Below are 71,008 nucleotides of genomic sequence, written 5' to 3' on the forward strand. Positions count from 1 at the left end.
GTATTTCAATTTCTTTGTCAACACAGCCCTGCAATATTGGTGTTAATATCCTCACTTTTATATACAAAGAAAATGAGATGGAGAACTAATATGATTTGTTCAAATTCACAAAAGCTAGGAGTCATGGAGGCAAAATGTCAACACAGTCTGTCCCTTTTACCCATCAAGACAGCATAAATAGATTACATTTTGAAGAATTTGGTATAACCAACAAAATAATAAACCCCCAAGCTAATATTAAATGATCTCATGAGAACTTTAATAAAATAGTCCTCAAGACAAAAGATGGCTTTTTAATTGTTCTAAACATTGTCCAAAAACTTTTCTCTTTTAATTTTAATTTAAAAATGTATGTACACTTACACACTAGGTCTGTGGCTTTTTCTTACCCCAGTTTATTGTTGGTGTTCTCTCTCTCTCTCCCCCATCCCTCTCTCTGCCTCTTCTTTCTATGCCCCCCCCCCCCAACCCCTTTCCCTTTCTTCCTTTCTCTCCTTGTATATAAAGGTCACAAAGTTTCCTGCTGCCCCCTAGTGGTTTCATCCTGGAAATGGCAGCCACATTAGGAAACAAAATCTTTATAGACAATAATAAAATGACACTTTAAATTCTTTAGTGTTTCTGAAGACAGTGGGCTCAAGGGGTGAGAGGAAAGGACCCGTTATCACTGACAAGTTCTTTAATCTCTCAGGGCCTGTACAAATGCACCCATGAAGTGAAAGCTAAAACATTTCCTTTTCACAGTGCCTGTGGGCTGAGATAACACAGCCCACAGTAAACAGTCATGAAGCACAATAAACTCTTAGTAACAGGTAATTATTATTTACTTTTAACAACTCTATAAAGTTGAGTAAACTGAGGCTCAGCACAGATTACTGATTTTTTTAACTTAACTCAGCCAGCAAACTATAGAAGTAGGCCCATAATCCAAGTTTTTCTACTTGAATTCTAAATCTTTTCATACCTCAGTATCTCAAAATAACAGTTGATAAGGAGAAATGTTAAGAATTTTTAGTCTTAAAGGTATATTTCATACACTCTTGTGTTTTCCATTAAGTCCAAAAAATAGACATTTCATTGGTCAGTGATCCATCTCTAGAAAGTGTCTTAAAATTGCAAGAAGCACACAAAGATTTGTGTCCAAAACATGTTCGCAAATCATTACTTATCATAGTACTACGTTGAAATGAACTTTGGTAAAAAAATAAAATAAAATAATAATAATAATAATAATAATAATAATAATTGTTTGTATTTATTGAGCAGTTGCTGTTTTAAGAGTTATAAATACATCAAAGCATTCAATGAGGTAGGTAGTATTATTATCTCCACTTAGCATATGAGGAACCTGAGGAATGGAGAGCTTAAGGGCCTTGCCCACGGTCAAATATTATGGAGTAGTAGAGCCAGGAATTGAACTGAGATATTTCTCAAGAGTCTGTGTTCTATTCACTAATCAATCTGCTTCTGAAACAGCATCATCCATGGATCCACCCCATATTCTATTGTATGATAGCACTTATGGTGGAATATTGTGCAACCATAAAAATTAGATTTTCAATAAGCATTAAATTATATGGGAACATGCTTACATTAAAATATTAAGGGGAAAACAGTATGCAAAATTGCAAACTATATTATATCAGTCATAGGATATGTGTGTGTGTGTGTGTGTGTGTGTGAGCTTGTGCACACACACACACACACACACACACACACACGCATGCATACACATGCCCAAAACCAAATCTAAATACCTTTCTACAAGTTATGGGTTATGACTAATTCTGTTTTCTAGATAGCCTGAACTTTTGTAATGAGGCAGAACTACTTTGATCATCAAAACATTTAGATTAAAAAATATTTTAGGGTAGCCCTGCCAGGGTAATTCAGTTGGTTAGCATGTCTCAACATGACAAGGTTGCAGGTTTGATCCTGGTCAGGGCATATACAAGAATCAACCCATGAATGCATAAATAAGTGGAACAACAAATTGATGTGTGTGTGTTTTTTTTTTCTCTCTCTCTCCCTCTCTCTTTAAAATCAACCAATAAATTAAAAGTGCTTTACAAAATACCAGAATTTCAAAGAATAGGATTAAGGTTCCCTTTGCAGTAAAAAAATGAATCAGGAAGTGTGAATGGAAAAGATTTGCTTAGAAAAACAAAGATTGGGAATAGAGGAAGGATGTTCAGACCAGGAAGGGAAGCATGGGACACCAATGCTGGGTTAACATAGCTCTAGAGCTTGCTTTTGATTGGTGTCAGCTCTTCAGAGGCTATCTTCTGACAATCATTAGGATTCACTACAGATTGAAGTGGTATGGATGAAGAATCTGATGCCTTCCCTGATAGGAAGACCTATGACCCCAACAGGTATAATTTCTGATTTGGAGAGTTTCAAAGGTGCCGTGGAAAAACAGCAAAGACAGCCCTCTTTGGCACAGTAACCCTAACAGGCTCGCTGCTTTTTGACAGCCCCCTCTGGGCAGGGCCTATCAGCAGCACCAGATGGGTGGACATAGGCCCATCTTGAGGTGGCATCCTCCCAACCACCTGCAGGAGCCAATCATGTCACTCCCAGTGAAAGCCTGCGGCTCAGGATCGTTAACACTTGGCCCCAAACACAGTACTGTGTGTCCCTTCTCATGCCTCCCCGAGCAAGTTGAGGTTGAGCTGCAGAGCCTGACCTTCACCATGCCTTTCGAATTCCTCTGCACACAGATTAGATAAGGGTTGGGTTTTGTGTTGTTGTTATGTGGTTTTTCTCTCCCCCCACTGGAAACTGCCAATTATTTTAGAACTCCTTATTTAGTGCGAGAGTGCAAGAGTCAGATTATTTCAGTTTTGCAACGGAGAAGTTGGAGTTGATCTCTTCCCTCGGAAAAACTGCTAGTTGGTGGTGGTCAACAGAAGTCTTGACATAGACATTAGCAAGGAAGGTTCTTGCTGAGACTCGCATAGAAAAGCTCAAAGGAAAAAAGAAAAGCCCAAAGGAAAAACTGGGAGAACTCATTTCAGCATGAAGCTACAAGATGGAAGAAGTACATTTAACTCAAACAAATGCTGCCCCTTGACCAACAGATGCAGGAGGATTTTACTCCCAATAACTGCATCTCCTGCGACAGGAATTTGGCTCCTCCGAGCACAGCTTCCCCTCCTGCTGCTGTTTGCTGGCCTGCAGAGACCCACGGTGAGTTCCCAGGTGGAGCACAATTGAGGAGGTGGTCTCTGTCTGACAGAGTTCTCCTGGTGACCTTTCAATGACCGTTAGGCACTGTGGGATCTGATTTCATTCAGACATGGTAAGTTTTCCTGGTGAAGAGTGTGGAAAAAATTATTTGAAATTGTGAAATTCTTTAGTTTATAAACTTGACATGGACGCTATAGGTATGGCATTATTTTCTGGATTCTTCACAAAACTTAAGAAAAACTGCTTTTGTAGGACGAATAATGCAAAATTAACCAAGTCTATGTGCCTTTTGACTGTATCATATGGATCAACTCACAAGAAATATTATAATTTAAAATTCCACCTAAGGAAAAACAACCTAATATTTAAAAATAACAGACTACATATTTGACTTCTAGTAATATAATGAAGTTTTAGAGCTTATCATAAGAAGGATTTGACAAAATGCGGTATTATTGATTTGTTGTTGTTGTTTAGCTTAAATAAATTTTCTAGATTTATTTGTAAAGTTGCTATAAAGAGTTACTGGTTGAAATTATTTAAGCAGTCTAAAAATTTTTTTTCTAATTTATAACAACTAGATGGTTTAACATAAATAACAGTAAAAATACCAAATGGTATGTTTTTTTAGTTTAGGCCACAAATCTTTGATATTGACTGGATGGAATTGTATCTCTTAATATATCCTTTAATGAGTACAGTTCATTAAAAAAGCATCACTCCTTCGTCAAGCAGGAAAGATCTTGGGATTTAGATCATCGAAATATGGCTCTACATGATGGGCTAATGGCATTTAGTGAACTTGTATTCAAACTATAATCTTAGTTTAATATGCACTAGGTATCAATAAGTAATATTCAATTGGATCCCCATTAGAAAATGTGTTTTGCCCACTCCTGATTTCCAAAAGGAGGGACTTTCTAGGCACACTCCCGATCACTGTCCACTCTTTACTCACTCCACTATGGGAGGTGGGAAAATTTACTTGATTGGTAACATAAGGAAGGAAAATTGGACATGCTGAGTTTGACTCTGCTTTTCTTCCTCCGGGAGCTAGCCTGACAACAAAGGCCAGTAGTTCTGTGTTTCTCCGTGAAAAGAATCACACTTGGGTAGGCTGCAGTTCAGCACTCCCTACAGCTGCATGGGCAAGCCTGTCTCCTTCTGGGGCTTATTTCTAACAAGCCCATTTGCCATCAGACCTAAAGATGTGAGCCCCAACATGACATGATTCATAAATGCAAATGATACTTTAGCCTTCATATTTGCTCTTTTTTTTTTTTCCTTTCTTTTTTCTTTTTTTTTTTTTTTTTTTTTTTTCAGAGCCGAATAGGAGAGAGGGCTATAATTTGCTGGAATCCCCTGGAGGACCCAACTTTATTCATCACTTAAATCTTTTATTAAATAAACTTCAAAGGCTTATTATAGCTTTAGATATTTATAAAAGAGGTAGTTCTTTAAACACCCATAAGGAAATGTGAAGGAGGTCAGTAGATGAAATAGAAAGTAAAACTAAACTTTAAGGTATTAATTCTTCTTTCATCATATCCAATGTGCAAAAAATAAAAAATACCATGATTTTGGTGATAAAAACAAGATCACTTCCTCCATGAAGAGATGCACTTTTTTGAGCTTTCAGTAATATGTATCAAAACAAATCCAATCTCTAACACATGCCACTGATATAGTAAGGACAGGAGCAGTGTAATGATTATAAGTGAAACTTACTTCAGCAAATACTGGTTTTGAGAAGACAGTCTTATAGAGTACAGGAAATCTGCTATCAGATGCATCATCTGATTGGAAAAATTATAATCAAGATTTTTCTTTTCCTATAGGCTGCAATTAAAATCAACTTTGACTTGGCACCAGATTCCTTTGATGATCAATACCAAGGCTGCAGCCAACAGGTCATGGAGAAGCTAGGTCAAGGGGATTATGTCACAGAAGAAATGGAAGCCCAGACAAATCATTACAAGGCCTGGACTAATGCCCATTTAAACTGGCTAACCCAAGGTAAAGCTCTCCCTAAGAACATGACGATCACACATGCTGTGGCCATCTTGGTTTACACACTGAACAACAATGTGCGCTCTGAATTCACTAGAGCCATGGCCAGCAATGCCAGGTCTCCATGGCAGTATAAACATTCATTCCATTTCAAATACCTACATTACTACCTGACCTCAGCAATCCAGCTGCTGAGGAAAGGGATTGCCATGAAGAATGACTCTCTGTGCTACCACGTGCATCATGAGGCGGATTTCTACTTGAAAGCCTACATTGGTGCCACTCTTCGATTTGGCCAATTTCTGCCCGCCTCCCTCCTAAGAAAAGAGGCACAGGAGCCTGGGAACCAAACTCTATTTACCATATTTACCTGCCTGGGTGCACCTGTACAAAACTTCTCTCTCAGGGAGGAGGTTCTGGTCCCTCCCTATGAGTTGTTTGAAGTTGTAAATATGAGCTACCACCCAAGAGGAAATTGGTTGCAATTGAGGTCAACTGGAAATCTGAGCACATATAACTGTCAGCTGCTAAAAGGTATTATTGATTTAAGTTGAGTTCGCTTTTATCATGATCACAGGCTATTATTCTTTTAAAGGCCAAGAACAGAGAAATCAGCCTTCTATAATGATGGAACTGACAGATTAGGTGGGGTGGCGAGTCTGATTTATTGGTTTCTCCTCTCTTCTTTCTCCTTAACTACCTCTAGGAAAATACATTTCTACAATGACACTAATATAGGGGGCATTCTAGATGAGAGAGTAAACCTTTACTGGAAAAGATAGTCCATAAAATATAGCATCTTTACCCTCTTCTTCAAACTCACGTTTTTGTTATGATCATTTCATAAATAAGGAATTTATTTATGAAAATAAATACAAGTAAAGCAGGAGGCATGACTCATTCATTCACTCTTACCTATTAAGTGTCTTCTATGTTCCAGGAACTGGCCTAGGGAGCCCCCGGCAATATAAAAGGATTACAGCAGAACTACTATACTAGGAAGATTTTAAGTCCAATGAGAAATGGAAATATGAACAAATACCTACACACAAAAGTACAAGTAACACACCCAATGTTTAAGCAATGGCTATAGCTGCTCACTATAGGAAGCTATTCGTTCTCTCTGGGGAAAGTGGGACCACGGGTGATGGGAGTTTTCAGTGAGAGAAGAAAGGAAGAGTCATTTCAAGCACAAAACAGTATATTATACTAAATCACAGAGATTTAAAACAGCCTAGTGACTTCAGGGAATCTCCACAGTTTTGGATGGCTGCAATGTAGGATATGCAGGACATAGAAAAGGATTGGGAATAGAAAGAGAGTAGGAGAGTGAGTGGATCAGGAGAGTTCTGAGGAGACCAACTATAAAAACTCATGTATTCCATGCCCAGGACTTTTGAACTGCATGCTGTATGTAGGTAATGAGAAGACACTAGAAGTTTTTAAGGAATGGAGGGAGCATCATTTAGATCAGTGATAGGCAAACCATGGCTCTTTGGCCCCTTGAGTGTGGCTCTTCCACAAAATACTACACGCAGGCGCACACATACAGTGTGATTAAAACTTTGTGGCCCATGCACAGAAGTTGGTTTTCAGCTCTCAAAAGAAATTTCAATCGTTGTACTGTTGATATTTGGCTCTGTTGACTAATGAGTTTGTGGACCACTGATTTAAATCAATACTTTAGCAAGAGCTCTGATGATACTGGGGGAAATTGAAGCAGGAAAAATTAGAGATACCACAATACTATATATATATTGTTAAGCTCATTTTTTTAGAAAAACTCATGGCTGATTCCATTTTATCTTTGTATGTTACCAGCCATAATCAATTCACAGACTAATAGTTCTATAGCAAACGCTGTGCCCTATTTGATTTAGAGGGAAGGGGAATGTTCTTATCCATATGTGCAGTTGTTTACTCTTTTTTAAAAAAAAGTATCTTTATTGTTGAAAGTATTACAAATGTCCCCTTTCCCCCCCATGAACCCACCTTCAGCCTACCTCCACCCCATCCCCAGACCTTCACCACACTATTGTCTGTGTCAATGGGTTATGCATATATGCATGTAAGTTCTTTGGTGAAACTCTCCCCACCCCCCACCCACCCACCCCTGCCTTCCCTCAGAGATTTGTCAGTCTGTTCCATGATTCCATGTCTCTGGATCTATTTCATTCATCAGTTTACTTTATTCATAATATTCTACATATGAATGACTTGAGACTTGTGAGACTTGTCTTTCTTTGACTAGCTTATTTCACTTAGCATAATATTCTCCAGGTCCCTCCATGCTGTCTCAAAGGGTAAGAGTTTCTTCTTTTTTTACAGCTGCCTAGTACTCCATAGCGTAAACGTACCACAGCTGTTTTATCCACTCATTACTGATGAGTACTTAGAGACTATTACCAGATTTTAGCTATTGTAAATTGTGCTGCTATGAACATAGGGGTGCATATATTCTTTCTGGTGGGTGTTCCTGGATTCTTAGGATATATTTCCAGAAGTAGGCTTGCTGGGTCAAAAGGAAGTTCCATTTTTAATTTTTTGAGGAACCTCAATACTGTTTTCCACAGTGGCTGCACCAGTCTGCATTCCCACCAACAGTGTACTCCATATCTTTGGAGTAAAGTTTCCTTTACTCCATATCTTTGCCAGCACTTGTCATTTGTTGATTTGTTGATAGTAGCCATTCTGGAAGGTGCAAGGTGATACCTCATTGTCGTTTTAATTTGCATCTCTCTGATGATTAATGATGTTGAGCATTTTTTCATATGTCTTTGTGGCCATCTGTATGTCCACTTTGGAGAATTGTCTATTTAGATCTTTTGCTCATTTTTTCACTGAATTTTTTTCTTCCTTTTTTGTTATGTTGCATGAATTCTTTATATATTTTGGAAATTAAACCCTTATCAGATGTATCATTGGCAAATATGTTCTCCCGTACGGTGAGCTCCCTTTGCATTTTGTTGGGTTTTTGTTTTTGGTTTTTTTTGGGTTTTTTTTGCATGTACACGTCCAGTTATACCAACACCATTTATTGAAGAGACTGTCTTGATTCCATTTTATGTTCTTGCCTCCTTTGTCAAATGTTAATTGAGCATAATGACTTGGGTCAGTTTCTTGGGTCTCTGTTCTGTTCCATTGATCTCTATGTCTGTTCTTGTGCCAGTATAGTATAATTTGATATCTGGTATTGTGATTTCTTTAACTTTGTACTTTCTCAAGATTGTCATGTATATCCAGGGCCTTTTTTGGTTCCATATAAATTTTTGGAGTATTTGTTCTAGATCTGTGAAATATGCTGTTGGTATTTTAATGGAGATTGCATTGAATCTATAGATTACCTTGGGTAGTGTGGAGATATTAATGATGTTAATTCTACCAATCCATGAACATGGTATATTCTTCCACTTGTTTATATCTCTCACTGAAAACCTTCATTCCTAAGTCAAGTTCCCTGTAGTCCTCTACTAGGAAGTCTTCCTTGCTTTTCCCAGAGCGAATAAGTAACTTTCTGCAGTAAGCAACTACAACCATTATTTAAACATCAGGTATGTTATCGATAATTTGTACTTTCGTGGGCAGAGAAGGCAGCTCCATCCTCTGTTCCACCTTATCTAAGCCTCATCTTCCAATCACTTTAGTTGAAGACAAAAAAACAAAACAAAACAAAAACTGTATACACTTGGAATGGACATATGTGCATTTAACTCTACTAAAAAAGGGGGTGGGATGGGGTTTAATACTTTGGTTGGTCCATACATGAGCAATGGGAAGAGAGAAGTGATTTATTTTCTGGTCTGGGAGTCTTTTGCTGAGATGAGACCAATGTGCTGTAGGAGAAGAAAAATAATTTTCCCTCTATTCTTCTAGGTTCTTGGCTGAGTCCCACCCCCTCCCACCATAATGAAAAGACAGATTAACAAGAATAATAATTTTATACATATAGGAGTTCCATAAAAATATAAGACTCCAAGGCAGCTAGGCAATTGAAGTTTATAATGTTCCTGAGCTAAGGAAAGGAATTGGGGGGAGAGGGGTGTCTGAGCTTCAAAAGGGAGGAAGACAATTCATATGAAGATGAGAAGAATAAATATTTGGTAAGCCAATGTTTACCCTGCCATTCAGATAAATATCTCTAATATAAGGTTATCTCTGGCCAAAACCAGTTTGGCTCAGTGGGTAAAGCAAAAGCCTACGGACTGAAAGGTCCCAGGTTCGATTCCGGTCAATGGCATGTACCTTGGTTGTGGACACATCCCCATTAGGAGGTGTGTAAGAGGCAGCTGATCGATGTTTCTCTCTCATTGATGTTTCTAACTCTATATCCCTCTGTTCCTCTCTGTAAAAAAAATATCAATAAAACATATTTAAAAATAATAATAATAATAAAGGTTATCTCTGGTAGTAGCTCTCCTCCTTTACAGGAAGCTCTAAATTCTTTTAGGCAGTTAAGGGGAAGGTAAAAAGCTTTTCCTGAATCTGCTGGCCTTGATTGCCTTCAGCTCAAAATAATCATTATGCCAAAGAGGCATATTTTGGGGTGACATGTTCTGCTTCCTAATTTCCTAGGTAACTGCTTTCTCCCAGTCACCTGGACTGTGTGATTCACCTCAGCCTAGAGAACTTAAGGTGGTGTTCTGGAGTACGGTACTTATACCCAATTACTCATGAAACTGGAATCATCTCAGGAGACTTTTTCTTTTCCTTTTCATTTTTTTTACTAGCAGAAGCCATAAACTATTCTATGTCCCCAGTAAGTCCCTATGAGTCAGTAACTTATGCTTCCTATCTTGAACCCTCTTAACTTGGACATGATATTTGAAAGCCAACATGAACACATTTAAAACTAGCCATCCAAGACACTGTAATTCTCCCAATGAAGAGACAAATAGGTTAAGGAATATTCCAGCCCTTCAGTGTATTTCAAAATTGGTTCTGTTAACTTGCAACTGCAGTTCTCAAGTTCAAACAGTTCCCATGAATCTGTTGCCTTCAGAGAGTTGAAGGGTCAAATTAGTCTCATAATATATTTAGGGAGTGAATTTGCAGAAGAAAAATTGTTTAAGGCATTCTAAACTAATAGCTTTCTCTTCTAATTCTTCTCTCCTCACATGGCCTATACTGGTTACTATAGAAACAGATGTTTTCAGGCCCATGGAAAGACTATTTGGCAAGCTAGTGTATGTTAGTTATTTGCCCTTAAATGTTGCTTCTTCAGCAAAATAATCTGTGCCAAAAATCTGTAGTCACACAAATACATGCTCTGTTCTGTATCACTGAATTCACAAAGGATAGGGATTTATTTGTTAAAATGTTTAACATAGTCAAAATTCTTAAGCATGTTTATTGAAGAAAATATAGTCAATTGTAGTTGCTAGTAGCAAAAACATGGGCAAATGGCTTATTCTGTGCCTGTTTATTTACAGTAAAATAATTTTTTTAATAAAGTCTACCTTATTTGATTCTGAGGAGTAAACATACTTAGAATAGTATCTGACACATATAAGTACTAAAATGTTTTCACTATTACTACCATTATTATTATTACTTATTTTATTGACTTCCTGTTTTCTGCTTTCTTTTACTCTGGGCTTTAATTTTCTCAAATTAGTTTTATCTATTTTGGCATCACATTCACCTTGAAGTAGAATGTTTGAATCAGACAATTGGATGAGAGAATGAATATGTGATTGAATGAATCTAGGAGAGCACATGGCAGTGGAAAGAAAATAAACTTCTGGCCTTAGCTGGTTTGGCTCAGTGGATAGAGCATCAGGCTATGGACTGAAGGGTCTCAACTTCAATTCTGGCCAGGGCACATGCCCGGGTTGTGGGCTAAGTCCCCAGTAGGGGCACACAGGAAGCAGCCAATCAATGATTCTCTTTTATCATTGATGTTTCTATCTCTTTCTCTCCCTTTCCTTCCTTTCTGAAATCAATAAAAATATTTTTAAAAAGAAGAAGAAGAAGAAGAAAATAGACTTCTGAGCCAGTAAGAACTGGGCATATGTTAGTAGATATGTAAATGATGAAGTCTGAGCCTTTTCCTTCATTTATAAAATAGAGGCATTGCTTGCCTAGAGGAAATGTTAATAGCAACAAGCATAACTGGAAAACTCCAAGAAAGTATTGTGGATGTGGAAGTCAGATAATTGTTCAATGAAGCAAATGTGTTCTTCGGTAATATTTACAGTAAGAATAGAAACAAAGTGTTATTGGTGGGGTCCCACTTTGTCCCCATCTGTTACCAGTAGAAGTAGAGTTCTTGTGATGTCACAAGGAAAGGAATTTCCTGAAACTGGCATGGGAGGATGAATGATCTTTATTTCCATGAAATTAAAGCCCTGGGTTTCCAATATCCCTCCATCCCACCACGGAAAAAGTTCAGTCTTGTCTTCAGCAGGGCAAGAATTAAGGGCCCTGCCCAGATCCTCCTCTCCACATTAAAACACAGCAACTGACTAGCGTAGCTTGTGTTCCCAGCTGCAGTCCACCACATTTGGGTTCTTCACATTTCTGTGTCACAGTTTTACTCACCAAAAAATAAGGATAACACAAATAAAGGATTGTTATGAGGATTAAATGAGTTAATTTACAGCAAGTGCTTAACACAGATTCTAACACAGAATAAATTACTTAATATTAGCTTTCATAATGGTGATGAAGATGATAAGATGGGGATGGTGGGGATGCTGATAACAATAAAGATGGAAAATCAGGAGATCTCTACCACCAACCAGATTGGTAACTTGAAATAAATCTTTTCACCTCTTGGTGCCTCTTTCATCATCTATAAAATATGTAAGCTAAGTTATGTTAATTATAAATATCTGAGAATACTTTTTTCAAAGTAGCTAACTTTAAATACTTTTATTATAAATTATCTAAGTTAAAAAAATGAATCAAAGAAGAAATTAGGTGGCTTTTTTTTTTCAATCTCTGCTACCTAAAATATATCTAACTCTTTTGTTTGTTTTTACAGCTTCCAGCATAAAGTGCATACCTGCTCCTGTAGTTATTGCTGCCCTCTCCTTTTTGATCATTGTCACCATCTCTTTAAAAAGTGGAGTATAAAAGAACTTTGCCATTTTACTTTACCTGAACCATTTGGCTTTATTCCAGTCAGTGCACCCTGTATATCCTTGCAGAATAACTCTATGTCCTCCACCCCCATCAGCTAATGCAGAGCTGACTCAGCCTACTGCCTATGAGTGAGCCTGTAACTCAGTTTGTTTCTTCTCCGTGGTCACAGAGATCATGCTGGAGTAGAAAATGGCACAATCAAGAGTTGACGGGATAAATTCAGGACACTTCTTTGCTTTGGGGAATTGGATAGGGCCTTTTGTGTGTGTGTGTGTGTGTGTGTGTGTGTGTGTGGAGATTAATACCTTTCTGAGAATGGAGCTAACACAGTAAAGGAAGAGCTAAGAAATGAAAAGGAAAAAAAAACTGCGTCCAGATGAGAGTGAACAAGGCCCTAGATCCAACTGTTCCTGAAATTGTATACTGTAGGCTTTTCATTATATAAATCAATAAATTATATTCTGCTTAAATAATTTGAATTAAACTTTTTATTTCACGCAATTGGAGGTGTTATGATGAATATAAGGATACTCCCTTGTTTTTTTTTTTTATTCAGTAGTCCTAAATAAGAACAAATTAGGGAAGCTTGAATTAGAAAGCAAAGAACAAATTCTTCATCAAATAGAAAAGCTTTGAGCCCCAGAGACATCATTAAGGATTGAATTTTCTTCAGAGATTTTTATTAGTTTTCAAGACCAAATTAGTATAGTCTGAGATGGGAAGAAACATGGAAATTTGAGAAATACTAAGGACACATGGTAATAAAATCCCATTCATTACCAATAGTGGGGTGCTGTATACCTGTTTCTAAACTATTTTTATAAGAGTTAAAATTTAAAGGCATATGGTCATTTGCAGCCAACTTATAGAAAACTGGATCTTAAGTATTCATCGCAAATTTAAATATTTTAGGAAATCATGTGGATGAGTGTGAAGATAAAGATTTGGGGGGGGGGAAAGGTATCTAATTACCAAGCAAATATCAATGACATATTGAGTCTCCATTATGTGTATACAATTAGGTAAAAAGGGATATAATTCAATGAATTTCACAGCTGGGAATGTTCTCCATCTCTTCTCTCCAATAGTATACAAATGTGAGGTGATGGGGGGGGGGGGGTAATTACTTTACCTCTTCTCCAAAGATCTTTATATTTGGCTAAATGGAGTGGAAGTGAAAACCAGCTTCATACCTTGGAATTCTGAAAGTCTGTGCTACTTAGAGGTTTGGATAAGAAACAACAAAAGTGAAAATCAACTCATCTAGCCCCAGTAGGACTTCCGGAAGGGTCTCTGTTATGATAGAAGAGACTCAACGGAAAATTAGAGGCATAAAATCACCTGGTAGAGAACTCAGCCGTCTAATACTATCATTATTTACATTGGGATTTTTGAGAATATCAGGAACAAGGGCACCTCTGTCACCTAGTTTGCATTGGCCTCTACACCCAATAAGGCAAGCATAGAATTTCTATAAAAATAATTTCTGTGATTCATTGTACAGAGACTTTGACAGGTTTGTGGCTACTTAGTAAAGATTCATTCTGGGGCATGGATCCAGCAAAACTTTGCAGTGAGCTTTTGTTGGTAAGGCAGTGATGAAATGTGTAAGGAATAGCCTCCCACATAGGAAATACCAAAAGAAAGGGGGAAATCAAGTCTTTCATTCATGAAAATTCAAAAGAGATATTCCTTCTAGCTGAGGCAAGAGGAGAAGCTTCAAGTAAAGGGCAGCATTTGAATGAGGTCTTGGGACATTGGTGTGGGAGCAAGGGGTACGAGAAAGGAGAAAAAAATAGGTAGGGACAGGTATGTAGCAAGTGCATGGTGCCAAAAATAAGTACAAATAATAAGCACTTGGAGTTTAGAGAAAAATTAGATTCCTCTGGCCTGGGGTGGTACATAGCCTTCTATCAGAGGAGAGGCTTAGGGGAAAGGCTTCAGGTTGGTGGGGGGGAAATGCTGAGTAGAAAAAAAGAAATAAGATATAGGAATGATCAATGTATATAAAGGTCAGAAAATAGGTCTGCAAGAGTGAAGCAGTAATGTAGACTGGAAAGTTGAAGCCACCCAGTGATGCTCAAAAGCCAGCCTAAAGCATCTGATCTCCATGAGAAATCAATTTCCTGGATAAGACAACTTACATGATTATAATTCTTAAGGGAATAACCACAATTTTTAAAAGATAACTTAAGTCTTCCTCCTCCTGACGCTGCTTCTTTACTGAATAAAGTCTCTGGAAATAGAAATGATTCTCTTGAAGCAAGTAGATGTGTGGGTTTACTTAAGGAGGAATGCATATCATTTGCATTCCCTCAATTTCTGCCTAAATCCCAATTTCTTGAGCAAGAAGTCTATAAAGGGAACCATTGATTTAAATTAATTCAAAGTCTGAGTTCATGAAACTTTAGAAGACCAGTTTCAAAAACTTTATAATTTCTGCTCTTTTGTTATCTGGGATATCTTCTGAAGATAGATGGACCTTCCAATGTGCATAAATTCATATGGATTGTTGAAAGAGACTACATATAAGGTTGCTTAGTATTTGTCACCTATATTAATTTTATTAAAGTAGCACATGCACTTCTCTTTTTGTAAATACAAAAATACTCCAGCCCCATTTATTATTTTTATCTTTATAAAAATATATTTATAACTAGAGGCCCATGCACTAAATTCATGCGTGGGGAGGGGGGGTGACCTCAGTCAAGCCTGCACCCTTTCCAATCTGGGACCCCTCAGGGGATGTCCGACTCCCAGCTTAGGTCCAATCCTACAGATTGTAAACTGGCAGTTGGACATCCCTCTCACAATCCAGGATCACTGGCTCCTAACTACTCACCTACCTGCCTGCCTAATGCCCCCAACTGCCCTCCCATGCCACCATTGGCTCCTATGTAGCCATTGGCTCTTCTGAGAAATCCACACGGCCCTGCTGACAGCTGTCTCTCTCTCCAGGCCTATCTCTGGGCCTGATCTGCAGTTTATGTGGCAGCTGCTGATAAGGCCCTGCCTCTCTCCCAATGCCAGCCTCACCCCATCCACCCACCAGCCACCAGCTGTGATAGGAGCCTGTGGGCCACAGATGAGGGACTGAGAGGTGCTCCATGCACTTCCTGGTGACCGTGCATTTGGTCGTTTTGGTCATTATGAACACTGGCTTTTATATATTAGATATACACTGAGTGGCCAGATTATTATGATCTTTGAACACATGATAATCTGGCCACTCAGTGTGTGTGTGTGTGTGTGTGTGTGTGTGTGTGTGTCTGTGTGTGTGTGTGTCTGTGTGTGTGTGTATATATATATATATATATATATATATATATATATATATATATATATATATATTAGAGGCCAATGCATGAATTCATGCATGGGTGGGGTCCGGCCAGCCTGGCCAGAGGGAGGGGACATGGGCGGTTGGCCGGCCTGCCTGCTGGTTGAATTTCTGGTCAAGGGGACAATTTGCATATTAGCCTTTTATTATATAGGATATACACTGAGTGGCCAGATTATTATGCGTTCAGAGATCATAATAATCTGGCCACTCAGTGTAGTGTTCTAATATGTCTATCTGCATGTCCTGAAGTTCTCTATTTACTCTTACTTTTTAAAAAAAAATTAATTCAGTGAAAGAAAATTTCAGTAGAGTTTGGTTTGATTGAGAAATCAGGATTCCTGGCCTGAGTTGTCTAATGATCTGAATCAAATTAACTTATACTGAATGGACCAGTTCTTAATTTGCTAAAATTCAAAAGAGACTTATTTAGCTAGATGCTTTCAGAGATACCAAGATCTGCTAAAAATTGTCTACTGATAAAAAGGGAAGCTATTATAAGTATTAGAGGACTTTTCTGTCTTTCTTCCTTTTATTATTTTTTTAGTAATCATGAATTTTGTTTTGCTTTTGCTTTATGGCAATTCACTTTTTTCTCCCTACTTATGTTTCATTCAAAGAGGTCATACTGTGTCCAAGGTCTCAGAGAAGGAATGAGATGAGGCATAAGATAGAACCAAGTGTGTCTTCCCCATTTTGTTCTTGTCTACCTGAAGAAAAAAAAAATGAGTGTAAATGAGAGTTACCCCAAATCAAAGTCTTTCAGGGAAACATTAAATAAGAGTGATAGGATTGAGAGCACTGTGGCTTTTCCTTAATGTTTCCTTCCATAAGCTGGGAAGCAGCAGCAGACAAGTAGTCACTAGAGTGGTGCCCAGTGGTGAGAAAATGGCTGTGAGAGGCATTGTGAGTGAGGCCAGCATCATTATTGAAATAGGCACCACTCATCTCTAACATTAAGGGGCCACACTAGCCACTATTTCCACTGGCATCTCCGGAGGACTTCCCTTGAACTACCATTATATCACAGAAAGACTCTTCATGGTTCTTGTCCCGTTCATTTCCACATGGATCCCCCCAGTTGTTGAAACATCCTGAGATACAAACTACAACCAAGAGGAGGAAATTGGAGCTGAGACAAAATGGAGAATTAATGTATTAAAAGGCATGCTTTTTCCAAGCCCTTTAAACCCTGGAAGTAGTCAAAATCCCCTTAACCCTCACCACTGGATATTGTGATGGTCTTATTGTTATAGAGCAAAGAAAGAATGTCTTAGTTAAGATTACAGTGGTAATTACAATGACAGCCTTGGCTTTGGAGCTGAGCTCTTGGCTGGGCTAACAAAAGTGCAACTTTCAAGTAGCCATAAGTAAGGAGGTTATCTTGGTGGAAGTGACTGCATAGAAAGCTAAAAAGTACATAGAATACCTTCTTCTTCCCTCTTCATCAAAAGCTCACAAGTAATTTCTTTCCCTTTCAGTTTCTCATGTTTCTGCCTTTAAAAAAAAAAATAAAAAATAACTAAATAAAAAATAAAAATAAAAATTATATATATATATATATATATATATATATATATATATATATATGTAATTGATTTCAGAGAGGAAAGGAGAGGGAGAGAGAGATAGAAACATCAATGATGAGGGAGAATCACTGATTGGCTGCCTCCTGGATACCGCACACTGGGGATCAAGCTCGGAACCTGGGCATGTGCCCTGACCAGGAATTCAACCTTGACCTCCTGGTTCATGAGTTGATACTCAACTACTGAGCCACACCAGCCAGTGTGTTGTTTTTTTAACAGAGTACAGAGACATTTTCTTTTTAAAGGAGAAAATAAGGTTTAGATTTTAAATGAGGAAATGTTTAAGTAAGGAAAATAACTCAAGCATTTTCCCTCAAAAAGAAAATTCAACAAATAACTAGAATTATTAATTGCATTTCTTATTCTCAACAAAGTTCCTAATAGTTGTCAAGTGAAATAGGGCAATCTTGAGAGCACACACTCATTTACAATGCATGGGAGCTAAAGACTTTATGGTAGATAAATGGACTTATCTGACTTTTCTTCCCTACTACAAGCACATCTCAGACAAGTGTCATGGCAATTTCATTGTGAAAGATTAGATCACCTCCAATTTTCAGCCTCTAATATGGACTAATCATAAGATCTTAGTAGGAGACCAATGAAAATAAATCATATACCCTAATTTTATTCATGTAATAAAATTATATTACTTCTCATTCATTTTTCTTATTTCCTTCTGGATAAATCTAATAAAAATATTGATTAGATTGTTTATGATAGCCAAGGCCCTGAGGTATATAGAAATTAGTATAGGAGTGACAAAAATGCAGAGGATTACTTTATATGCTTCCTAATTCTGAACATCATTTCTGCCAGATTATCTATTAATAACATTTATAATTACCTGGACTTTGCACCATAGTAACTAGAAATAGAATTACTAAGAGTGAAAATTAGTTTAAATTATTCTTTAAGATTATATATAATGTTTAGAAACATCCTCAAATCAAATATAATATCACCTTGATTTTTTGACAATATATTCTTTTTAGGAATAACATTTCAAATGGGCTTTTTTATTCTTTTTATTTGACTAAAGCGAACTTGAAGTAAATTGTTGGCCAAGTGACTACTCTTTGCACCAATATTCAAATAGACCACATCCCTAGCATCAAAGACCTTAAAATGTGCTATGAAAACTCACAGGATTTGAACTCATTTTCTGCCAAAACTGAGCACTTCTGATGCACTTCTACTAGTGATTGACTTTCTTAATCCCATATGTACTAATTTCCAGAGTCTGTATGGCCTTTTGGAGGATCTCTAAGGTTGGTCTCATATTTTTAACAATTTGCTCCAATTGTTCTGCGGCTGATGCAATGGTATTCTTAGCATTCTCAATTTTTAGTGCATCTTGCAACTTTTTCACATTGTCTACTGTAGTGACTTTGGATGGACCTGCACTTGAGCTTTCCTTAGATGTGGTAGCATCTGATTGCTCTTTAGTGTCTTTTCTATGGAAGTCACGTATTTGAAGACTCATGATGGGATGCATCGTCAAGAGTTGAAGAGCAGATTCCAAACTCGAAATGATGTTACCACTGCTCATCAGAGAGACAATGAATGGCATATTGACTTGTGCTAACCTTTCTCTAGTTGCTGGCTGCAACTCTTTTACTTTGGTATTCTTATCAACCACTGTGCACATCGCTGTTGCAATCTTGGAAAATATAGGTGTCTTTTGCACGTTGTTATCCTTGGCCGCCACTACAGATTGCATCTCCTTAAAAATTCTGACCATTTGTTCAAAGACTTCCTTAACATAACTATCTTCTTTCACAACCATTGTGATGATCTGACAATTCATACAGCTATTAAACAATTCGGTGAGTGTGTTTGTGACGGTAGCAAAATCTTGAATGTGAAGAAAGAATGTTTGGGCAGCTTGAACCAGCCTCTCTTTATCCTTATCTGACTTTGAAGCCATTTCTCCAACAAAACGTTTCAGCCCTGCAAAACAAAGCAGGAATCCAAATGAAAATTAAAAGAATATTTGTTAGCCACAAAAAAAATACACAAAGTATTATCTAAATATGAAGAAGACTCTTATTAAGAGTTGGAAAGCTACACAAGCTTTAAAGCAGAAATGGTCCTCTGCTTTAATAAAAATGATACCAAAACTATTAAACCCAAGTAAGAGTATTTGATTGGATTTAAAATACATATCAAATATTATGTGCTGGATCCTGAACTGGATATGTTGTTATATATAGTGACAGTATTCTCAAGTATTACCCTCAATAAGCATTCAATCTAGTGGAAAAGATTGAATAAAGTATTACAAATTATACAGAGAGGCTGTGGTTCTAGTTAAGATAGAGCAAGTACCTTCCATACAATCTTTCCTACTGATTACAACTAAAAATCTCAGACAAACTATACAAAGTAACAATTAGATATCTCTGAAAGATAGAAAACAGCAGACCAAAGAGGTAGAGAATGCATCATTTCAAAGAAGATAAAGGCCATTTGATGCAAAATCTCAAAATGTCTGTCCTGTCTAAAAATGTTTCAATACTTTAATTACAAACTTCATATTTTACTATACAGAGGAGTGTTAATGTCACTAACCATTGTTCAACATCCTATTTTTATTTTTATTTTGTGTGTGTGTATAAGTATGTGTGTATCTCCTCTAAAATTTTGTTATATCAATCATCTTTTCTTTCTTTTATGCTGTGGACTTAGGGGTGTCGAACTCAATCAGAGAAGGGGCCAAAATCTAAAATCCAGCCTAAATCGCGGGCCGAATAGTTTACTGAACAGTCATAAACTGACAATGTCATAAACTGACAGCGGAGTGCAGTGATGACAGCGCGGTGCGGGCCACATTGCAAGGCCTGGCGGGCTGGATTTGGCCCGCGGGCCTTGTGTTTGACACATGTGGAAATAGTACCCCAAAAATTCATATGCTGAAGCTTTAAACTGCAATAAGACTATATTTGGAGATAGGGCATATATAGTAGTAAGATTAAATGAGGTCATAGCCCTAACCGGTTTGGCTCAGTGGATAGAACGTTGGCCTACATACTCAAGGGTCCCAGGTTTGATTCCGGTCAAAGGCATGTACCTTGGTTGTGGGCACATCCCCAGTAGGAGGCGTGCAGGAGGCAGCTGATTGATATTTTTCTCTCTCCCTCTCCCTTCCTCTCTGTAAAAAATCAATAAAATATACTTTTTTAAATGAGGTCAAAAGGGAACAGTTCTGATATGATAGGATTAGTGTTCTTGTAAAAGGAAATACCAAAGATCTTACTCTCTCAGTCATGTGAGAATACAATGAGGTGACTACCTGCAAATTAGGAAGAGAGCCTTCACCAAAAACTGACTGGACTGACACTTAATGTAAGATTTCCCAGCCTTCAGAACTGTGAGAAAATAAATTTTTGTTTTTTAAGCCATCCAAACCATGGTGTTTTGTTATGGCTGCCAAATGGCATCTTCCACCTTCTCACTCTTCATTTTTCCTTCTCCTTTATGTACATATTCAGTTTCCTCCTCAATTAAAAAAAAAAAAATTGACCCTGACTTCAAATAATGACGCCATCTCACTCCTTCCTTTCTCAAATTTCTCACAAGAGAAATTATAATTTATTCTGTCCCCCACTGTTTTCCTATAAGGCACCAATTACTTCTAATGATCACATCTGTTAGCCTATTTCCAGACCTTGCCATTTTGAGTTCTTTTTTTTTTTTTTTAATATATTTTATTGATTTTGTACAGAGAGGAACGGAGAGAGAGATAGAGAGTTAGAAACATCAATGAGAGAGAGTCATCGATCAGTTGCCTCTTGCACACCCCCTACTGGGGATATGCCCACAACCAAGGTACATGCCCTTGACCGGAATCGAACCCGGGTCCCTTCAGTCCCCAAGCCGACGCTCTATCCATTGAGCTAAACCGGTTTCGGCCATTTTGAGTTCTTAATAATTAGCAATTATTTAAAATTGCTAATTATCTCTTTCTACTTCAAAATTTTCTTTGTGAAGCCTCCATGACGTATAATTCTGGTCATTGTATGTCCTAAGCCTTTTTTTTCCCCCTCACAGGTTTGTCTTCCTCCTTACCACCACTAGCTCTCCAGTCCCCTAAGCTCAGCAAGGCTGTGTCTTTGACCCTCATAATATTCTACACTTTCTCTCTTGGAGATCTCAACTGTCCCCATAAATTACAAATGCCATCTGTATACAGATGACTCCTAAAGCTCCTAGTATAGCCTCAGCAGTTCTCCTGATCTCCAGTTCTTCATTTGCAACTACCTAGTGGTCATCTCTATAGGTGACTATGCCAGTATGCTCCACACCATGTATCCGAAAACTGCACTTTTCTCCTCAAAAAACACATTTTCCCCTTAATCTCTGCTTTATTTTCACTTTATTTTTCACAGCAAATCTGTCCCTAAGATTTGTTAATTCTCACTGAACTTATTCTACCTATCCCTTCCCTGACAGTCCCATAACTACTATTCCAGTTACCTCTCATCTCAGGAGATAACTTTAATAGTGTCATATTTTGTCTCAATACTTTTAGTCCAAAGGCTACAAATGCAGTTCACAGGCAAAATCCAACCAGCAGATGTGTTTTATTTTACCACTGCAATGTATGTTCAAAATTCATATCAGTTGCCAAATTTAGAAACTGAAAGACAGAAATTTTTATTTCTAGTTATTATTTTTTAAATGAGATGAATTGACAGCATTAAGCCCAGGATCTGAGTTGGAAATATTACCCAGAGTGGTAGTTGTCCTCTTTAGACTAGACATATACACCCTTTTGCATTACACTAAGTATTTCAAATACTTATATATCTTGTCCAGCCATTGTATGCATTAGAGTTGCTAACCAATGTTTACTCCACATACCAACTAATTCAGTTTATATAAAGTGACTTTTCTTAAATCTAAACCTCCTAATATTATCTCACAATTAAAAAGCTTTAATGGTTCAATATTGCCTAAAGAATAAAATAGAGGAGAAACCAAGATGGCAGCATAGGTAAACACCTGAACATGCTGCCTCACACAACCATTTCAAAACTACAACTAAAAGACAAAATGGACATCATCCAGAACCATAGGAAGGCTGGCTGAGTGGAAATTCTACAACTAGAAAGAAAGGGAAAAGTACACTGAGACTCAGAGGTGCTGCAGAAGTAAAGAGGTACATAGGCGTGTGTGGAAAGGGCTGGCAACTGAGTATGTGGCTGGCTTTTTCAATCCGCAGGGAGACACAAGTTCCCAACTGCTCTGAACTCCAGTTCTGGGCAAGACTCCAGACTCATACAGAGAGAAACTGGACTGTCTGGCAGTGGACTGAACTCGAGGGCAGCTTTCTCTCTGAGGTGCTTGCAGCAATTACCAAGAGACACTGAGACCCAGGGGCCTCTTAGGGAAGGGCTGACAGAAAGTCATTGCTATTTGCTCCACCCTGAGACTCTGCACCATCCAAGCTGTGTGCAGAAGTTTTTGAATATGAATGGCCTGATCCTTTGAAACCTAAACTTACCTAACAAACTGCAGCTAAGTCAGAGAGACCCAGAACATCCAAAAGATGGCCCAAGGCTCCACAGCAGCTTTCATTGCTTCACAGATGGGCCTCATCTGGGCACCTCCAAAACCCAAACAAAGATGAGGAATCTGAAAATCTCTCCATAACTCCTGCTGGGTGGCCTCAGGCAGAGGTTAAATTAGCACCTTCTTGGAGATGCAAGAGTCAGGGTACCCAGGGGTCAGAGGAGGGCCATCCAGGTTATAACTCCTCAAATCCATAAGGGACACACTAGGGGGCAGACTCAGTGAGCATTAAAGCCCCACTGAAGCAAGTCTTGCCTCATAAGGGTATCTCCAGCACAGAAGTTCTCCCATCGTAGACACAGCTGATCCTCACAGCCAATTGGCCTGGAGGTCAATTCCTCCCAGTGATAGCAACAACAATCAAGGCTTAACTACAACAAGACTGTGCACACAGACCACAAAGGGGTGTACCAAGAGTGTCCATCTCAGGTAACTGGGGAGGCTGAGCCACTGGGCCCTATAGGACACCTAGCACAAAAAGCCACTCTATCAATTCAGGGAAGCAGCCAAAATGCAAAGACAAAGAAACAGATCACAAACAAAAGAAATGGAGGAAAGCAAACTACTGAATATAGAGTTCAAAACCACCGTTATAAGGTTTTTCAATAATTATCTAGAAAAGGCCAATATATTTAGTGAGACCCTTGAGCATATGAAAAAAAGACCAACTAGAAATTAAGCATACACTGACTGAAATAAAAAATAATATACAGAGATCCAACAGCAGACTAGAGGATAGAAAGAATCAAGTCAAAGATTTGAAATATAAAGAAGCAAAAACACCCAACCAGAAAAGCAAAATGAAAAAAGAATCCAAAAATATGAAGATAGTGTAAGAAGTCTCTGGGACAACCTCAAGCATATCAACATCCAAATTATAGGGGTGCCAGAAGAAGAGAGAGAGAGCAAGGTACTGAAAACCTATTTGGAGAAATAATGACAGAAAACTTCCCCCACACCTGGTAAAAGAAATAGACTTACAAGTCCAGGAAGCACATAGAACCCCAAACAAAAGAAATCCAAAGAGGACCACACCAAGACACATCATAATTAAAATGCCAAGAGCAAAAGACAAAGAGAGAATATTTTTTTTTTTTTAATATATTTTATTGATTTTTCACAGAGAGGAAGAGAGAGGGAAGGGATAGAAAGTTAGAAACATCGATGAGAAAGAATCATCGATTAGCTGCCTCTTGCACACCCCCTACTGGGGATGTGCCCGCAACCAAGGTACATGCCCTTGCCCGGAATCGAACCCGGGACCTTTCAGTCCCCAAGCCGACGCTCTATCCATTGAGCCAAACCGGTCCTGGCCAAAGAGAGAATATTAAAAGCAGCAAGAAGAAAATAATTAGTTACCTACAAGGAAGTACCCATATCATTGTCAGCTGACTTCTCAACAGAAACTATGCAGGTCAGTTGGGCGTGGCAAGAAATAGTCAAAATGATAAATAGCAAAAACTTGCAACCAAAATTATCCTACCCAGCAAAGCTATCATTCAGAATTGAAGGGCAAATAAAGAGCTTCACAGATAAGAAAAAGCTAAAGGAGTTCATCAGTATTATATGAAATACTGAAAGGTATTCTTTAAGAAGAAGAAGAAGAAAAAGGTAGAGATAAAAATTATGAACAACAAATACATATCTATCAACAAGTGAATCTAAAAATCAAGTGAATAAAAAATCTGATGAACAGAATAATCTGTTGAAAATAATAGAATTTAGGGCATAGAAAGGGAGTGGACTGACAATTCTCAGGGGGAAAAGAGGTGCGGGGGGTGTGGGAAGAGACTGCACAAAAGTCATACACCTATGGATGAGGACAGTGGGAGGGGGGGTAAAGACAAGGAACCAGATGGAGGGGAGCTATGGAAGAAAAAAAGAGGAACAACTGTAATAATCTGAACAATAAAAATTTAATTTAAAATTTTTTAAATAATAAAGGAAGGAAGGAAGGAAGGAAGGAAGGAAGGAAGGAAGGAAGGAAGGAAGGAAGGAAGAAAGAAAGAAAGAAAGAAAGAAAGAAAGAAAGAAAGAAAGAAAGAAAGAAAGAAAGAAAGAAAGAAAGAAAGAAAGAAAGAATCTACTTGCCTTCCCTTCACAGCTTTCATATATACCTTATACCACCAGCATAGTGAATTTTTCCCCCTGAAAATGCTCGACAGCTTTTTGTGCATCTGCTTAGTATACCCTGTACCCATCTCCATACCCCAGCTCCTACACACCTGTGGAAATCCTGTTTATCTTTCCATACTTAGTTCATACTCACAGACTACTTCTGCTTTTTGCTTTTTTCACCATACTCCTACCTGGTGGGGCCCGAGGATACAACATCCATTACAAATTAACCCATTGGAATAGAAATAAATTAATATCCCACTCAGTCTTTCCTTAGGACTATAACAGGCAGCACCCTTAGATTTTACATCTCCTAGACAGCACCTTGGTTCTTTTCCCTCCAACCACACAATAACAGAAATTATTGTTGTTAATATAAGAAGAAGAGCTTCCATTTAGTAAGCTTTTGCCATAGATCAGACACTATGCCAAGTGCTTCACATGCATGATCTAAAACATTATCTCATTCAATCCTTATAACAATCCATAAATTATGTACTCATACTCACATTACACCTATGAAAATATTTAGAGAGAGTGACCTTCCCAGAGATACTTGGTTAGTAAGTGGCACTTTGGGTCCACAAAATCAGGTCTTATTCAAAAGCCTGCAGTCTCTCCACAAAATTACACTGGGCTGAGTGATTCTTCTGCTTCTGGAGAAATAAATGGGGATTAGGACAGAATCCAGAAGAAGATGAAAGACTCTGATCTAAACTTTAAGCTAAAAGAGTCAAGTTGGTCTTTAAGGTTTTTATATTGTTAAGACATTCAACAAGATAACAAAAAAGATAGTGATAAACATCAGAGGAATTAATAGCACACCAAAAAATTGACACTTGGCTAGAAATATATTTGGATTTATATGTCTTAGAAGTCTAAACAAAGCAGTCAGCAACAGATGGAGGTACAAATGCAACAGGAGCTAAAGGAAACATAATAAATAAATATATAGTCTTGTTGACAAGATGAAATCCCAAAATTTGAACACTGCAATCAAAGAGCCATCTTCTCTACTGAATTGAATTAATTTAGTTGTATAGCCCTTTTCAAGAATAAAAAGTCCACTAAAGAACATAAAACTAACTAAGTTTTACCATGTTATTAGTCTTTCAAATTATAATTACTTAATATATACTACTTTTACATTAATATAAGAAATAGAAGAATTCTGGGAACTAAGTCCATAAACCAGACAGGCAGAGGGACCCAGCAGAAACGAGCAAAGCCTGTAGGTCATCACATTCCAGCAGAAAGATCCAGATGAAACCAAATGAAACAGCACTTCAACAACACGACTAAACAACTGCTGGGACTACTGAACTCGGAAACACAGCAAGGTAAGCAATCTGGGCACTTCTAATATTGTTCCTCATTATTATAGGCAATTTGAAATAACATGTCAGTCCTGAATCCTAGCCATCAATATAATAAAGTAACAAAACAACTTTGTTTTCAGAGGATATCCTGGCATGTTCCTTGTGATTATTTATGTCTCTGAAAATACTAGAGAAAGAATAAAATTTATAGCTCATATAACTGATTGTCAGAGAAAACAAAGTGGTAAAGAAATCCATGCTAGCAAGGATTAAGGGTGAAATGACACCTGTGTCACTGTGTGTTCACATGAATTGTTAAATGTCCTTTTATGTCACTAATCACATCAATATTAATTTCAAATCACATCAACATTAATTCCTCTCTTTAAATTTCTATACCATTTGACAGTCCGTGCACTACTCTTATTCACAAAAGTATCCTGAGGAATTTTTATTTGAATACATGATAACCAATAGATTTTCATTTCATAAGGTAGTTCCTTTCCTGAAAAACTAAAACAATTGCATAATATCACTAAATAAACATTAACTTTTAGATACAATCATAGAAATGTTTCTACCACTTCTTGTATGCTTTTGAATGTTTATTTCTCAATTCAATAAAAGTGGCATACATTCAGTAAGAATCCATCTGACTGAAGCTAGTCTTTGTTTCCATTCCAAATGCTAATCACTGGCGTTCCCCAATTTACTTCCTTTTTTACCAAATAAATTAAAATACATGTGATTTTCAAAATATGTTTTAGCAACAGAGCACTCATCAAATACAATTTTACCCACCCACAACAGAAACACAGCAACACAAAAAAGCACAGTTGCTTCAGGGTAGACTGGGGTGAAATAGGCAGCCAGAGATCAAGCGCTCCCCCTACTGGCTAGTAATTCCCCATCAGACTATCTGGGCTCTCAAACCTATTTCAAGAGCTACTAGAATCAGGGCAGATACAACAGCACAAACTCTGCTATTTAGAAGTAGATGGTAACAGTCTAGAGTGAATTTTTCAGTGACAGGGAGCTCTATCATGTGATAACAAATGATGTAAAAATTTACATTTACCATACAAAAGGTGCAGGTAATCAGTAGACCACTTAGCTACCTGCTAGTACCAATCTTTAAAAGTCATTTTTAAATTACTTTAAAATAATTTGTTAAACAGTGAATTTTAGCAGTTCATTTTTAAAAGGTGACCCATAAAAATTAATATGGGAAAGTATATGGTTCAGAACTAATTTTAGGTACAATACTACATATTCTAAATAAGACATCACTTAGCCATACCTAAGTAATACCTAGGATCTCTAAGAAGGGTCACTCCAATTAATTGAAGGGCTTTTGTTTTGCTGAGTGAAGTAAGCAATTTGAGCATCGGAGCTAAATTGTCATGGTCAATAGTGGAAACGCTGTACATTACCAACTGTGGTTTTTTCCATGTGGTATATAAGCTCACCTCTAAATATCAAATATATATATATATATATATATATATATATATATATATATATATATATATATATATAATAAATTGAGAGGGTGCAAATTGTTAATCATCTTTGGATGACTGAATGTCTCCATATTGACTCAGTATCAATACATACTAAAGTGTGACTTGTTTAAAATTTGAATTTGCACAAGTCAAGCATCACCTCTATCTACAATTTTGAATAACATATTACTTTCAAGATGACATGTAATTTACTATCTTAACACATTGCGGACCAGTAGTTTTATTGCTAGCTTTACCTAGTGGCCAGATAAGTTTCTATTGAATGAGTACAAAAAACATTTTATATGAATGTTAAAAGTACGCCTTAAAATTAAATACCCATTGCATTTTGAAGTTAAATCAGTCTTACAAACTAATATCTTTTTAAAGTATGATCCTTCTAAACCACTGTGCAATATGAAGCGAGAATTCTCGTGAGCCGTCCGCAATGTGTTAACTAGAATAGAATTTTCATGAAAGCAAGAACCATGTCTTTTTCATTTTCGTGTGCTCTACAGAACCTAGCATCCCGCCTTATCCATAGTAAGGTGCTACTCAATTAGATAAATTGTTACTGAATTATTGAATTGCTTCCTTCACCAGGCTGTTCAAATTTCACCTAAGAAATAATTCATTAGTTTCACCTTCAAACCCCACCTCTCCTCCACCTAATTCTCTAGCATTTAATTCACTGTTGGGACAGAAATAATCTTGTGTGGTCAGTACTGGAGCAGGTGTAGGAGCAGGCAAGCTGGAGATAAGGAACCCTCCCAACTACTTTCCCCAAGAAGAAAAGAGCTAGGAAGGTAAGCCAGACTTAGAAAAATAAAAGCCCTTTTCTATGATCTGATCTGAGCACTTCCTGATGTCACTTACTCAAACTTGTTATTGGCACAAAATTATGAATTGGTGCCTGGATCATCTGGGTATAAAAGTGCGCGTGCAAGGGATTCAGCATGTAAAGAAAGAAAATACTTCTAAATAAAAAAAATATATATTTTTTAAATGAAAAAAAGAAAGAAAATACTACTTTCGCAGTTGAAAAAAATATTGTGTCTTTGACTTCTGGCAAGATTGAATTTTTCTTATCAGTTAGCTACTATTAGATTTACTGTCTGTTCAGTTGTTTGCTAATTTAGGTATCAGATTATTACTTTATTAATAACATTCTTTAAAAATTAATATTTCATTTTTATTGTATTTCCATAGTCTGCTTCTAGTTGCTTTTACATGATCATCTTTGTTAATCAAATTTTATTCTTTTTTCAATGTTTTTAAGTTTATAAAGTCCTCTTCTATACTGACATTTGAAAATTACCCATTTTCTCCTATTTTACTCGTTGGTTTTTTACATATATTATGCTAATAACATTTCAAAATCACCTTTAACCCCTAAAACTACTTCATTATGTCAGAATAATTTATAAAATAATAATTTCAATTACCATCAATCTGAAATACTACCTTTATTATATACTAAATCAAATGTGTAGAAGGGTCTGCTTTGAGGACTATTTTGTTCCACAATTCCATCTATTCTTTCACCTGTATAAAAATACTGGTTAGCCGAAACCAGTTTGGCTCAGTGGATAGAGCATCAGTCTGTGGACTGGAAGGTCCCAGGTTCAATTCTGGTCAAGGGCATGTACATTGGTTGCGGGCACATCCCTGGTAGGAGATGTGCAAGAGACAACTGGCCGATGTTTCTCTCATCGACATTTCTAGCTCTCTATCCTCTCCCTTCCTCTCTGTGGAAAATCAATAAAATATATTTTTAAATAATAATAAAATAATAATAATAAAAATACTGGCTAATATTGTATTTTGAGTGTTTTAATATTTGAGAAGGAAAAAGTCCCATCATTATTTTTCCTGAAAAGATTATTCTCATCTACTCAGTCTTTTGGACATATTTTCTGATTAATTTGTCAAGTGTGCTAAAATAATTTATTTGTTAAGAAGAAATTGATCACTTGGAAGCATTTGACCTACCATCCCAGAAGTTCATTTCTTCATTTATTTACCTTGGGATAAATAGAACCACACACCTTTTCTGGAAGTTAGGCCTTCAGGTAGTGGCATATGATAGTTGTTAGATATAGTTCTACTTTTTCAAGGTAAGAAAAACTCCTCTCAACTAAATACCTGAATAGAGATGTAGATGGTGATCTTCTGAATTCAAAGTCAGAAAAGTAGAGTTTTCATTTCATGATAAGATCTGAAAACTAAGATCCCCCCCAAAAAAAAAAGTTTAATAGAAAATTCCTAGAAGAAAAAAGATAAATCAAGTCCAAATTTATAGTTATAATTTCTGTATACAACCAGATGGTGAGTTTGGGGACTATTTAATAGACATTCAACAAACAATTTCTTTAAATGGGTATTTTTTAAGCACTGTCTTGGGGAGGTTTGGTCGTGTGTGTGTGTGTGTGTGTGTGTGTGTGTGTGTGTGTTACTGGATCTGAATCAAAGATAAAAATAAATTTTTGAGCATGATAAAGTTTATTCCACCAGGAGTACCAGTGTGCTTTTCTACATTTAACAGCATAGGTGATTGTGTTCCTCATCCATTTTTTAAATATCTTCCCCTCTCCATTTCCAAATTACATCTCTATGACTTCATGTTTCCTTTCTTGAGAGAAAAACACCTCACATCCTTTACCCCATACTTCTCAGGTTGCCCTTTCTAGCCTAAAAACCGTGACCCTAAATGAGGGCCCAAGATAGTATCTGCTCAAAGAGAGAATGTGCCAGATACCACACAAATATACATTTTTCTCTTTTGTTTCTTCCAAGAGTTTAAGTAAAAAATAAAAATGCCAGGCACATAACAATCCTACTCAAGGTATACACATTGAGTAGCATTGTTTTCACTAGGCTCACGCTTTTAGACAAATAACTCATAAGAACATGCTTATTCCTTTTTTCTCTCCATGGTACTCTGAGCCAGGAGTGCAAACAAATGAGACTCCTACCAGACTTATTCTATTCACTCTATGGTGTGCTTTGCTACTTACTCCTTAATACTTCCGTGAAATGGCATTATCTTCTTTCGGTAACTCTAAGTTAATAATGGCCAACCACAATACAGATTATTCTAAATAATTTATTTTATAAGCTTTGGAAATAGAGAATCAGAGAAATAGTCATAATTGCTGTCCCCTGCACCATGTCTTTTCTCCTCAAGTGAGATTGTAATGCAAAGAATCTTGAATCTATACTCTCATCACATGGATTTTTTTTTTTTTTTTTTTTTGTAAAGGTCTGTTATATTTGCCTTTCAATGTCCCTTAGGTTTAGAGAAATTGCCTGTAAAGTTATATAAAGGGATTTGAATATTGTAAATAACAGAGTATGTAAACAAAATTATATATTAATAGCCCTGTAAACTCAAAGATCTTAATATTCTTCTGGCCCTATTAACTTAACTCCAAATACTGAAGAAATCAACCTAATAGGTCTATTCAATGTGGTGACTAGAGGTTGGAGAAATAAATAACCATTAGCTCTGGTTATCAAGAGCTAACCATTTCAAACTGCAGGGCTTCAAATATGTTATTAAATATTATTTGAAAATAAGTAATCACATTTATTAACAATCAGATGCCTCAAAAACACAAATATTTCCTATCTAGGATCTCCCCTCACCACAAAATGTAATTCCTTAATGCATCCATAAGTTGTATTCTGTTACCTGCGTTTCCATACACTGACTTCAAGTTTCATAAAAGTAATTGTTTTGAAGAACCTGTTGAGTTTCTAAGGAATTCCTTACATAGCATATTGTTGTTACTTTGCTTTTCATGAAATAAAAGATTTCCTAGTCAAATCTACGCAAACAGCAGATATTTTTAAAGGATTTTTAGTGAAAATTTACCATTTTATTTTTCAGAGATCATATTTGCAATATGGCGCAGAGTGACTTCCTCTACCCAGAGAACCCAAGGAGGCGGGAAGAAGTACACCATCTTCACCAACAGCTCCTTGACTGCTTATCTGACAGCTTCCGTGCCACCAATGAGCTGATTGGAGTTTTAAATATGCATTTGAGGTGTGGGCTGGCCACCATTGAGATGAACAGAAATGGGACCATCAAAGAAAACTGTGATACTATTATCCAAGCCGTGATGGAAATCCAAAAGGAATTGCAAAAGGTTGACGAAGCACTAAAAGATAAACTAGAGCCAACCCTTTATAGAAAACTTCAGGATGTTAAGGAAAGGGAAACAGAGAAAATTGCAATCGTACAAAAGGTTATTTCAGTCATCCTGGGAGAAGCCACTTCTGCAGCCAGTGCAGTGGCTGTTAAACTCGTGGGCTCAAATGTCACAACTGGCATAATTAACAAGTTGGTCACTGTGTTAGCTCAGATTGGTGCTTCTCTCCTTGGTAGTATAGGAGTTGCTGTTCTTGGCCTTGGCATAGATATGGTCTTCCGTGCCATCCTAGGAGCCGTGGAGAAAACGCAGCTACAAGCAGCCATCAAAAGTTATGAGAAGCATCTGGTGGAATTCAAGTCAGCCTCAGAAAAATATCATCATGCCATTACTGAGGTCACCAATACAGTGAAACACCAAATAAAATAAACAGCCACCTTTTTTTGTCACTGGAATACTTTCTGCTTCTCTTTCAATAATAGTGTTTGGTTTCTTGGACTAGCTTCATTTTCCATAAGTTTCCAACATAGACATAAATATGGTAACAGATTGGAAAGATTACTTGAGTTTTGCATCAGTGACAAATGCCTGGACCAGTTGGTGCTAGACCATGGGAGAGAATTCTAGGATTTGTCTACTCTGCTCTCCCAGCTCAAAATTAGAGCATATACTAATGTAGGGTAGCAGTTGCAGGGGTTGGCTTTTCCTTCCTAACTTCGAGTCAAAATCTTCAAAATGTACATTGAATGCAGAAGTTTTTATTCCCAATACTTCAGACATAATTTAGTTCTAAGAGGACATACTTAGTAATTTCTTCCTGGACACAAATCCTAGACCTTTGAATGTAACAGAAACACTACCGTAATTTCAACCATTAGTTAAAATCCAATTTTCTATAAACTGGAAAAGACTGGAATACGGTTTATAACTTCTTACTTCTATAATGAAAAGAGTCAATGGTTCTGTAAATTTCTAAATTATGCACTATAATCTGAATGGACTTTTAATAGATAAAAGTTAAAACTAAAAAAATAAAGGTTTTGTTTCTATAACTATAATCAACCCTGATCAACTGTTGTGTGATAATTAAATATCCCTCAAGTGAAATGTTTGAACACTCTGGAACTTTTTTTTTTTTTTTTTTTTTTTTTTTTTTTTTTTTTAACAAATCCAAGATAAACCTGCAAATAATGCATTCAGAGTGCAGGAGAGGAAGTAGCAACTCTTTCAAGAATTTGTCATTCAGCCAAAACCGGTTTGGCTCAGTGGATAGAGCATCGGTCTGCGGACTGAAAGGTCCCAGGTTCGATTCCAGTTAAGGGCACGTACCTTGGTTGCGGGCATGTCTCCAGCAGGAGGTGTGCAAGAGGCAGCTGATCAATGATTCTCTCTCATCGATGTTTCTCTCTATCCCTCTCTCTTCCTCTCTGTAAAAAATCAATAAAATATATTTTAAAAAAAGAATTTGTCATTCAGTTCTGGCTGGTTTGGCTCAGTGGATAGAGGGCCAACCTGCAGATTGACAGGTCCTAAATTCGACCCCATCAAGGGCTACAAATCCCGTTTGCAGACTCATTCCCCAGTAGGAGGCCTGTAGGAGGTAGCCCATCAATTATTCTTTCTCATCATTGAGGTTTCTCTCTCTCTCTCCTTCTCCCTTCCTCTCTGAAATCAATAAAAATATATTTTAAAAGAAAAGGAATTTGTCATTCAAAGGAAAATCATAATTGATTATCTTATGAGTTTTCAGAAAAAAATAAATTTCACTATCAATACTAGTAGAATGGAGGAAGTTGCCCTTGCTATATAAAGCTTTGGGTAGCCCATTTTATTAATTACATTAATTTCAGAAATATCCAGATACTATGAAGGCCTAATGGTTCAATTAAATTTCTGCAGATGGAAATGTTTTCTAAACCCTGTACCAACTAATAATTTCCTATTCTTAGATTATACTTATAAATTAATAAGCTATTAATGCAAAACTATATTTGTTGTAGATTCTTGCATCCAAGTTCAAGAAATATCTTGAAATTTAAAAACCTCAGCATATCTCAAAAAGTAAGAGCTAGAATGAAATACATTCATTTTTCAAAAATATTAATTTTCTCTTCTATCATTGATTTTAATATTAGTTCCAAAATATTACTATTTACTTCAATATTAAATATTTTTGTTATTACCTAGTTTATAAGCTTTAAACTACAAGAACATTTTACTGTTCTTTCTGAGACTCAAGTCAGTCTAAATTGACTTGAGACCTGAGACTCAAGGATTTCCTAAAACTATAGTTAGTTCAGATAAAGGAACAATCTTAAACAGTTAAATGCACATTTAAATATTCTACCAAACATTAATATGTATCTCCACCAGTATTTTAGAAAATTGATCATTGATTGTAAGAAATGACCTATATCAACATTTTCCTATAAGGAATATTCAGAGTAAGATCAGAAATAAACAAGTGTATTCTTTAAGGGGATCATTTTTTTAAGTATTTAAAATTACCTTTAAGAGGAAATGACAGGGGAGGAGACTTAGAGAAAGAGCGGATGGAGGAGAAAGAACCTTCGAACGCTAGAACTAAGGGAATAATCGCCTACGTATAGTGACATCACATAGGGGTTTGGGGCTGGTAAAAAGCCAATGAATATAACCACCTCAGCTGTCCTAAATTTAAGACGGACAGTACAAGTATCCCCACACTTCCTTCTTGTAGATTAGCAATCCGGGACTCCAATAAGGGCACTGATTCATTTGCTCACATGTCTACAAACGTTCTGTGTCCATAAACAACTACTGAACTCCAGACGCTGGCAAAACACAGTAGCAAATATATATGTTTATTCGGGGATTCGTTTCCAAACAGATATTCCTAAAAGATCACACTAGCTTACGTCATGAAGAGAGAGAGAGAGAACAAAGAATCCCAGAACCAGTACAACTCCAGGACGCAGAAACTCCATAACACACTTCCCATGACTGAATCCGGCGGTCTAAAGCAATCAATTAAGCACCGGGTTTAGGTCGGACTATCTCTGGCACAAGAGGCAGGGCCATCTTTATACCAGCCAATCACATCCGAGCCGGCTCGTTTCCTTATTCCTATTGGCCTACAAAAGTGTCGATCAACTTAGCGTCTTTGTACTGCGTAACATTAGGGCGGGCTCTTAGCAGATAGCCAACCAATTGGGTTCTGTCTTGGAGCGGAAGCGACTCCAGCCGTCGAGTCCTTGGTTACGCCGTACGTCTCCAGGGCCGAGAAACGCCGAGATCTCGGGCCCACGGGGATAGGAAGTGACGTAGGGATGGTGGCGGGGCGCGAGGTTTCAAGATGGCGGTTGCTGGATAGCTGACCGGGAGCCGAGGTGAAGGCCCCTAACGAAGGGAAAGAGGCCGAGTACCCTCCCCTCCCGGCTCCTCGCAGTCCTGGAGCCCCGCAGGCGTGTGAGTGTGCGGGGTCGGGTTCTTCATCTCTCCCTTCCCTTCCAGGGGCCCGCGCGGTGGCCATGGGGACGGTAGGCCCCTGAGCCCCGCTCTTCCTCCCCGCGGTTGGGGTCTCCCCGGGCGCGGACTGGAGGGGATCCCCGAGCCTGGGGCGGAGCGGCGACCAGCGGTTTAGCTTAGCGGCGGACTTCGCCCGGACCAGTTAGCGCCGCCTCCTGTCTGCCCGCGTTGGCTGGTAGGTGGCCTTGGGTTGGATGTCTGCACCTCGAGTCGGGGTCAACCGTCGCTATGGTTGCGGCGGTTGCTGCCGAGGTGACCCCGCGCTGGCGGTGGCTCCTTCCTTCCCCGGGGAGCCTCTCTGCCGGTGCGGAGCTCCCTCGTGGCCCCGGGGCCCGCCTTCCCTGCCGCTGGGGCTTTAAGACAACCCAGTCGTGTGCGCAGACCAAAGCTGTCTTCTGTAGACATGACTGTAAATAGTATTTTGGTTCCGTTTCGGAAAGGTGAGCCCAAACAAGAGCCGGAGGATAGCGGAGAGAGGTAGGAGAGCTGGGATTCGTTCCGGCTTTGCTGCCGCGGCCCCCGGGGTCTCAGAGGAGGAACCCCTTCACCGGGCAGACTCGGTGCCACCGGAGCGCGCGGAAACACTGGGCACAAGCAGGGCAATCGAACACCTGCTGAAGGAGGCACTGATAATGCCTGATACAACCTTTATAGAGAAGGAAAGGTGTCCTTGTAAGGTCTACCACTGAAAAGTCTACCTCCGGCCTGTAACGTTCCTAGTAAAAGGTTTATGGTTTTGTTGAGCGAGTCCTGGCCATTGTCTGTGTGAGTGTGCTTCTTGGTTAACACACTTTTAAAATGCTTTTTCAGACCCCTCCAAAAGTTTAAGGACCTTCAAGGGGCCACATTTTCTTAACTATCCTGGAACCCAATCTTAGGTATTTCCTCCCTTTCTCCCACCTCAGTGCTCACATTCCCTCCTTAATGCCCAAGGTATAACAGGGACTGCAAAGCTGTCATCATCCAGAGCAATTTTGAGATCTTGCTGCCAGGCAGGGCATCAGTTTGGCTCAGATAAGCTCTAATAGGCTCTTTTACAACTTTTCTACAGGTTTGGACATTCTTATGTTGATCCTGGTAGTTTGGTGTTTTTTTTAATAAATAAGTGAACCACACAGATTGTCAACATGGGACGAAGATCTACATCATCCACCAAGAGTGGAAAATTTATGAACCCCACAGACCAAGCCCGTAAGTATCCATTAATGAGGATGCTGTAGAGGAGAAGTTGTAAAAATTGTAAGCATTAGGGGATCTATTTCTTGATGTCCTAATTAACAAGACCAGCAGTGCTAAGAGTCAGTTGTGTGAAGTTATCCAGTGTTCTTGTGGGCACATGATTAACACTTCAAACATGAAAAATGAAAAAAAAAAAAAATTCACACCCATATTTCTAATTTGATTGACTTGCATAATAGAATTAGCTTAAAGCTTTCTTTGTGTATTCAGAATTCTGAACAAATTAGGTTTCCAGGTTCTTTAATATTTTATGGCATTTTTTTTCTTTATGTACCTAATTGTTAAGAAAACAAAAAGAATGTTGACATTTTTAGTTGACAAATTAGAAGGGTGCTAGTAGTATCCAGTAGGTAGAAGCCAGTGATGCTGCTAAAAGACCCACAGAGGACAAGACAGCCACACACAATATGAATTATCTGTGTTGAGGAAATGCTGTAATGGTCACGATTTGAAAGGTCTGTCTTCTCTCTTTCTCTTTCTCAAGGGAAAGAAGCCCGGAAGAGAGAATTAAAGAAGGTATGATTTCAGATTATCAAATTAGCTATAAGTGTTGTTTGTCACATCTTACATTTGGGATTAGTGGATTTTAATATGACATTTTCAGTTATTTGCCAGAAAATATACTTCTTATAATAAGCCGTAAAATTTACTAATCCGAAATGTCATACAAATGCTCCTTTACTTAAGATGAGGTTACTGTTATGTCCTGATAAATCCATCATAAATTGAAAATATCTTAAGCAAAAACGCTTTTAATAGCTTAGCCTACCTTACCTTAAACATGCTCAGAACACATACATTAGGCTACAGGGCAAAATCATCTTAGGGCAAAATCATCTTACTTCTGCCCTGCATCTTGAGAAATTGTCGTACTGCATATGGCTAGCCCAGAAAAGTATCTAAATTTGAGTTTCTACTGAATGTACATGACTTCGGCACCATGGTAAAGTCAGACCATGGGAAGTCAGGGCCATCTGTACCTGGAAACTGAAGTGAGTAACCTTGCAGATAGTTCACAATGTGTCACATTGTTTACTTGATTACGTTTCCCAGTGAGCTAAGGAAATACTTGTGAAAGTCACTTTTTTGTTAGTTATTATGATATACTACTTTGTTAACAGCTACTGAACTAGTGAATGAAAATAAATGTGATGCTGAATTGTTCATTGTCTTTTTTTGTAGATGAGTTTGTGACAAAGTGCTTACCAAAATAAGGAAGGATTTACTTGTTAGTATAATACCTTAACATGTTGAGAAAATGTTAAGGTTTTAATTGTTTTCAATTGTGTATTTTTGTTGCATTATTTACTATTAAAATCCTTCAAAACTTGATTGGTATATAATTTTAGAATGTAGCTGAAACCTTTGTTTATTAAGTAAAAAAGCTAAAATATTTTAAGTAACTGCTTTAGGTCTCATAAATACTTGCCTCAGAAAGCACTTCTAATAAATAACATTTATTTACCTCTTTGTCTAAAGTTGAAACATTTCTTTAGAGTAAAAAGTTAAATAGTTCTCTTTCTGGTGAGATCAGAAACCAAGAAGTTCAATCCCAGTTTAAATAGATTCTTGAAGCAAATTGAAATAAAAACTCATGAGTGTCCAACTTCTTGATATACTGCTCTTTCCTTTTCCCAAGAACAAAAAACAGCGCATGATGGTACGAGCTGCAGTTTTGAAGATGAAGGATCCCAAACAAATTATCCGGGACATGGAGAAATTGGATGAAATGGGTAAGAATTTATTAAAAGGCTAGATTTTATGGCAAAAATAACAGTCTGATACACAGAGGCAGGCATGCAGATACTGAGTGAAGCAGAGCAGGCGTAAGAAAAACTAAAGCATGGTGGCATTTGATCTTTGAATTTGGTTTTAATATCAGAACAACAAAATGGGGTGGTGGGAGTTAATTGTAAACAGAAGATAACCTGGAATAAGAGAGAAGCCATTATTTAGGTTGAGCTCATTGATACTAGGTAATAAACACCCACTTTGGCTAGCTCATTGTTTTTGAGAGAAGACGGATATCTGGCTTCTCAAATCACCTTGAGGTTTTTTGTTAGTCTTGTTTTGTTTTTTTAATTTTGACAGCTACCGAGTAAATCTATTAGGCCCCATGAGTATATCAGTTTCCCATTTTTTCCAATGAGATTATCCACAGGTACTTGACTACTTAGTAAGGATATAGCAGAAATCATCAAATACTTAATATCAATTACCATATTGGGATCCCTCTCCCCCCCCCCCCTTTTTTTTTTTCACATTTCATACTTTTATTTAATCTCTATAGGAATCTTCAGTATCACTGCTTTGTCATAACTGGAACCACACGAGGTCACTAGATGTTATCTTTCCTTGCATCTAAGGTAGATAGAGAATCCTGTGTGATTCTGCCACTGGAAATTGTATTCCACAGATACTTACTTTCTTAATATTAGAACATGGGATTTTAAATTTTTTTGAATAGAAGTTTCCCAACATGCATAATTAGTCAACTCCTATGCGCTTTTTAGCTGTCGAGTTTTTGCCCCTCTTCTGCCTCTGCCACTTTTTTAATTACATATTAAAGTGATCTTTATAACTTTTGTTTACAAAGGTACCCAAAATATTTCAGTTGTTTGCTCAAAAACAGTAAGAGTTACAGTGGATCTCCTGATGATGCATTAAATGGGGTCCCAAAAAAATCCAGCTTCATGTGCATGCAGTACTATAAGCGTTCTAAAATAATTTGGCAGAGCCTGTGCACTAACCTGGGCAAGAGTTCTGGGCCAGGCTGCATGATGCCAATTCTTTCCCAGTTCAGCTGTAACTGATCCACTTGTTGCCTCAGGTCTACATTCCAGTAAGGACAAATGCTGTCCCCAGAGTATCAGGATATTTATTACCTATTAAATGATCCTACATTGATTTAGGAACTTTAATCACACCAGGAATACTATGGTGAAAGATAATACCCTCTGGTTTTGAATAAAATGACAAGTTAATGAGATTTAGAGAAGATAATTAAACTTGTTAGTCGATAAGAAAAAGGGAGAAAGGAACACTATATCAGCATTCTAATTACAATATAGAAAATTCAGTATAAACTAATTTAATCAGAAAAAAAAGAACAGTATGCATTGACTCCCATAATTTGGAAATCCCTGAGGGCTGCTGACCTCAAAAACCCAGATATCATTATCAAGCCTATTCGTCTCTCTCTGGTCTTTTTATGTTATCTTTATTCAGAATACTCCTAATGAATTTCTTGGGGTAGAAGGTAGAATAAGTATGGAAAGTGAATGGTGGTTGGGAGACAAGGTCACAGATAGCTCTAGGTTTATTTCATCTCTGTTGTGAAAGCTTCTTTCTCCCACATCTGCATTTTAAAACCTGACAGGGATCTGGCCCCAGTTTGGATCATGTACCATTTAATCTCTGAGTAAGAGTGATGGAGGGGGACAGGTATGACTGCCAGGCAGAATTGGGAAGAGGAGGTTATATGGTAACAAGACAAAAGAACAACATAGTTAAATGATGAACCAGACACCTCTGGATATTTTTTATGTGATCCCATTTAATCACCAGACCTTGTTGTGGCATAGTTGATGTCCCTATTTTGCAGATGAAGAAGCTGATAATAAAAGAATTTAAAGTGCCCAAGATCTCAGAATTAAATGACAGAGCCAAGGATTTAGGTCTCTGGCTGAAGCTTAACTATATCAGTCATGAGCATAGAGGAGTGAAAGTTGATTTTTATTATAGTGATGATGGTATAATTAGGTGACATTTCTTAGGAAAATACAATAATTGGCCCTCTTAAAAAAGTGTAATTTTCATAAGTACCTATTGCAGTTCTTTAGGAATTGTAGGATATATCTGGTGCCTACCTCCCTTTTAAAAATGTTACAATAAAAATTTTTTATTAAATCATGTAGTCTCTTGACAACCTAAATGAAGTGACTTTTTAAATTTAATTCCATAATCTCTTTTCTCTCAGAGTTTAACCCAGTGCAACAGCCACAATTAAATGAGAAGGTGCTGAAAGACAAGCGTAAAAAGCTGCGTGAAACCTTTGAACGTATTCTACGACTCTATGAAAAAGAGAATCCAGATATTTACAAAGAATTGAGAAAGCTAGAAGTAGAATATGAACAGAAGAGGGCTCAACTTAGCCAATATTTTGATGCTGTGAAGGTAATTAGTTTCTTTTGAAAGAGAAACTAAAGTGTTATACAATATTTAGATTTGCGCTTAAGCCTGTTAATGGGAGAATTGATTGTTGAACCTCTTACTCTTGGCAATTTTTTATCAAACTGAACATATACAAGAAAAATTAATCCATGTGCTAACACATTAATAGACAAAAACTGGAAATTGCTCAGGTATTTTTAAATCTCAAAAACAAAACATACCAAACTTCTGTAGTTATGATTCCATTTGTTTGATATTGTAGCACAGGAAAAAAAAAATTTGTAGCGGCAATTGTTTTGGTATATCATTAGGGATTAACTGGGAATTACTAGTATGAATACATGCTTTTGTCAGAACTCAATTGAATTTTAAATGTCATTGTAAATTTTGCCTCAAAATAAAATTGTAAAACACCAAATGCTATAATTTTTGTAAAGTAGGTAGTTGGGTTCCCATTTACAGAAAAAGAAAACTAAGATAACTTGCTCAGTCATGCCCCTAATATGTGGCAAAACTTCATCAAAGGCAAACGAATGTTAGAGTTCAAGCTCTGCCACTGGAAATAAATACTCTGTTAATTGATATATGTTATTTGTCATTCAGAATATTAAATAGGGTGGCTTTAGTACCAGACACCTACACTTCTCTAAACAGCATTTCAAACCAAAACCAAAAAGAATTAATTGATACAGGGAGAAAAACAATTGGGTATGATTCTTTTAGAGGAGATAGATGATTTTTTTTTTTTCCAGTTCACTGACAGACTGGAAATATTGATGAGGCCTGTTCTTAATTTTTTGTGACATACATTTTAGGTGAAAAGCAAATCCCAAGTTTTTCAGCTGACATTGAATTTTTAGTGTCAAGTTTGTGGATTACTCTTACCTTCTACTGACATATTCTCTCTGTTTCAGAATGCTCAGCATGTGGAAGTGGATAGTATTCCTTTGCCGGATATGCCTCATGCTCCTTCCAACATCTTGATCCAGGATATTCCACTTCCTGGTGCCCAGCCACCCTCCATCCTTAAGAAGACCTCAGCCTATGGGTAAGTTGTAGCATAATCAAATCGCATGTATCAAAAGCACCTCTGGAATATCTAGAGCCAAAATTAATGCAGCAGGAAGTAAAAGACAATGTGAATATAAGCAGCATTTGAATTGATTAAAAATGAAATTTTAAAGTTCCTTGGAAATGGTTTAGAAGAGGAAGTAAGTACTACTGTTAACCTATAAAATTTTCTTTACAGGCCTCCTACTAGGGCAGTCTCTATTCTTCCTCTTCTTGGGCATGGTGTTCCACGTTTGCCCCCTGGTAGAAAACCTCCTGGTCCGCCCCCTGGTCCACCTCCTCCTCAGGTCTTGCAAATGTATGGCCGAAAAGTGGGCTTTGCCCTGGATCTTCCCCCTCGCCGGCGAGATGAAGACATGTTATATAGTCCTGAACTTGGTAAGGAGTGAAGGTTCCTTTTGCTTTTACAGCCCTTCCCCTGTCATTTGTTTTGTTGGCCCCATACACCACCCTCAGAATTTGGGAAATAAATGATGATACCATGTACATAACTAAAGCATGGATAAATCATAGGATCTAGCCAAGTAAAAGCATCAAACATAACAAAGTATAGAAATGTTTATTTTGTTTCAAATTAGGCTATTCCTAGAAATACCACTCACTAGCAATTCCCTAAGACTTAGCTATCTGTTTCCCTTTCAGCTTTGTCATCTGCTCTGAGTATTATTGTTTAGTCATAGTGATTGTGTATATGTGTATGTTTACAACCTTCTAAATGTAATTTGTTTTCAAATTTGAATTTTAACTATTGTGAAATGAAAATATTGTCAGACCATCTGAATAGCTGAGATCTACACCAACTTTTAAAACAATTAGATAATTGTGTTACATAATAAGCATAATTTTCTGTGTTTCAGAGTATCATGTAAAGGAGGATCCAATCATTTTATTTGTTCCCTCCTCCCTTTTCAGCTCAAAGGGGTCATGATGATGATGTTTCCAGCACCAGTGAAGATGATGGCTATCCTGAGGACATGGATCAAGATAAGCATGATGACAGTACTGATGACAGCGACACTGACAGATCAGATGGAGAAAGTGAAGGAGATGAATTTGTGCACCGAGATGATAATGAAAGAAGTAACAATGAAGAAAAAAAATCAGGTATGTGCAGATGAAAGTTCCATGGTATTGATCAATAAATAGGACACAGACTGAAGTCCTGATTTATTAATGTATCTGTGGAAATAATTGTGAGCTCCTTGCAAGGAAGGATCATAGTTGTATTCTTTATATCTCAACTATCTCAAAGTTCTTGACACATACCAAGTACTAATGGATGTAAAAACAATTAAGCTATAAATATAATAAAAATGTCTTTTGAGGGGAAGATAATAGCTATTCAACAGCATAAAGATGTACTCATGGGTATTAATAAGTCTATTTAAATATCTACATTTAAATACCTACCTTTAAAATTGTGTATGATCGTGGTATATTAAATGAACCAGAACCATAATTATACAAATAGGCCATTGGGGTCATGACTTAATGGAAACATGTTATATCCATAATGTATGTTATGTGTTTGATTATTATAAATTCAGACTGAGTTAGGTGTGATTTTAAAAAGTAATTATGATATTCATCAAGAAAATTTCAACCATTGTAATAGATATTGAGCATTATAAAATGTATAATGCATAACACCCCAAAAGTCTTAGCGTTTCTTTTGGAATTATTTTTGTAGCCTACCACTTCTGTATTTATGTTTTAATAATATTAGTATTTATGATAATGACAATTTTTTCTCCTGTTAAGAATTATGGTTGCAAATCAAAAAGCTAATTTAAAAGAGTAGATGGAGAGAACTGGTAATGAAAAATTGTGGCGCACCCTTACTATGGAGCTATTACTAGAAAGTAGAAAGCCCTTAGAGCTACAGCAGCTCCCATTTCTTCTGGGACCTTGTGATCTTTGCTTATTTTCCTCTTTCTGACAACTGTTTTTTTTTAACATGTACTTATCAGTGCACACTTGATCAGTGCATTCATTCAGATCATATTTACTACTGAGTTTTTACTATATACAAGGCATTTTTGCAGACACTAAGGATGTGGTATAAACAAAACTAAAGCCCACCTACATAGAATTCTTATCCTTTTGTAAATAATTACCAAGAATGCTCCTAACACTGCATCATTTCGTATGATGTTGAAAAGTATCTAGTGAATAGCCTTTTTGTCAGTTAAGAAGTTCCCTCCTAGTTCTAGTTTTCTAAGAACTATAATAAATACTTTTTAAGCATGTCCGAATGTTTAATTTTTTTATTGTAATGAACTGCATTGTGCCTTGTCTAGGGTAAAAGACAAAAGATTCACATTATAGCTTTTGTAATGTTAAACCATCTTGCATTTCTGGGACCAATCTTTTGTGTTAACAATTTCTTTTTTATTTCTTTTTTTTTTTTTTTTAATATATTTTATTGATTTTTTACTGAGAGGAGGAGAGAGGGATAGAGAGCTAGAAACGTCGATGAGAGAGAAACATCGACCAGATGCCTCTTGCACACCCCCTACTGGGGATGTGCCCGCAACCAATGTACATGCCCTTGACTGGAATTGAACCTGGGACCTTCCAGTCCGCAGACCGACACTCTACCACTGAGCCAAACCGGTTTTGGCTCTTTTTTAAACTGTCATTCAATTTGCTTATATTTTATGTTGGCTAATAGGTTAGTTTTGGTATCATTTTGATATCATTTAGTATAATGCTAGTTTCATGAGTTCTGGATAGCATTCCATCCTTACCTCTTCCCTTTTACAGGAAATTTCTGTAACGTAATGTTTGGCTGAATTTCCTTATAAAAACCATTTTAGCCAGGTGCCTTTTAGTGAGTAAATCTTTGACAACCATTTCATTTTTGTTGTCATACCACTTCTTTTACCAATTTTAGTAACTTACATTCTTAAAAATTATCTATTTTTATCTTGGTGTTCAATTTTATTGGCATAAAGATGTTATTAGTATTCTTGAAGTTTGTTGTTGTTTTTTAATCACTTTTAAATCACTATAGCATGTATTTACCAACAGTTGGCATTTTATATACTACCTTTAATATGGCTCTTTTTCTATGCTTATCTTCTGCAAATTTTTTTTGGAAATTTACATGCAGCATTTGTGTCTAGTAATTTAAGGCATATGTTATTTAGTAAGCATTTACTGAATTTTGTTGATACCAATTCAACCCTCTTTCTCTCCCTCCTCTGGCACCTTAGGTCTGAGTGTACGATTCGCAGATATGCCTGGGAAATCAAGGAAGAAGAAGAAGAAGAACATTAAGGAGCTGACTCCTCTTCAAGCTATGATGCTTCGAATGGCAGGTAAGGTAGGGAAAGAGTAGTGAATCACCTTTTGGTATTTCCTCATGCCAGTTTCTTTATGTACGTTTTCCCTTTAGTATCCCATCCACCCTGAAATAAGTAACAAATCCTCATTTTACAAAAGGTAAGGTTTGGAGACATTAAGGTGCCCAAAGCTACACACAGCTAGTAAATGGTTGAACTGGCATTTAAATCCAGGTCTGTCTTGTTCTAAAGCCTGCTCCATCATGCTGCATCAGCACAGATGAGTGGAATGCCATTTGATTCTTCCACATCTTAGGTATTTTATTGAAGAAGTCTATTTGGTTGTTAATTTTAAGAAATTATTGGGCATGTGTCTTCAGTCATCACTCTTTTACTGGCTCCTTGTCTGTAAAAAAGTAGTCAACTTCATTTACCTGGTTTAAAATTTCTTTCAGGTCAGGAAATCCCTGAGGAGGGACGAGAAGTAGAGGAGTTTTCAGAGGACGATGATGAAGGTGATTCAGACGATTCTGAAGCAGAAAAGCAGTCACAAAAGCAGCATAAAGAGGAGTCTCTTTCTGATGGCACATCTGCTTCCTCACAGCAGCAAGCTCCCCCACAGTCTGTTCCCCCTTCTCAGATACAGGCACCTCCCATGCCAGGACCACCTCCTCTTGGACCACCTCCTGCTCCACCTTTACGGCCACCTGGACCACCTACAGGCCTTCCTCCTGGACCACCTCCAGGCAAGCATTTCCATTTATGAGTAAATAAGTCCACATGTGGTTAGAGTGAAGTTATTCCAAAAAATTTATATCATTAGTATTGATGTTTTCTTATTTATCCTGGTGCAATTTCTTAAGAAATCAAGGATTCTCAAAGGATAAGTGCAACTGGTGTATTCTTCCAGCATTGTTTCTGATACCCATCTTTTTCTCCCAAAATCTTCCTTTTTCATCATTAGTTCTGATCCTAGCAGACAGAAACTGGAGTATTTAACCGAGAGTTTATTTAATACTGCCTTTTTTTTTTTTTTTTTTTTTTTTTTTTTTTTAAAGAGAGAGAAAGGGGGAGAGAGATAGAGAGCTAGAAACGTCGATGAGAGAGAAACATCGACCAGCTGCCTCTTGCGCACCCCCTACCGGGGATGTGCCCGCAACCAATGTACATGCCCTTGACCGGAATTGAACCTGGGACCTTTCAGTCCGCAGACAAATGCTCTACCGCTGAGCCAAACCGGTTTCGGCTAATACTGCTTTTTAATATGACAAGTTGACCCCATTTAAAATTGATAGCCAGTGGTACTAGAATACAGTAAATATTAATCTCATATCCTTTGGTTTGGGGATTATTGGATGTCAGTGTAATCTTTATAGTTAGAGACAATCTTTATAGTTAACCAGGTCTTTGGCTTAAAATATAAAAAGTTTATTTATAATATGAAACAACAGAACTTGACTTTTCATAATTTTATTTATTCTCTACAGCCAATTAAGTTCTCTTCAATTTAATTCATCTTTTTCCTATTGGTCCAAAGCAAAATGACCTATCTTATGTCATTCTCAGTGGTCTTTGTCTTTATGAGTTCAGGAGGTCATTAAAGCACTTTACTTTATAGTCCATTTTCAGCTCATGTTGGAACCATTTAAAAATTCTTCTCACTTCCATATGTTTCCAGCCCAACAGAGTTGTGATTGCGAATCCTTTTGGTCAGTGCTGGGAAATAAAGAGGTGATCCGAAAGAAATTCAGTACCCTATCTCTGGTGCTGATATTTGTTGGATGAATTCTGCTTCACACATTTCAATCAGTTTTTGAAGTTATCTGATTACAGGTTAAAGTGATAAATCGTATCACATTTGAGTTACTTTTATTTATATCATAGTTACTACTTCATATATATTTGTTTGACATTAATTTATCCTTATCTTTTCAGGAGCTCCTCCATTCCTGAGACCACCTGGAATGCCAGGACTTCGAGGGCCTTTACCCCGACTTTTACCTCCAGGGCCACCACCAGGCCGACCCCCTGGCCCTCCTCCGGGTCCACCTCCAGGTCTGCCTCCTGGCCCTCCTCCTCGGGGACCCCCACCAAGGCTACCTCCCCCTGCACCTCCAGGTAAAGCTTTTTATTTCCAGGGCCAACACTTGTCTGGGTGGGGCAAAAGTTGGTCTACGGTTGCAATTATGTAAACACAGTTTATTCTTGTAGCATTATTGATTAGTTATTGTATTATTTTTTATTCAACCAACTGTGAACCTACTTTTGCCCAACCTGTATATTTTATTTGCTCTAGGACATATTTTCACATTTCAATAATCTGAATTGAAGGAGTAGCTTAAAATGGTGTTTTTCATTGCTATTATCCTGGGTTGAACTTGAATTCTTTCCTAGAGTATTTTCATCACTTCTGCCTGTCACTTGAGGGATGCTCCAGCCAGAGACCACTTTGGATTAAACTCTCCATTTGAGTTTTTAGTTCATTTATAATTGTAGTGATTCCATTCATCTACATAAGTACCAACTTAAAGTTCAAAATCACAAGGATGTTTGTTTTTTCTCAGTCCAGTTTCAATGCTAGATATACAAATTTCCTTGTGTCATTATGTGTGGCAAGTATAATTTTGGTTTATTGCACTGACTGTCTCAGTTTAATATAAAGGTCTTTTAAGCCCCCAGCTTGGACATTTTTTTCCCTCTCTTAATTCTATATGGAATATTTATGAGTTTGTATAAGCCATAGCATCTTAGATTTGACAAAATTTGGTACTCAATATTTATTCATAAAAATGGCAGTTGAAGAAAATTAAACCTGTTGTTCTCAGTAAAATATGTCTGAACCGTTAATGGGACTTGGATTCTTTTCCAAGAATGGTGACATACTGTGATTAGTTACATATCTTATTTCCCACTCATGCAGTTACCATGTTGTGGGGAGGAGTAATGTGGAGATCAAACCCCATGGGAATCAAAGCCCAACTTTGTCTGCACTATACAGCTAGAATAGACTCTTGGGCTGTCAAATTTGAAACTTAACTACTTTAAAATCATATTTAAAACTAGTTGGTGTTTTCAGTTTTACTTAATATTTTAAAGTAGTACATTGTTTAGAGAAGAAAACATTACTACTGTAAGTACAAAATACAGACTAAAGTGAATATTGTTTTATAATAAACGAGAGGCCCGATGCATAAATTTCATGCAAGAATGGGCCTTCCTTCCCCTGGCTGCCGGCACTGCCTTCGCTCTGGCCTGAGCTGCCTTTCTGCTCCGGCCTGGAGCAGCCTTTCCACTCTGGCCCAGAGTAGCCTTTCTGCCTTCACACGCTGCCCAGAGGCCCAGAGCAGCTGGGGTGGTGCGGAATGCCTGCGTCCCACAGCCGCTTGGTGCCTGTGTATGCAAATTAACCCGCCATCTTTGTTGGGTTAATTTGCATACTTTCTCCTGATTGGCTGGTGGGTGTCACAAAGGTATGGTCAATTAGTGTGTTACTCTTTTATTAGGTAGATAAATTCCTTACTATCAGAATATGTTTAAATTTCAAATAGTAGCATGATTTCAGATTATTTTATGTAAATTGTCCTTTTTTTTTTTTTTTTTAAGGTGTCAGCTTTTTTATAACACCTTAGTTGCAATTATATTTTATTAGTTTCTGTAGTGTTCATCAGCCTGTTTTCTCCTTCATTTAGGTATCCCTCCACCTCGTCCTGGCATGATGCGCCCACCTTTGGTGCCTCCACTCGGACCTGCCCCACCTGGGCTTTTCCCACCGGCTCCCTTGCCAAACCCAGGAGTTTTAAGTGCTCCACCCAACTTGATTCAGCGACCCAAGGCGGATGACACCAGTGCAGCCACCATTGAGAAGAAAGCCACAGCAACCATCAGTGCCAAGCCACAAATCACTAATCCCAAGGCAGAGATTACTCGGTTCGTGCCCACCGCACTGAGGGTCCGCCGGGAGAATAAAGGGGCCACTGCTGCTCCCCAGAGAAAGTCAGAGGATGATTCTGCTGTGCCTCTTGCCAAAGCAGCTCCCAAATCTGGTCCAACTGTTCCTGTCTCAGTACAAACTAAGGATGATGTATATGAAGCTTTTATGAAAGAAATGGAAGGGCTGCTGTGACAACTTTTGATGCCGGATCACACTTCTGTTCATATCATTGGTTTGTGGAAAAAGAGGCTCTTAGGAAACTTAGACAAAAGAGCGACTTTTATTGTCAGGGTATTTTCTAATTTCAGTTGAAGGAATATCTAGAAGTTTAGTCTTGTTTGGAATTCACTGCATACAGGAGAGGGTATTTCACTCAGGCTAGGTTGGTTACTGAAGCAGTTCTGCTGCAAACGTCCATTCCCTTTCATACCACCACCTTCATCCCATTTCTTCCCCTCTCCAGTCCTTTGGAACTTGTGATCTGGGGCATATTTGTTATGGATTCTCTTGTGTGCTGTGAACTCTGGAGTAGAGATTTTTTGGGGGAGGAAACAGTTTATTTTACTCCATCTTGCCTTTTGTGTTTATTTTTAATATTTTCTTGTAAATATTTTGTAATATTGTAGTGAAATGGATCACAACGTCATTTCCTAATACAAAGCAAGACATGTGGGAAGAAAATGTACAATTCCTTAATTAAAATTATTTCCCACTGACGTAAACTTTGAGTGTTTCATGAAATAAATGTTCTACCCCAAGATCCTCTGAGTTCCTGATAATGTATAAACATGTTATCTTTTTTATGATCAGAAAAGTACCTTGAGTTTAAAAGTATAGAATGAGAATCTTATTGAAACTGAGTTTTAAAGTTAAGAGATAAAGAAGAGAAATAATTATTTTCCCTCAGAACTACCTTATTTTAAAAAATTGAGAGGTGTTATTTATTGCTAAGAACATATTTAGTCTTATCCTCAAAAATAACATTCTCCTAGAGCTTTGTGAACTGATTGAATGGAAAACCTTTTGAAACATTTTTAAAACTATTACAAGAAAAAGAAAAGGTTACTTTTTTTTAGTGTGTTGGATTTATTAAGCTTTTCTTTATTAAAAGCACATACAATGAATAAGAATGCTTAATGATGTTAATTTGCATTGGTAATATTTTATTTTCGAAGTGCTTTAATCACTCATCTACCCTATAATTCTGGGAAATAACTTTAAAAGATATTTTCCCCATTTTAGAGATGAGAGTATCAAAGCTGAAAGGCTCATGTGGTTAACCCAGTGGCCCAATAGATAGTTTATTTCATAGACAGACATACACATGCCTACGTGTGCACACACAAACACAAACACACAATGAAACAATGTGTACATTGCATTCAGACTAGGCATACCTAGTATTACTTCCCATTATATCTTAGATCCCTTTCATGTATACCTAAAAGATAACGAATAATATAAGATTTATTGAATAATGTATGAAAGAGGGAGAAGTCATTGAATATATGTATAATAAATGGTTAATATTGTAAAACTCAAAAATAGTGTTTGGCACATGGTAAATATGTGTTTATTAGAACTATATTTGCATTTCAGAATGAGACCTGTGACTATGGGTTGGGGATAGATGGACTTAAGGGTGAAAGACCGGGTTTGGGAAGATGCATTAGGAGGCCATTGCAGGCAGAAGATGGAGAGTGCCCAGACAGCACAGGAGGGTGGAAGAGTTGAAAGATCTATTGCAGAGATAGAAATCACAAGACGATTATCAATTTGATGCAGGGAGTGAGGCAGAAGAGAAGAATTTAGGGTCTCCAATTTAGGGCTTGGGTAGTAGGCAGCATCAGTAGGGAATAAAAGGTGTGAGGCTGTAGAGAAAAAGGATTGTAGCAGCAGCTAACAGGGTGTTTACTGTGTGCCAGGCATCCTACAACGTGTTTTACGTGTATTAATTTAATCCTTAACCCTGTGAAGTACCTACCCATCATTCCCTTCGTTTTACAGATGTGTCAATTGAGGGATATAGAATGAAGGAATGGGCCCAGTTTGGGACAGGCTGCATTTCAGATCCCTGTGAGATAATCTTAGGAAATCTTGAGTAGGCCAGTGAAGTATGAAGCTCAGGAGGCAGGTAGAGGATATTAGAAGCACTGAATGAGAGAAAATACCAAAGGGAAAGGAAAGTGAAGCAGAAAAGTATAATCAATAATAGTAGTGATTGAGCTCTTACCATACACTAGTCACTAACTGCTAGAAAATAAGGAATTATTACCCTACTTTTAAAAAAAAAGTATATTGATTTCAGAAAGGGCGAGGAGAGAGAAACATCAAACATGAGAATCATTGATTGACTACCTCCTGCTGGGACCCTTCAGTCTGCAGGTCAACACTATCCACTGAGCCAAATGGGCTAGGGCTCCCTACTTCTATGAAGGAGAAAACCAATGCTTAGTAAGCATAAATAAATGTCCAGATTTTTATTGGATTGAGTGTTTTTTATGACAATTTTTTTAATTATATGACAAGTTCAAATCAGGATAACATCGATTTTTATTTGGGCTGGGCAAATGGGAAGCTGAATATTGGAAGAAGGGAGGAAAGTAAGGCCACCACATTTATTTCATATATACATTTACATATATATAAGTGTAAATTTAAAATTATTAGAAATATATGGATTACATGTTAAACTGAAACATTGTTACTCTATATGAAGACAAAAAAAAAAGTCCTTTGAACATGAAAACAAGGGAATGTTAGAGGACTCGGATATTTAAAGTACATAAATGTGGAACTGAAATATCCACTCACAGCAGCTCTCTTGCATGGTGCTCAGACACTGCAGCATTTGCTTTGAGATGTCTGCTTCCACTGCTCAGCAAGCCCTCTTCTCCATGTCACACGTTTTCCTTTAGCTGTTGAGAAAGGAGGAAGCAGCCCATGAGAAAGCCCTGTCTGTTAGTCAGGCACTGGTGTTGCTAGGAGTTGGCCTGACCCAGCTACATAGTGGTTTATTGTGGAAATTTTCAACACAACATTAATACCAGACAAGGCCATTCTATGGCTGTGAAAAATCAAAACAAGTACCCTGCAATCATGTCTGAACACAGAAATATGAGTTGTCCAAACTACAAAAATGACCAAACAGACCCCTATGCTGGCCAATATGCATTAGTACATGCACCAATTACAACTTTACCCTCACTCCATTCCTTGTATCTTATTAGATGTATTACCCAAAGTATATGTTACTCTCTGTTCCCAAGAGCGTGCAATCCTGGGCAAAACCGCAAAATTAGTGAACACAAACCCAAAACTTATAATAAATCCTAATACCCTCTTAGTGAAAGACACCACATCTCACAGTATGTATTCTCTCGCTGCTTGGGACCAACTTGTTCAACTGCAGCCATGTTCACGATGGTCTTTGGATAGAAAGCATGGATGAAAACACAGATTCATCTAAAGCACTCGCTGCTGGGACCAGGACTCTCAACACATGAATAGTGTGAATCTCTGTATGAGGTGCCACCTGCTCAGGGCTGGGAGGTTAAATTCATGCTGAATTGAGTTTCTGTATTTTGTTGAAGCACTTCAAGTTGAATTTATTATGTATCCTTAGGAATAAGATCTCAGAATTTTTTGTCTGGTCAGTGTTCTTTGGTAAAACTGTTTTTAGTCTTCCCTTACCTGTTTTCATTGATTGTTAGCTTGTTTAATATTTAGTGTTGTCTGTAAGAGGCAAAGTCTGTAGGAAGAAGATGGAGATAGGCCTGAAAAGCCTGTTTTGGAGCTGATCTCCAAGAGCTGAATATTTCAGAAGTTCTCCTCAGACCAGTGATCTTAGGACAAACTGTTTCAGGTAGCCATTTTAACTCTGATAGACTTCTTCCTCACTCTTGCTTTTTTGTCACTGGGAACTGGTTTGTTTAGTTTTCTCTGCCTGGAACCATGGGAAATGACTGGCCATTGGCCAAGTTCTGGGTATCAGAAAGTACACATCTTTACAAAACACTATTATTTCTCCTGGTTAGTCTAGAACTGCAGCTCTCCCAGGCCAAACACCTGCTTCCTTTATGTCTACTCATTATAAGAGTAATTTGTACACCTATCTTTTAAATAGGCTCAACTTCATCAGGGATCTTTTGGAATTACAATGGTCACTTAAGCTTTTGACATGAACAAGATAGTTTATTTGAAAAGTACTTAACAAGTTGGTCCGAAGGTTGTGGATTATTGTTAAGCTGAAAAGTACTTAACAGCAAAAGCAAATAAGCCCTCATGAGCAGATTGCCTGTCTGGTTTGTCTAAAAGAAAGATAATTTTTCAATGTAGGGCTTATCCCTCCTTCATTTCCATAATTGGAATTAAGTTGTGCTGACTTTTTAATTGCATGGTTTGATAAAATTATCAAGGACCCAAGTTACTATCCAAATGTGCTGTCATTCGCTATCAACTAGTGGCTCAGTGCATGGATTTGTGCACATTGAAAGGAAATTAATTAGAAGTGTCAACCAAATTCATGATCAACAATGACAGATTGAAACACACACTGTCATGTGCGATCTGCACCAGCGAGAGCTTTATATGTATTGTGCATGCACAAGTCAATGTTTATTTAAATTGCCAGTGTGCGTCATATGTACCAGCCAGTCAGATGGTCAGACGAATGGTTGGTCTCTTAGCCTTTTATATATATAGATACATTAAAATCTGTTTTCAACACCTAAAATTTTCTTCCTCTCCTTGGAGAAAAACACAAAATAAAGGGACCATTTCATATCTGCCTGAAGCCAGCTGGCTTCCTGTTTTTTCTTCTTGTTTTTATGTTTTCTGTTCCTCTTACTCTCCATTTCCCTCTATTGAGATAATAAACATTATCTGCTTTATAGAAATTTAGTTTTAAAATGCTTAGCATTCTAAAATACCTACAGTGCCTTTATGATTTAGTAAATTACCACCGTTTCTATAATTTTTTTAAAAATTAAACTTCATTAAAATGTTTAAAAGTATATTCAACTACATGGAATGATAATAATGTATTTTAAAATGGTTCTTTATGAATAATATTCTCATCTTTTATTAAAAGACAGTTTTAGTTGTCACCATATTATTTCTGTAAAGAGTAAAAGTGTATATATCCATTCCAGTGCCATTAGTAAAGTGAGCCAGCTTGTCAGCATTTGCTGTGTGGGAAAATGTAATAGCCTCTAAAGAAAGTTTTCTAGTTATATGTCACAGTATAAGCAAATTATGGGCTATCCAGGAGAGCAGCAATCCACATGGTGAAAAAACTCTATCCCTTCACACTCTGTCTCCTGTGTCCTCCAGGCCACGTCCTACCTCTTTAGTGACTCCTCTTCCTCCGCCAGACAATTAGATCTCATACATCCTCACATGCTGTTGGCGGTGGCTGTTTTTTATACTTTCACTTACATATCTATATATATGCCCTCTGGGTGATTTTGTCCACTCTGACCATTTTTAATCATGAGTCGTAAATTTTTATCTCCAGACCAGACCTTTTCCCCTGGATTCATTCACATCCAGCTGCAGGTAGTGTCTTTTGACCCCTGTGCCTTTGTGTATGTTGCTTCTCTGCCCAGTACACCCTGTCATGTCAGGCTAACTCTTAAATCTAGACTTTACACAGATGCCACTCTCTCTAGCAGGCTGAGGGACACAGGTGTGTCTGTTTCCTGTTATACCAACACCCTACCGATCTCCCTTTCTTTACATGTAGCCTGCTAGATTATAATCACCTTTTTTTATTCTATTATAACCCCATTTTTCCTGACAATAGTTATCAATCATAGGTATAACACATATGTACAATAAGTTGTGAAGCAAACAGGTTCCAATTTTAATTTGCATGGTGACTTAACAAACCATTAAATCCAAACTAGATTGTTGTGGGGAATTGGAGGGGGGTGGGGGGGGAGTGGAAGGGAATGCAAATTAAGGCTCGTAAGCATCAACCATTTATTGCACCTTTTTCTATTTAGACTGAGTTAGGGACATATTAATTAATAAAACAACCACTACACTTGTTATGATTTTCTACCGGATAAGTTTCAGGATTGTTAGAACGACATGTTTACCTATATGAGTAAGTCCCATAACTACTGCTACTGACTCTAAATCCATTTTCCCATAAAAATAAGAATAGTTCTATATGGAACACTTATTGCTCTCATTCACATTGTCTCATTGGCTCCTCTCCAAAATCCACTAAGGTAATAAGCTCTGTTATTATTAGGCTCACTTAATAGATGACACTGAGGTTGAAAGAGACCGAGTAACATTTCCCAAGTCAGCCAACTATTATAGTAAGGAACAAGGTGGATTTGAACCTGTCTCATTCCAAAGAACTTGAGTTCTTAAACACCATGGCATATGACCTTTCAACCACTGGAAGGGGATTTATGAAGAGTTTGCATGAATTAGGCCAGTCATCAGCAATTATGAAGACAGACTACACCTTTGGATTCCAGGCACACAAAACCAAACAGACCAGTTCTCAGAGACACAAAGGAAAGGCTGGCCCTGCAGGAAAACAAATAAGCTCTGCCCAAGCCACAGCCTGCCCCACTGAATGGCTTATCTCTGCAGGAAAGGTTATGTGTGTCTATAAAATACAACTACGGATTACAAATCTATTAAAAATCGGAATTCAGATCCAATCAGTTTTTGTACTGATTTCTTCCATTTGGTCTTGTACTTGAAGAAATACTGGCCTTTTAAAGAAGCAACCATACATTGATAAGAGCTGTTTGCTCAAGGGTCACAGGCTGAATTGACTTGGCAGGAGGTATGCATTTTTTACTGTTAATAAATTATTGTTTAAAAAAAAAAAAAAACCTCTCAAAAACAGAAATGATGAGGGATTGATTGAACCTTGCAGCAGGGGAAGTATTTAAGGAGAACCTAAGAATTTCAGGGCAGTGGCAAGTGGAGGAGGGGTGGCAGTCACTGCACCTGGTATCTTGCCTGGTCAGATATCAGGGTTCAATAGACAGACTCCTGAGAGGGGAAATCTTCAGAGGGGAAGATTCAGAGGGGAAGAAAAGTGGTTTTTTGTTTTTTGTGTGTGTGTTTTTTTTTGTTTTTTTTTTATGATGTCTTGATGGCCTTTATCCTTATTTCGTCACCATTTCGGTAATAAACCTCAAGTGTTTCAGGAAATGAAGACTTAAATGTCACAACCAGCACTTGATTATGTTTTTTCCCCTTTACCACTTACCATGTCCCCAAAGTGGAAACACTGAGAACTATCCTAACAATTGGGCAGTAAAATTCAAACAAAACAAAAAAAATCTTATTCGTTATGGTTACTTACACTTTAATCTAAAAGGGTAAACTCAAATCTTGTAGGAAATGGTACTTCTTTTATTTTATGGAGTGCCTAAGATATGCCTAATGTGTGTAGTAAGTGAACAATCTCAGTCCTCAAGGGGATATTATGACTATTTTACATGAGAAAGCCTTCTGGATGAAAGGTGAGGAGCAGAGTAAATAGGTGGACATCTGGAACCTGTCCATGGTACGCTTGGGGTCTAATCTCCTCAGGAATTAGGAGGCAATAATCTGCTTACTGTAAGTGTGTGTGGCCCGGCCTTTGTACACCTCAAAGATGACCACATGGGAAAAGTATTGTTTAGAGATTAATTTAATCCCAACATTCAGTCCAGAAGCAGTGAAGTGACATAAGTACTAACAGAAGCTGAAAGCGAATCCTTTCGCTGATATCTGTTCATTGTACTGCCTTTAGCCATCAAGGAAAAAAGTGAACTCCAAGAGAGTAGATTTCATTTACAGCTGTACTCCCGCCACCCATCACCTAGTACTGAGCATGGCATGTAGAGATGCTCAAGTACTGGGGAAGAATAGAGAAAGTCCATATGGGAAAATGGGCCGAAGACTACTAAGAATGAAGACATACTCTTCTCCCCCCCCCTCCCTCCCCCCCCCCCCCCCAAGAAAGACTTCAACCCTGACTCATAGGAGAGATGAATTCAAAGAAGTGAAATATAAATTGGGATCCTTGTTATGGGCCCTATGGGCCAGGCAGGAAGCTTGCGGGAAAAGATGAAATGGAAGGGTCAACCAAAGACGGAATAGGATTGCTAGAGTTTACCTTTTAAATGTGAATTCTTGACTGAAATGTGTTTGTTCCTGCACTTAAGTCATCTGTCTTTACCTTTTTTCTCATATCTCACATATTTATTAAAGCAGTGCTTTAATAGCATACTAGTACTTATATAGGCATTGTTGGAATGAGGCCATTACTTCAGGCCAGTGGAAGAGCAAAAGGGATTTCAAGCAGGCTCTTTGTTGTTATAAAGCAAAATCAAATTTACTACATTCGCAAAGGAGTATAATATGATGGAGACAAGCCCACTGTGAAGCTAGAAACTTGGGGAAATCGTCTTAAAAGCTCATAAGCATACGCTACCCATGACTAAAGGCGTTGCACACTGTTATGCAACATGAGTGTCAGGGGAACAATTTTCCAACCTCATGACTCATGCTTCTGAATTACACACAATCCTGGGTGCTTCCTTCATTTTAAAGAAATGTGAACGTAAGTGTGTGTACAAAAATATCTGATATCCAACACATGCCAACAACAGCTCACGGGTTAAGAAAAATATAAGTCGATGACTGTGTCATCCGAGTCCTCCTTCCAAGACGGAAAGTGATTCCACATTTTGAAAAGTACGAAAACTTCCTACCTCGACCAGCTGGGTCCCACCGTCTCTTTTCTAGAACTGGTTTCTGAATTGCCCACCTAGGGCAGGAGAGCTAAAGTGTGGGAAGAGGCCATAAAAATAATTGCCCCCCTACCGCATACCTTCTCTCCCTTCTCCTTTGCCTGAAGGCGACCAGGGAGAGCTTCCAACTCTGCCCCACCAGGCCCGGGGGTCCCTCCAGGCCTCCCGATCCGCCCGTCACGCCTCCAGAGGGACCTGCGGACCCGAGCCGGGTGGGTGATCCGCCAGTACCTGCTCCGGAGGTCTCGGGTGGCCGGCGGGCCTCGAGACCACACAGCTCTCTCAACCACACAATTTTCACCGACTTTATTGGCCCCCGACCCCGGCGGGCCCCTCCGCAGCCCACCTCCCCAGCTAGATCGCGCCGACCCTCCCTGGCATCCAGCAGGGTCAAACCCGCTGCGGGGGCGGTTCTGGGAAGAGCTTTTTTTTTTTTTTTTTTGGCTCGGAAAGCTAGCTCCCCGGTGCCGGCGTCGGGGTCACTTGCTCTTCGCCTTCTGGCTCTCCGTCTTCTTGGGCAGCAGCACGGCCTGGATGTTGGGCAGGACGCCGCCCTGGGCGATGGTCACCTTGCCCAGCAGCTTGTTGAGCTCCTCGTCGTTGCGGATGGCGAGCTGCAGGTGCCGCGGGATGATCCTGGTCTTCTTGTTGTCGCGCGCCGCGTTGCCGGCCAGCTCCAGGATCTCGGCCGTCAGGTACTCCAGCACGGCCGCCAGGTACACGGGCGCGCCGGCGCCCACGCGCTCCGCGTAGTTCCCCTTGCGCAGCAGCCGGTGCACGCGGCCCACCGGGAACTGCAGGCCCGCGCGGGAGGACCGGGACTTGGCCTTGGCCCGCACTTTGCCGCCCTGCTTCCCGCGGCCGGACATGGTCACCTGTCGCCTAAAGCTCCAGCGAGCGCAGAAGAGCCGGCGGTCCCCGTCCCGTCGGGGTCCGGAACGCAGAGTGGAGCGCACCGGAACTGCCTCCGCCCGCGCGCGGCGGCCGCGGGGCAGCGCCGCCCCATTGGACGCCGCGACGGTGCCGGCTCCGGTTCCTGAGGATTGGCAGGCGCCGCTCCCAATGAGCACGCGGGCGGAGGCACCGCCTTCTCCAGTTCTGTCCAATCAAGAGGGCAAGCCTCAGTTCATTTGCATAGCCGTCCGTGGGAAAGGGGGTCTGCCTTTGAGGCTTCTCTGAATGCATTGGGTCCTGAGATTTCAAAGTCCACGCTCCCAGTCAGCAAAATGAAGTCCTAAGGCTCAGCGGTTAGAGCATTCCTTCTTCTCTCTCTCTCTCTCTCTCTCTCTCTCTCTCTCTCTCTCTCTCTCTCTCTCTCTCTCTCTCTCCCTCCCTCCCTCCCTCCCTCCCTCCCTCCCTCCCTCCCTCCCTCCCCCAACCCCACTTCCGAATGGAAGGGTCGCAGGTTCGATTCCCAGTCCAGGGCTTGTGCCTGGGTTGCGGGGTTGCTCCCCATCCACCCCCCAGTGAGGATTAACAATTAAGGTAGACCCTAGCCAGTTTAGCTCAGGGGATAGAGCATCGGCCTGCGGACTCAAGGGTCCCAGATTCGATTCTGGTCAAAGGCATGTACCTTGGTTGCTGGCACATCCTCAGTAGGGGGTGTGCAGGAGGCAGCTGATAGATGTCTCTCTCTCATCAATGTTTCTAACTCTCTATCCTTCTCCTTTTCTCTCGGTAAAAAATTCAATAAAATATATTAAACAACAACAATTAAGGAAGATCCAGAAGAGATACTCTATCCTGAAGTACAAAGAGCTCAAGAAATAAATGTCCCCTGAGGTCGCGCACGCTGTGCCCTGTAAGCGGATTTTCTCACTAACAAACCACAGCATCCTAGCCAGGTAAGAGCCTGCACTTGCGGACGACACTGGTCCTCAAGCGAAATCACAAACTCTCTGCTGAATTCTGCCGGCTCAGTACAGGGTGCGTTGCCTGTTCTTTTAAACAAGGTGCCCGGCTTCCTGCAAACCCAAAGGCTCCAGCTGATTACCCAACTGGCTGGACGAGAAGCTTCGTATGGAGTTGTTCATCTGAACTTGAACTAGATCAAGTTCTTGGAGCTGTGGAGTGAGGAAACCAATGGTAAAGTGCCTGCGGAGGAGTGGGGGTGGGGGGAGGAAAGGAGGGAGAAGAAGAAAAAGGAAAAGAAAAGGGGGGGGGGGTGCTCCTGGGAGGGAGAGCGCCTGAAGCAATATTTTAAATAGCAAAAAAAAAAAAAAAATTAGGAAAAATCCATATTCATAAAATAAGAAACTGTTTGAATAAACAATAAAAACAAATCTATAAGATTAAATACTACACTGGATTGGTTAAAATGAAATTAATAAAATTATTATCTACATAGGATAAGCGGAATAATGATTAGGATGAAATTATGTAGATCATTTTTATACTTGATTGTTTTTTAGTGATTTGTAGACATTTTAAAGTAATCTGCACATGTTAGTCCTTTGACAATTAGACATATTACAATACAATGATTTTTTTAGTTGTATTTTCACTCTATATTATACTAAGGAATACAATTTCTTAATTCTAATGCAGGAGGAAAAAACTAGCTTTCCCTTTGTAATTTTTACACTTTTGTGTTTGTTTTAAAAATTGAAGAACAGATGGTTTCAATCTTATACTTAATAATAAAATAAGTAAAGAATAGAAGAAAAATAAAATAATTCTCACAATTTGTTAGAAATTAGTATAACCTTGACACCAAAACCTTTTCTCATATTATAAAGGTAAATTACAAACCAGTAGCACTCAAAACATGGATGAGAAAGCCAAATGAAATAGCAAATCAAATCTAGCAATATGTAAACAAAACAAAAAAAATGAGCAAATGGGGTTTATTTCAGGAATGCAACTTTCAATATAACACATGCTGATATAATTTGCTCATTAAAACATAAAAGTAGGAAAAGCATTTAATCATCTCAGTAGATGCAGAAAAACAGTACAATAAAGTGTTGTCTTATGATTAAAACTTGGAAAACTAAAAGAAAAATAGAAGAAAATATCACTGACATGATAAAAGAATCTAAAAAATAAGGTTAAAATAACTAAAGTTCACAGTGAATATCATACTTAATGGTGGAATATTTAAAAGAATTGCCTTTAAAATAAGAAACATAAGCCTGGCCAGCGTGGCTCAGTTGTTGATCATCCACCTATGAACCAGGAGATCACAGTTGGTCAAGGTCAGGGCACATGCGCTGGTTTTGGGCTCAATACCCAGTAGAGGGCGTGCAGGAGGCAGCTGATCACTGATTCTCTCTCATCATTGATGTTTCTATCTCTCCCTCTCCCTTACTCTCTGAAACCAATAAAAATAAAGTTTTTTAAAAAGAAAGGAAGATAGAAGGGTACACATTCTCTAGTGATGTGGAGAGGATATTAAAGTTTGGTTGTATTAGGAGAAAAATGAGAAATAATTGTCAAGAGACATTAATGGTTATTGGGAGATTAATACAGAAAACTATAATAAACTACCTTATAAATCTTTGTACTTTTCAAATTACCGCCACTCATTCACTTTTTTTCTTTTAATTCCTCATAGTCCTCTTAAAAATCCATTTATTCAATACATGTTTATTGAATTTTGACTGCTATGTTCTAAGAGATAGAGATATAGAAATGAGTAAGACACATCAATTCCTTGATGTCATAGAGCTTAAATTCTAATGAGGCAAGCAAACTAATTAATTAACAAGGTAATATCAAATGATGGTAACTTTTGTAAATAAATAAATAAATAAATAAATAAATAAATAAATAAATAAAGCAGGGTACTCTTAACAGAGAATGACTGGGGGAAAGAGGTGTTCTTTAAACTGGATGATCTTGAGAAATGCCTCTAGGAGGTGCCATTTGAGCTGAAATCTGATAACAATAAAAGCACCAAGTGGCTGGAAGTTAAAGGCAGATGGAACCGCTGAGAAAAATATCCTTAAGTGGGTGGAAGTGAGCAAGGCAGGGAGTGAGAGGAGGTAAGACCTTCAACGTGGCAAGGTAATTATCACGTAGAGAAATGAGACTTGTTGGGTGAGGGTCCCCAAGACATTTTATTTTATTTATTTTTTAAAATATATTTTATTTATTTTTTTACAGAGAGGAAGACAGAGGGACAGAGAGTCAGAAACATCGATGAGAGAGAGTCATCGATCAGCTGCCTCTTGCACATTCCCCACTGGGGATGGGCCCTTTGACCGGAATCGAACCTGGGACCTTTCAGTCCGCAGGCTGACGCTCTATCCACTGAGCCAAACCAGTTTCGGCTCCCAAGACATTTTAAGGGGTCAGCAAAGTCAAACTATTTTCATAAGAATGCTGGAATGTTATTTGCCTTTTCCTCTTTGTTGACATTCGTGTTAACAATTTAAAAGCAATGGTTGGGTAGAACTATTGTAACCTCAGCCATAAATCAAGGCAGTGGTGCCAAACTATTCTAGCAGCTATTCAGGAAGAGATCAGGATTCAGGATATAAAATTAAGTTCAATCACCATGTAGAGATTTTATAAAGCCATTATATATGAGATCTCCTAGGAAAAGAGATGAGTAGCAGAACAACCTCCCCTTTACCCCCCAAATATACTGCTTTAGTATCGATATGATGATTATTTTGCGCTGCAGGCACTAGAATAACCACAAATGCAGGGAGAGGCTTTCTCTGAACTCCCTGTATCTGCCTAAAAAAAAACAACTAGATCTTCCAAAAGGAACTCAATTGTCATAAATCTCCTCCCAGGAGTTCCATTAACCAGGGAAAATTAACTCTTATCATGGGAGAGGAGACTAGAAGTTGACACCACACCCAGACAAACTTTGTCACAACGATAGCACCTCCCATCTGTTCTTCTAAGAACCCACTTATCTTTCATAAAAAGAATGTACTCTTCCCTAAGTAGTACACACTTCCCCTCCTCTTCCTGTTAAGATGGTATTTAATCCTGAATTCTAAGTCACCTCCTTACCTGGGTATTTCCCAGGTATTCATGTGACTAAATTTCTGTTTGTTTTTTCTCTGTTACTCTGTGTTTTATAACAGACGTCTCAGCTCAGAACTCAGAGGGGAGAGGGGAAATTATTTCAGACCCTTCAGAAGCGTAACCACCCTGCAGGGCGCATGATCCTGTGAACTGTCCTGTATTCCAACCCTAGAGATTTCCCTGCCTTGCTTTTCCCCACCTTCATGCAATCTTCTTTACCTTCCGTTTAAATCTAGTCCAAGTGTATAAAAAACTACCCACTGTCATTTAGGGAAGCATTTTTGAGATCTCGTGTACCAGCTGTCAGTTTACCGCAACTAAACTCCCATAAAAATTCTCCACGGGTTTGGACATTCTTATGTTGACAGTCTTTGTCTGAGAGCACTTTGTAGAAACCTGGAGGAGCACTTGAAACTTAACATTTCTAAGGCTGTCATCTTTTCCTCCCTTCTTAAAATTAAACTCAAAAGCGTTCAACTCTAAAACGACTTTGTTATTCCCACCTTTCTTCTCTCAAGATCAAGTGCCTAACCTGTTTTGTTTGGAAGTCTCCAGTTTTTCCTACATGAGCCATGCAGAAAGCCCTCAACAGAAGCACATTGCACCCCGAGTGGTAGCTGTACAGCGATGACACCGGGAAATCGACACCAGAAACTTCTGGATGTGACTTCCTGCTTTTTCTCCTGACAGAATTCAAACCTCTTGCATCATTGTTGTTATTCCTGCTAGTTTCATGTTGGTTACAATTTAACCTTGCAGCTTTCTGTCTAAACTTTTGCTAAGGACTCTCACTAACTTCCACGTTTGTTTGCAACGTCAGTGTAATTCATCTCTCCTGATGAATTTACAGCTCTGTACTTTGTTTTGTTGACTTGTATTAACTTCTGCTTTTCTGGCAGACACCTTAATTTAAATCCTCTCAATTTTTATTTCACAGGGATGTTGTGGGTGCAACCTGTGAACGGGCTTGGCTTTTTGCCCCACCACTTTACATCTTTACTTATCGGGGTATTCTCATCATGTCTATATCTCTGAGAGTTTAAAAGCCTATAAAGATGTTTGAGGCCTGCTGAAGCTGGTTTGGCTCAGCGGTGGAGCGGTGGTCTGCGGACTGAAAGGTCCCAGGTTCTATTCCGGTCAAGGGCATGTACATTGGTTGTGGGCACATCCCCGGTCGGAGGTGTGCAGGAGGCAGCTGGTCAATATTTCTCTCTCATTGATGTTTCTAGCTCTCTATCCCTATCCCTTCCTCTCTATAAAAAATCAATAAAATATATTTTAATAATAAATAAATAAATAAATAAATAAAAATAAATCTTACCGACTCACTATAAATATGTTTCAAACAATCACAAAGTATCCTACCTAATAAAAGAGTAATATGCAAATTAACCATCATTCTGCTACACCCACAAGACATGCCCACCAAACACGCCCACCAGAGCGAGTATGCAAATAAACCCAAAAAAAGATGTCTACAGCCACAGAGAGCAGGAGCGAGGCTTGGGTTTCCCAGGCAATGGAGGAAGCCAATCTTTCTGCCTTGCTGGCCTAAGCCTCCACTCAAGGCTACAAAGTTTCAATTATAGAATATAAACAAATCCAAACAGAAATGGCGGCAGCCATGGAGCTGGAAAGAGCGGGAGGCTAGGGTTGCCCCAGGCAATGGAAGAAGCAAAGCTTTCTGCACATCCTGGCTGGCCCAGGCCTCCACTCCAGGCTATAAAGTTTCAATTATAGAAGATACATAAAATCCAACAGAAATGGCTGCCACCACGGAGCAAGCAGGAGGCTTGGCTCTGCTCCAGGCTACAAAGTTTCAATTGTAGAAGATAAATAAACCCCAGATACCAGGGCCTCCGCTTGGATCACCAGGGGGTGTGGCCAGCCTACAAACCACCACAGGCCCCTTGCCCAGGCCGCCCGAGCCCCAGGAAACCCCCATCCTGATCCAGAACACCCTTCAGGGCAAACCAGCTGGCTTCCACCCGTGCACCAGGCCTCTATCCTATCTAATAAAAGAGTAATATGCAGACTGATCATCACTCCAACACACAATATGGCTGCCCCCATGTGGTCCAAGATCATGCCCCGATGTGGACACAAGATGGCTGCCACAAGATGGCCATTTGGGAGGGACCAGGCCTGCAAGAGAGGGCAGTTGAGAGGGACCAGGCCTGTAAGGGAGGGCAGTTGGAGGCGATCAACCCTACAGGGGAGGGCAATTAGGGGTGACCAGGCCTGCAGAGGAGGGAAGTTGGGGGCAAACAGGCTGGCAGGGGAGCAGTTAGACATCAATCAGGCTGGCATGGGAGTGGTTAGGGGGGTGTTCAGGCTGGCAGGCAGAAGCAGGGGCAATCGGGAAGGCAGGAAGGCAAGCAGTTGGGAGCCAGCAGTCCTGGATTGTGAGAGGGATGTACGACTGCCCAGTGGGATCAAGTCTAAACGGGCAGTCAGACATCCCTTGAGGGGTCCCAGATTGGAGTGGGTGCAGGCTGGTCTGAGGGACACCACCTCCCCCTAACCCCCGCCTGCCCCGGTGCACAAATTTCATGCACCAGGCCTCTAGTATCTAAATAAATGTAGTTTAAATTTTTGTTCCTGATGTAGATTCCAAATATTTGTGTTAGAGGTAATGCTTAAATTACATATAGCCATATAATTATTTTTATTGAATTTATTGGGGTGACATTAGTTAGTAAAATTATATAGGTTTCAGATTATATAATTATATGTCTTGAATACAACTAAAATTTCTTTCACTAGCATTCTTTTCTAAAATAGTAATATTTGTATATGTTTGGGTTTTTTTTTCAGTTAAATTAATTTTAGTAAACAATTTCTCAATTAAAAAATTAAAAAAGACATACCTACTATGCACCAAGAAAGGAGTAATTGATGCTGCTGTTTAGAGAATGGCATCAAGGAATAACAATAATTAACAGTTGTTGATCAATTACAAGATACCAGGAACTTTATAAGACCATTTTCTATTTTCGTTAACCCAAACTTCCCCATACGGGGATCTGCAAAGTTCACAGCAACAGTAGTAACATAATTTTCACTTGCTGTTGCTCCTGTGATTGTGTATTTCTAGAAGTTACTAGGGATGTTGAATAATGTCCATTAAACCTATTTGTACCAGGTACTGGTATGGGCCCACTGAGCAGGAGGCTCTCCAGCAGGTTCTGCTCCCTGGCAGGTACAAAGTGTTAATATACTGAAGTCCTACCCCTGGTCCCTGGGTGCTGCCACTGCCTCAGCAGGCCTTGGCCCCACTGTGGAGGACCCTCAAAGGGCCAGAGCAGGGTGTCAATCTTTGACCGAAGGGGAACAATATCCTTCTCCTTCGTGTGATGAAACCTGTTAGAGAACTCCTAGGCAGTGATGTCTCAACTTAATATTCAGCTGAGTACTTTATTGGGTTGCTCTTTCCGTTATTATCCCCTGATCTTTTTCTCCCTTGAACTAAAGAGGGGCTGGGCTGGAGACAGATTTAAGTAATGGGGCACCTTAGTTCCACAGTGCAATGCTTGGCTTTCCCCTAAGAATGAATTGCCTCCAATGTGGCTCTTCCACCCCAGGTAAGTGGATATTGTTTGGGCAAATCCTGTCCATCATCTGACACATCTACCCATGTCCAAACTCCAACGAGGCTGGCAGCTCAGGTTACTGGCTAGAATAGAAACTAAATTTATTTTATTTTTTTTTTATTTTTTTTTATTTTTTTCAAATCAATCTTTATTGTTCATATTATTACAAAGGTTCCTCATTTCTTCCCCCCTCCACCAGGTTCCCACCCCACCCTCCGCCCCCTCCCCATCCCCCATTGTCCTCATCCATAGGTGCACAGTTTATGTTCAGTCTCTTCCTCCCTCCCTTTCCCCGATAGTAAATCCCTTTTCAGATAGTAAATCTGTTACTTAGCATTATCTCATATCAATAATACCTCCACATGCCCAATGATACACTTCACACAAAAGACATTTCCAAATAGGTCAACCAGCCTCATCCAGGCCCCACCCAAGGCACTTACAGATCAACACCCCAGCGCTATACTAACTCAACACATCCAGATCTAAGCCTTCATCACTTGATTCAGCAGACCCTCAAGTTCCCGCAAAAGTTTCCAGCCATGTCTGAGAGGCAGCCGTGGGCAGGTACAGGCGAGGAGCGAGCTGTTTCGGGCCTGGCTGCTCCGGGCCTGGCCTCTGTTGCTCTGGTTCGTTCCACAACCAGCTGCTCCGGGTCTGGTCACTGCCGCTCCCGACCTAGTTGCTCTGGACTTGGCTGTTGCTGCTACAGGCCTGGCCGCACCCGACCCGGCTGCTCTGGGACCGGTTGCTCCGGTCCCGGCCGCTCCGGGCCTGGCCGCTCCCAGCCTGACAGCCGCTGCTCCGGGCCTGGCTGCTCCCAGCCTGGCAGCCATTGCTCCTGGCCTGGCCGCACCAGACCCGGCTGCTCCGGGCCTGGCCGCTCCCAGCCTGGCAGCCGCTGCTCCTGGCCTGGCCGCACCAGACCCGGCTGCTCCGGGCCTGGCCGCTCCCAGCCTGGCAGCCGCTGCTCCTGGCCTGGCCGCACCAGACCCGGCTGCTCCGGGCCTGGCCGCTCCCAGCCTGGCAGCTGCTGCTCCGGGCCTGGCCGCACAAGACCCGGCTGCTCCGGGCCTGGCCGCTCCCAGCCTGGCAGTCGCTGCTCCGGGCCTGGCCGCACCAGACCCGGCTGCTCTGGGCCTGGCCGCTCCCAGCCTGGCAGCTGCTGCTCCTGGCCTGGCCGCTCCCAGCCTGGCAGCCGCTGCTCCTGGCCTGGCCACACCAGACCCGGCTGCTCCGGGCCTGGCCGCTCCCAGCCTGGCAGCCGCTGCTCCGGGCCTGGCCGCACCAGACCCGGCTGCTCCGGGCCTGGCCGCTCCCAGCCTGGCCGCCTCTGCTCCGGGCCTGGCCGCACCAGACCCGGCTGCTCCGGGCCTGGCCGCTCCCAGCCTGGCAGCCGCTTCTCCAGGCCTGGCCACTCCCAGCCTGGCAGCCACTGCTCCGGGCCTGGCCGCACCAGACCCGGCTGCTCCAGGCCTGGCCGTTCCCAGCCTGGCAGCTGCTGCTCCGGGCCTGGCCGCTCCCAGCCTGGCAGCCGCTGCTCCGGGCCTGGCCGCACCAGACCCGGCTGCTCCGGGCCTGGCCGCTCCCAGCCTGGCAGCCGCTGCTCCTGGCCTGGCCGCACCAGACCCGGCTGCTCCGGGCCTGGCCGCTCCCAGCCTGGCAGCCGCTGCTCCTGGCCTGGCCGCACCAGACCCGGCTGCTCCGGGCCTGGCTGCTCCCAGCCTGGCAGCTGCTGCTCCGGGCCTGGCCGCTCCTAGCCTGGCAGCCGCTGCTCCAGGCCTGGCCACACCAGACCCAGCTGCTCCGGGCCTGGCCGCTCCCAGCCTGGCCGCCGCTGCTCCGGGCCTGGCCGCACCCGACCCGGCTGCTCCGAGCCTGGCCGCTCCCAGCCTGGGTTCTTCGTGGTTGTCTACTGCTGTTCTGGGCCTGGCTGCTCCCAACCCGGCTGCTCTGGGCCGGGCTTCTCCGGGCCCAGCCACTCCGTGTCTGGGTGTTCCTGGACTGGCCACCCTGGGCTTGGCCGCCTCTGCCTCAGGCCTGGCTGCCACTGCCCCAGGTCTGGCTGCTCCAGTGCTGGCCGTTGATGCTCTTGTTCTGGCTGCTGCTGTTCTGGGGCCTGGCCACTGCTGCTCCGGGCCCAGCTGCCACTGCCTTGTGCCTGGCCACTCTAGGCCTGGTCGCCGCTGTTCCAACATTCTGTCCCTTTTTTCTCTTCTTTTTTTTTTCTTTTTTTAAAAAAAACAACAAAATGCATTTATGTTGCAATGTTGGCTGGTGCGTTGAGTTCTGACTTAGTCTTTGATTTTTCAAGATCTTCTTTGTATTCTTTCTTAAGTAATTTTACTATCATTTGCTCTCACTTGATTTCTTCACATTGAGAACTTCTTTGGTTTCTTCCTCCTTGTCCTGGGAGCTCAACAGGTTGGCCTGTGGCACCCCTTTGTTCTCCACGGGCTCCCGCGCTGCTCCAGCCTGTTGCCGGGGTCGGCGCCGCCCAGGAAGCAGCCCCCGTCCTTGGCTCCGTTGCCAGCGCTCAGCAGTCGAAGGCTCAGGGGCACCCCCCCCACTGGGGGCCCCGTCGCCCGGCTCCTTGCTGGCGCCCAGCTGGCCGGTGTCCGGCAGGGGCTCCTGCTCCTCGTGGCGTTCCTCCAGTCTGGAGCTTTCTTTCTCCCTCCCACTAGGGGAGTCCAGGATCAGAGTCAACAGACTGTCCTCTGCGCACAGTGTGCGCGACTCCGGGGGCTCGGCCTTTCGCCGCGCTCCCAGGACTCCACCTCACAGCCCCGTCTCCCCCTGCCCGAGCCTGGGTCCCCAGGGACTGGCCCAGACCTGGAGTTCGGGGAGGTCTGGACTGAGGCTCAGAGCTGCCGCCGGAGGCTTTGTTTCTTCCGGCTAGGGTAATCCAGCATCAGAGTCAACATTCAGTCCTCTGCGCGCCATGTGCGCGCGACTCCGGGGGCCCCGCATTTCGCCGTCCCCCGGGATTGTCTCCCCCTGCCGGAGCCTGGGTCCCCAGGGTCTGGCACATACCCTTGGGGCTCAGCGCTGCCGGTTCGGGGGTTCAGCCCAGGCTGGGGGTTCTATTTCCTTCCTGCTAGGGAACGCCAGGCAGCACCCAGCCCTCTCCTCCTCTCCGGCTGCGACCTCTCCGCGCGCGCGTGCGTGCGAGCGCGCAGCATGTCTCCGTACCTTAGGCTTTTTTTCAGCTCCTCTGATTTTCCTTCTGGTTTTCTCCCTCCTTCCTATTGTAGAGTTTTCAGTCAGTCGACTACCTGTAGCTCTGGGCAATGTCCACTCTACATTTTAGTTGTATTCCTTTGAAATTGTTGTGAGCTGCTGCGGCTAGGTGTATACCCGAGCAGCCATCTTCGTGTGTTTTAAATGTATCCTAAATTTATTTTAGAAATAAGAAAACTGAACATCAGCAAATGTAGGTCATCAACCCAAGCCCATATGCTTAGCAAACAGCTAAAACGAGATTCAAATATAACTCCAAGTTTTGTGTGGTTTGTGTTTGGTTTAAGAATATCCAACTGCTTTCTAGAAACTCAAGCTCTTCTTTATCTCTGTTCTTTAATGCGTGCCCTGCCTTTCCAACTACCTGCTAAGGATGTCTCAATAAACAGCACTGACATTTACAGGAGGAGTTTGCAATCCAAGGAACTGATATCACTGTCCTCTTTCCTACTTTCCCAAGCTATCATTTTAATCTAGATAACTAGAGTATGAGGAAGTAATCCTTCAGCCATCCAAGGAGGAAACACACACACACACACACACACACACAACACAAGAGTAATATTTGGCTCAAGAAAACAAGAGTCCATTTTTCAGGATTGAACTGTTGGCCCCACTAACCAATCTTTAACAACAGGGAATGGACTGCCTGTTTGCTTCTGTTTCCAGAGCACAAGGAACTTTATTACAGCTGAGATACATTACTACTGTCTCCAACACGTACTTCCCATCGTATCTAAACACAGCCACCTGGACAGAAGCCCGAACCCAAAGGTCACTAGGAAACTTAACAGATATCCAGCGACCTCTAGCAAATGCATAACCATCCCCTCTTCCAGCTCTTCCTGAGCACATAGAAATGCTGTACAAAAGGGACTGGGGAAGGAAGGAGAGGAAGACTTTGCTCAGGGATTAAATATAGTTTCTCTTGATAAAGGGGAAGACTCCAGGAAATAGGTATCTTAAGGAAAAGAAACCTGTTAGTTCTAAAGCATCCTAGATCTAGATATGCAGCCCTAGTCTACAACAGTGATTTGAGGTTAGTAGGGTCACCCTACTTTGTGCTCTAGATAAGATTACATGGAACCTCATTACATACTTGTACAAAGTCCAAAAACCCTCCCCAATATTCCTTCAAATCCTGAAGTCTTGTGTTACCACGATCACTTTGTCTTGAAACTCCTGCTTCTAGCCATTGAGTTTCTGTCTCCCACACACATACTGATTTCCTCCTCTCCCCACAATCTGACACAGACTGAGCATCTTTCTATACTTCCCACAAATTAGGCAAGTTGTATATGGCACAGACTT

The 71,008-nt window shown here is 39.8% G+C and overlaps 5 protein-coding genes across 11 annotated transcripts; 3 read left to right on the forward strand and 2 right to left on the reverse strand.

Moving 5' to 3' along the window:
• Positions 1 to 2,621: 2,621 nt before the first annotated feature.
• Positions 2,622 to 13,148, forward strand: ART4 (ADP-ribosyltransferase 4 (inactive) (Dombrock blood group)). Of its 5 annotated transcripts, none has more exons than XM_084877917.1 (3): positions 2,622 to 3,192; positions 5,031 to 5,208; positions 12,188 to 12,779. In XM_084877917.1, the coding sequence occupies exons 1-3, from the start codon at positions 3,022 to 3,024 to the stop codon at positions 12,277 to 12,279; spliced, it is 441 nt and encodes a 146-aa protein (XP_084734043.1). In that variant the 5' UTR covers positions 2,622 to 3,021; the 3' UTR covers positions 12,280 to 12,779. The 5 variants fall into 5 exon arrangements, with proteins under 5 accessions (XP_084734043.1, XP_084734040.1, XP_084734041.1 ...); XM_084877914.1 differs by having other exon boundaries at positions 2,635 to 3,192; positions 5,031 to 5,736; positions 6,143 to 13,148; XM_084877915.1 differs by having other exon boundaries at positions 2,635 to 3,192; positions 5,031 to 5,736; positions 11,852 to 12,808.
• Positions 13,149 to 18,042: 4,894 nt separating this feature from the next.
• On the reverse strand, positions 18,043 to 35,091 carry LOC311619487 (uncharacterized protein C12orf60). 3 transcript variants are annotated; one of them, XM_084877919.1, is made up of 3 exons: positions 34,402 to 35,091; positions 29,882 to 29,961; positions 18,217 to 19,170 (listed from the first exon to the last, which is right to left on the reverse strand). In XM_084877919.1, the coding sequence occupies exon 3, from the start codon at positions 19,145 to 19,147 to the stop codon at positions 18,416 to 18,418; it is 732 nt and encodes a 243-aa protein (XP_084734045.1). In that variant the 5' UTR covers positions 19,148 to 19,170; positions 29,882 to 29,961; positions 34,402 to 35,091; the 3' UTR covers positions 18,217 to 18,415. The 3 variants fall into 3 exon arrangements, with proteins under 3 accessions (XP_084734047.1, XP_084734045.1, XP_084734046.1); XM_084877921.1 differs by lacking the exon at positions 29,882 to 29,961 and having other exon boundaries at positions 18,043 to 19,170; positions 34,791 to 35,091; XM_084877920.1 differs by lacking the exon at positions 34,402 to 35,091 and having other exon boundaries at positions 29,882 to 31,309.
• SMCO3 (single-pass membrane protein with coiled-coil domains 3) lies at positions 26,082 to 33,172 on the forward strand. Its single transcript, XM_084877922.1, has 2 exons — positions 26,082 to 26,252; positions 31,629 to 33,172. Exon 2 carries the CDS (start codon positions 31,645 to 31,647, stop codon positions 32,320 to 32,322), a length of 678 nt encoding a protein of 225 aa, XP_084734048.1. The 5' UTR covers positions 26,082 to 26,252; positions 31,629 to 31,644; the 3' UTR covers positions 32,323 to 33,172.
• A 96-nt stretch (positions 35,092 to 35,187) lies between the features above and the next one.
• WBP11 (WW domain binding protein 11) lies at positions 35,188 to 49,861 on the forward strand. Its single transcript, XM_084877910.1, has 12 exons — positions 35,188 to 35,340; positions 36,452 to 36,591; positions 37,124 to 37,155; positions 38,279 to 38,372; positions 40,619 to 40,815; positions 41,727 to 41,860; positions 42,062 to 42,261; positions 42,796 to 42,987; positions 45,102 to 45,206; positions 45,626 to 45,916; positions 47,106 to 47,288; positions 48,860 to 49,861. The coding sequence occupies exons 2-12, from the start codon at positions 36,528 to 36,530 to the stop codon at positions 49,291 to 49,293; spliced, it is 1,926 nt and encodes a 641-aa protein (XP_084734036.1). The 5' UTR covers positions 35,188 to 35,340; positions 36,452 to 36,527; the 3' UTR covers positions 49,294 to 49,861.
• Positions 49,862 to 58,169: 8,308 nt separating this feature from the next.
• On the reverse strand, positions 58,170 to 58,856 carry H2AJ (H2A.J histone). Its single transcript, XM_084879649.1, has one exon. It carries the CDS (start codon positions 58,745 to 58,747, stop codon positions 58,358 to 58,360), a length of 390 nt encoding a protein of 129 aa, XP_084735775.1. The 5' UTR covers positions 58,748 to 58,856; the 3' UTR covers positions 58,170 to 58,357.
• Positions 58,857 to 71,008: the final 12,152 nt, after the last annotated feature.

This window comes from Pipistrellus hanaki (assembly GCF_964339955.1).
Source record: "Pipistrellus hanaki genome assembly, chromosome: 3".
Classification (NCBI taxonomy): Eukaryota; Metazoa; Chordata; class Mammalia; order Chiroptera; family Vespertilionidae; genus Pipistrellus; species Pipistrellus hanaki.

Excerpts from the sequence above, each read along its gene's own strand:
- ART4 (XM_084877913.1), top strand. The coding sequence starts at position 3,022 with ATGAAGCTACAAGATGGAAGAAGTACATTTAACTCAAACAAATGCTGC. Across the intron at positions 3,193-5,030 it reads CTGGCCTGCAGAGACCCACG|GCTGCAATTAAAATCAACTT; the intron begins GTGAGTTCCCAG and ends CTTTTCCTATAG. Across the intron at positions 5,737-12,187 it reads TAACTGTCAGCTGCTAAAAG|CTTCCAGCATAAAGTGCATA; the intron begins GTATTATTGATT and ends TTGTTTTTACAG.
- LOC311619487 (XM_084877921.1), bottom strand. The coding sequence starts at position 19,147 with ATGGCTTCAAAGTCAGATAAGGATAAAGAGAGGCTGGTTCAAGCTGCC.
- SMCO3 (XM_084877922.1), top strand. The coding sequence starts at position 31,645 with ATGGCGCAGAGTGACTTCCTCTACCCAGAGAACCCAAGGAGGCGGGAA.
- WBP11 (XM_084877910.1), top strand. The coding sequence starts at position 36,528 with ATGGGACGAAGATCTACATCATCCACCAAGAGTGGAAAATTTATGAAC. Across the intron at positions 38,373-40,618 it reads GGAGAAATTGGATGAAATGG|AGTTTAACCCAGTGCAACAG; the intron begins GTAAGAATTTAT and ends CTTTTCTCTCAG. Across the intron at positions 41,861-42,061 it reads AAGAAGACCTCAGCCTATGG|GCCTCCTACTAGGGCAGTCT; the intron begins GTAAGTTGTAGC and ends TTTTCTTTACAG.
- H2AJ (XM_084879649.1), bottom strand. The coding sequence starts at position 58,747 with ATGTCCGGCCGCGGGAAGCAGGGCGGCAAAGTGCGGGCCAAGGCCAAG.